The sequence below is a fragment of the Bos mutus genome, chromosome 2 (genome assembly GCF_027580195.1).
Source record: "Bos mutus isolate GX-2022 chromosome 2, NWIPB_WYAK_1.1, whole genome shotgun sequence".
NCBI classification, from domain to species: Eukaryota; Metazoa; Chordata; class Mammalia; order Artiodactyla; family Bovidae; genus Bos; species Bos mutus.
In genome coordinates, this window is record NC_091618.1 from 9,840,579 (window position 1) to 9,907,772 (window position 67,194).

At 50.0% G+C, this 67,194-nt stretch overlaps 2 protein-coding genes across 6 annotated transcripts; one reads left to right on the forward strand and one right to left on the reverse strand.

The window, feature by feature from the left end:
- The first annotated feature begins 21,427 nt into the window (after positions 1 to 21,427).
- TRNP1 (TMF1 regulated nuclear protein 1) lies at positions 21,428 to 28,732 on the forward strand. 5 transcript variants are annotated; one of them, XM_070383469.1, is made up of 5 exons: positions 21,428 to 22,425; positions 22,909 to 23,069; positions 23,159 to 23,258; positions 27,200 to 27,350; positions 27,436 to 28,730. In XM_070383469.1, exon 1 carries the CDS (start codon positions 21,554 to 21,556, stop codon positions 22,250 to 22,252), a length of 699 nt encoding a protein of 232 aa, XP_070239570.1. In that variant the 5' UTR covers positions 21,428 to 21,553; the 3' UTR covers positions 22,253 to 22,425; positions 22,909 to 23,069; positions 23,159 to 23,258; positions 27,200 to 27,350; positions 27,436 to 28,730. The 5 variants fall into 5 exon arrangements, with proteins under 5 accessions (XP_070239570.1, XP_070239589.1, XP_070239595.1 ...); XM_070383488.1 differs by lacking the exon at positions 27,200 to 27,350 and having other exon boundaries at positions 23,159 to 24,865; positions 27,436 to 28,732; XM_070383494.1 differs by lacking the exons at positions 23,159 to 23,258; positions 27,200 to 27,350 and having other exon boundaries at positions 27,436 to 28,729.
- Positions 28,733 to 31,816: 3,084 nt separating this feature from the next.
- Positions 31,817 to 39,306, reverse strand: TENT5B (terminal nucleotidyltransferase 5B). The gene is made up of 2 exons (XM_005895894.3): positions 38,849 to 39,306; positions 31,817 to 33,712 (listed from the first exon to the last, which is right to left on the reverse strand). Exons 1-2 carry the CDS (start codon positions 39,110 to 39,112, stop codon positions 32,684 to 32,686), a joined length of 1,293 nt encoding a protein of 430 aa, XP_005895956.2. The 5' UTR covers positions 39,113 to 39,306; the 3' UTR covers positions 31,817 to 32,683.
- Positions 39,307 to 67,194: the final 27,888 nt, after the last annotated feature.

Below are 67,194 nucleotides of genomic sequence, written 5' to 3' on the forward strand. Positions count from 1 at the left end.
CAATGCAAGAGTACTGGAGTGGTCGGTGCCAGCCTACCAGGCTTCTCCAGGCAAGAGTACTCTGAGTCACAGGATCCATCTATTAATCAACTGGAGTCCTAAATGCCCCCTGTTGAGCAGCAGCGAGAACTTATTTCTCTGAACCTCAGCCTTTCTCATCCTAAAACGGGATTAACATGACGATCCCTTTCATGCATTGGAGAAGGAAATGGCAACCCACTCCAGTGTTCTTGCCCGGAGAATCCCAGGAACAGAGGAGCCTAGTGGGCTGCCGTCTACGGCGTCGCCAGAGTCGGACACGACTGAAGCGACTTAGCAGTAACAGCAGCAGGATAGAGCAATGGTTCAGAGTTTGAACTCTGGAGCCAGAGAGCCTGAATTTATGCCCCAACTCTGCCACTTACTAGCTCTGTGACTTTGGCCAAGTTACAGAACTTCTTTGTGCTTCAGACGCGCCTTGTTCATAAAGTTAGATTAGTAATAGTTTCACATGGTGATCACTACAGGGGCTGGCACATGGTTGTTAGATTGCAGCTATTTTATTTTAACCTCTTCTTCTTGCCCCTTCTCTACCTCCCCTGCCATTATGAGGCCAGGACTTTTTTTTTTTTGAAATAAGATTAGTTTAATAATCAAAAGAACTTTATAATTATTGACAGTGACTGAAATTTTCTTGTTTTAACATCAGAAGATTTGGCACTTAACAGAGCCCAGCTGGTAGCCATTAGTGTGGACAAGATCAAACTTACACCCCAGTGAGCAGAGATTATCAATCAATTCAATTTTACAACTGTTGGGCTCAATTCCTAGAGCTACAGAGAACAAGTCACCTCTTCAGGACATCACACCGTGATTTATAGGAAACAAGTAGAGCAAACGTAGCTGTTGCTCTTTTTATCTGATAGCACTTTAAATACATAAAGTCAAATACCACACCTCTCAAAACCTTCTTATCTAGATTGGCGCTGCCATACCCAAAGTCTGTAGGCCATATTATACCTGACTTCCTCTATGTGAAGTTCAGTTTCAGAATTGAACTAGAAATGCCACAGTTCTAGAACCATAATTCTATAATAAACTTGATTGGTGCGACTATACCCAAAGTTTATGGGCCATACTATGTCAAACTCCCTCTATGTGAAGTTTAATTACAGAACATGTCACAATTCTAGAGCCATAATTCTATAATAAACTTGCTAAAATATGAAATAGCCCAATAACTTATAACAAAACCAATTAGATTGCATGATAGCATGAGGCCATTACACACATTGTTTCAATGATCAGCAAAGTATGCTTCTATTTGCCTTTCTTTTTTTTTTTTTTTTTTATTTCAGATATACACATGCTCCCCATCCTGAACCCTCCTCCCTCCCAACCTCCCCATACCATCCCCCTGGGCCTTCCCAGCGCACCAGCCCCAAGCATCCAGCATCGTGCACTGAACCTGGACTGGCATCTCATTTCATACATGACATTTCACATGTTTCAATGCCATTCTCCCAAATCTTCCCACCCTCTCCCACAGAGTCCATAAGACTGTTCTATACATCAGTGTCTCTTTTGCTGTCTCGTATACAGGGTTATCGTTACCATCTTTCTAAATTCCATATATATGCATTAGTATACTGTATTTATGTTTTTCCTTCTGGCTTACTTCACTCTGTATAATAGGCTCCAGTTTCATCCACCTCATTAGAACTGATTCAAATGTATTCTTTTTAATGGCTGAGTAATACTCCATTGTGTATATGTACCACAGCTTTCTTATCCATTCATCTGCTGATGGACATCTAGGTTGCTTCCATGTCCTGGCTATTATAAACAGTGCTATTATAAACAGTGCTATTATAAACAGGCCAGGACTTTTAGAGGCCAGACCACTGCCTCTGAGAATAAGCAGAACAAATGGCTATGACTACTATGATCACCTACTATGTCTTAGATATATTATGAGCCTTATTCCCATATAATCCTCACAGTAACTCAGTGAATAGATCCCAAATCCTTATTTTGTAGCTAAGAAAACAGAGGTTCAGAGATTTAAGCCCCTTGCCCACAGTCACGCAACTAGTAAGGGGCAAAGCCTGGAACTGAGCCCAAGTTCTTCCTGTTCAGAGCCTGAGCTCTTTGCAGTGGCTCCTCTGGGTACCACTGAAACCCGGCCCCAGAGGATGCCCCAGGCTGCAGCAGAATGGGGGAATCCTCCAGCTGTAATCAGCTCTAATCCTACTCACCGTACTTCTCTTTCCCAGATATAATTTCCTGGAATTCTGAATGTAATAAGTGGGATGGAACCACCTGAAAGGGAACCCTGAGGGCACAGAATGGTGGAGGATGAGCAGAACTGGAACATGGAAATTGAGGCTATCTCAGATCCAACCAGTCCATCCTAAAGGAAATCAGTCCTAATATTCATTGAAAGGACTGATGCTGAAGCTGAAACTCCAATACTTTGGCCACCTGATGAGAAGAACTGACTCACTTGAAAAGACCCTGATGTTGAGAAAGATTGAAGGCAGGAGGAGAAGGGGACGACAGAACATGAGGTGGTTGGATGGCATCACTGACTCAATGGACATGAGTTTGAGTAAACTCAGGGTGTTTGCAATGGACAGGGAGGCCTGGCGTGCTGCAGCCCATGGGGTCGCAAACAGTCTGACACAACTGAGCGACTGAACTGAACTGGTTCTTCTGATTGGCCAGGTCTGTCTGTATTGGTCAGACAATGGGCCAATGATCATTCATAGCTGCCTCTCCCCTTTCCTTCATTGGCTAAAGGATGGTGTTTCCTGGAAGCTGAAGAGAACCAGGGGAGTCCCAGAGTTATCCTGGAGAATGGTGGACAGATAAGCTGGGATCCAGGCTGGGCTAATGATGAAGTAAGGGTGTACTAGGAGCTCCGGAATTCTAAGGAGCTGGGCTGTAGGGATTCTGGAACTGTAGGTTGGACTGTTGAAAGAGAGACCCCAGGTCCACCTGACACCGGGGGAATTACTGGGGCTCCCTGACTTTAGCTTGTATGACACCCAGTTTAGGCCTGGAGGGAGCTGCAGGCTGAGAAACCATCCTGTACCGGTTGAGGCAGGTTCTGAATTTGATTCCAAGCTCTAGTAGTGATATTTTCTGCAGAATCCTTGTGCTGAAGAAAACTTGATCCAACTCCTTCAGCTTACTGATGAGGAAATAAGGCCCCTGAGGAGAATGGCTTTAGCTGAGGTCACATAGTGAAGAAGCAGTGGGCCCTGGAGGAGGTGGTGTCAGGATAGGCTTGGTTCATATTCTGCCTTTACGGTGAGCTGGGCAAGTGACTCAGCCTTTGTGGGCTTTAGCCACATCAGTAAATTCTATTCATTCAGCTTTCTCCTGCCTAAAGTCCACCTTACCCCTCGTACTTTCCCTTACTCTCTTACACACACACACACACACACACACACACACACACACACACACACACTCTCACAGCAGCTTGGACACACATGGCTGATGCTAAGTCTCCTGGTCACTTTCAGGGGACAATAGGCAGCTCTGACCCCTGAACAAACACCCCCACTTTCTGCCCCCCATGCCCCTGCCCCCAGCCACCCTCATACTCCATGTTATGCCTTCCCGAAAGGCTGTCTGAGCCCCTCTGATGGCCTTGACCTCCTCTGCTGCTTTCCCTGTCCCTAGACTGGAGCTCCCAGAGAGAAAAGTCTGGTTCAGTTCATCTCTCTGAGTCCCCAGCACTCAGCCCAGGGCAGGGTCCAAAGGGTACGGCTGAGAGTGTTTGTGGAAGAAGTCAGTGAAGGAAGCCCCTCCAACCCCTCTCCTTTTCAGGAGCCCATGACCTTCACCTTCCCAAACCACTGATGTGGCAGAAAGAGCCCTGGAGTGGGGACTCACACAAACCTAGGGTGAAAACTCAGCCCAGACTCTCCCTAATTGTGTGTACTTGGGAAATGACCTCACTTCTCCAAGCCTCAGTCCTCTCTTCTGTAAATAGCCTTTTAGGGGAGGGGACATGTAAGCTGAGAACTGGAAGACCTAGATGGAAAGACCTAGAGGAAGCGTTTTCTGGGCAGAGTAAAGAACTGATGTGAAGGCCCCAAGATGGAGATAAGCCTGCATGTTCAAGAAACAGAAAGGAAACCAGCGTGGCTGGAGCGCACTGAGCAAGGGGGGCTGGAGGTGGGGGTGGAGCTGTGCAGGCCCTGGGCTGCACAGGGCTTCAAGGAGCCTGTGGTTTATTTTATTAATTTATGGCCGCACCAGGTCTTTGTTGCTGTGTGTGGACTTTTCTAGTTGACGCAAGTGGTGGCTACTCTTCAGTTGTGGTGCGTGGGCTTCTCATTGTGGCGGCTTCTCTTATTGAAGAGCATGGGCTTTAGGGTGTGTGAACTCAGCAGTTGTGGCACATGGGCTTAGTTGCCCCCCGCCCTGCATGTGGAATCCTCCCAGACCAAGAATAGAACCCGGGTCCCCTGCAGGTGGACTTCTAACCACTAGACCACCAGAGAATTCCTGGGTCTTTCTTTTGATCTAAGTGATGTAGGAGGTAACTGGAAGGTCTTAAGCAGGTGGGTGACTTGATCTGACTAATACCCCCAAAGTTTCACTCTGGCCCCTGTATGATGACTGCAGGAGAATAAGAGTGGAGGCAGGGAGTCCAGTGAGGAGGCTTTGGGAATAATCCAGGTGAGGGGGACAGTGGCCTGGACTAAAGTGGTGCCTGGGAATGAGAGGAGAAGTGCTCAGATACATGATATATTCTGGAAGTGGACCCCACAAGACTGGATATGCAAGACGTGGGCAGAGAGGACTCAGGGTTGGCCCCTGATTTCAGTTATCGTTTGCTGAGAAGTGATCATTGTTTAGTTGCTAAGTCGTGTCTGACTCTTGAAACCCCATGGATTGTAGCCCACCAGGCTCCTCTGTCCGTGGGATTTCCCAGACAAGATTTCCTTCTCTAGGGGATCTTCTTGACCCAGGGATCAAACCTAAGTCTCCTGCATTGGCAGATTCTTTACCTCTGAGCCACCTGGGAAGCCCTTGCTGAGAAACAAACGGCCCCAAAACTTAGTGGCTTAAAACGATATATTATTTCTAGAAATTCTGTGGTTCAGCTGGGGTCAGTTGGCCAGTTCTGCTGGTTTTGCCTGGTGTCACTCATGGGGCTGCATTCAACTGGGAGCAGCGGGGGCTGGATTATCTAGATGGTGTCCCCTCTCCCTGGGCCTCTCTCCGCCTGGCCTCTCATCTTGTTCAGAAGTCTAGATGCAGAGCCTCGTGAGTACACGCCTCAGGATGGCCCATAGTATGGATCCACTGGCAAAGAACATCTTTAAAGAAGTTGTAGTAGGTGACCCTGTGGCCATTTTCTGGAGCATATTTTTTGTTTAAAAAGATGAACACAAGTCAAGATGTCAAGCGAAAAATGAGCAAGAAATCCCCCTTCATCTTGGAAGTTTATTACAAATCCATTGAACACTGTGGAATACGTGGAATCAAAAAGAAGATCAAAAAAGTGGCTAAACAGAGAAAATTCGGAATTTGACTGTCGATCAAGGTTTGCCCTATTTCATAGTATTAGGCGAGATTAAAATTCCAAAGTTGACACGGATGGATTTTAGAATATTTAAGGTTAAATGTAAATTCTGATTAAGTCAGAGGTTTTGTTCTTTGGACTAATTGAAGAAGTTGATGGAAATTTTGTTTACTATGTCATAAATAAAGTTTTGTTTACTACTCAGTATAAAGTGGTTCTCCTTAAGGAAAAAAAAAATCTCCCCTATAATTCTGAATCTAAAATCCTTTCAAAATACATAAAATAGTAAAATATCTATTCTTAATATTCTTTGCATTTTTTCTTTTCCATTATAATTTACTTCAAAATATTGAATATAGTACCCTGTGCTATATATATGGTAGGACCTTGTTTATCTGATTTTTTTCCCCTCTGGTAATCACCTGGCTTGTTTTTTATGTCCATGAGTCTGTTTCTGTTTCATAAATAAGTTCATTAATGTTTATTTTAACTGACACATTTAAAATCCTATCATCTAAAAATATATTAGCTAGAAATATTACTTTTATCCACTTTCACTTTACCTGAAACAATATTCAAACTCTACATCAATGTCTCCAGCACTACTAGAGCCACTTTGGAATAAAATTCTTTCATAAAATTAGAGAAAAAAAAAAAGACTAAAAAAAGAAGTCTAGCTGACCTTCACAGCGAAGCAGCGGACTTCCAAGAGGACGGGGCCCGCTGTGCAAGTGCTCATTGAACCTTTGCTTGCTTCACACTTCTTGACATCCCACTGGAGAGAGCAAGTCATATAGCCAAGGCCAGAATCAGCACGGAAGAGACGCACAGGGCAATGGATGTCTGGAGGCCTGCTTTACTGAAGGCTGCCCACGTAACAGTTTAGCACAAACTGCTGGGTCTGTGGTCTAAGGATGTGGGTGAAATTCAAGGGTAGAAGGCAGAGAGCAGGGTTTGCTGGAAGTGCTGGGGTGGTGATACAGTGTCCTGCCCCTGGATTTTCCAAGTGAGCCACTGAGGAGGGTGGTGGGCTCGGGAGAACTGGCAGCAGTGAACACTCAAAGTCCCCGGCAAGTATGGTGCGGGAGGGTAGGAGGCAGTAATCAAGGCAGAGGTCCTGGGAAGTCTCCAGGCCATTCCCTCATTTGGCAGCATCTCTGAGCCCTTCCTCTGTGCCTGTGCCTGGCCTGACTGCTGCAGAACACAGAGAGGAAGAAGACTCTATGTGTGACTTTGGGGGACCCAAAGGGCTTGAGGAAGACAGACCGTACCGACAGGTTCCAACCCAGTGTGCGAGATGGCAGCTTAGTACTGCAGTGGAAAGTTGTCCAGGGCCTTCCGGGGGCCCCAGGGGAGGAGTACTTGGGAGTAAATAGACAAGAGGGTGGAGCTGGAGCAGGTAGAGGTCAGACAGGGCCCCAGCCAGGGCCTTGTAGCTGCCTTCCAGCCCTGACAGTGCAGAGATGAAAGCGGCTCCACCAGCAGGTGCTGGGAAGACCAGCTGCAGAAATTATTCTTCCCATTTTATGGATGAGCAAACTGAAAGTCAGGGTGGGTAGATTGTTCAAGCCAGATCCAGCTCATCACATCCTGGGCTTCCTTCCACCCTCTTCAGTTCTTGCTGAAATCATAGGAACAGTGGGGCTGGCCTGAGAGCTGCTGTGGATGGAGCGCCCCTCCCTGGATCCTGGGTCTGTATCACCTCCCCTAAGGAAGGCAGAGCCTTGTGAAGAGACATTAAGGGAGGTGGTGACGCGGATGGGGGTCGGCCAGATCCAGACTTGGAGCCCCTAGTCTGAGCCATCTGGCCCTCAGGCCCTTCCTGTGGAGTCCTACTCTCAGGGGCCCCCAGTCTAAGGGATGAAAGATGGAGGGTAATTGTGGGGACAACAGAGGATGAGATGGTTGGATGGCATCACCGACTCAATGGACATGAGTTTGAGCAAGCTCCGGGAGTTGGTGATGGACGGGGAAGCCTGGAGTGCTGTAGTCCAGGGAGTCGCAAAGAGTTGGACACAACTGAGCTGAACTGACTGAATTGTGTGAATGTCAGAGGTCAGGGCCAGGGGAGAGAGCATGGGGTACTTCTGACTAGGGCTGGGTTGTTGTTGTTTAATCGCTAAGTCGTGTCTGACTCTTGGCGAGCCCATGGACTTGTGGCCCAGCCAGGCTCCATGATCCATGGGATTTCCCAGGCAAGTGGGTTTCTATTTCCTTCTCTAGGGCATCTTCCCGACCCAAGGATTGAACTCAGGTCTGCTGCATTGCAGGCAGTCTCTTTATGGTCTGAGCCACCAGGGCAATCCTAGGGCTGGGCTGGGTTCCCTATAAAGTGAGTAAGGGTGGGGAGAGTTGCCAGGTTTAGTCCTGGGGGCTCAGGTGAGGGGATAGGAAGGAGGCTGGGAGCTCAGAGCCTGGCCCAGCTCAGCCTGAATGACCTTGAGTTTGTCCTACTCTTCAAGACTGGTGGCGAGAGTCCCAGCGCTCTGCCAAGTAGAGCCGCCAGCACAGGAGCTCAATAATTCATGAGCCATCTGAGCTCTGGCCTCCCCTCCAAAGGGAAAGGCAGCCCTACATCCAAGCCGATCCAGTCCAGCTGGAGCCCTATTCTTCTTCCCGTCCGGCTTGTCTGGGGGTGGTGGTGGGGGTGGGGGTGGCTGCTGAGTTCAGGTCTCAGATACAGCAGGAAGGGGGCATGGAAATGATGGAGGGAGTGGGAAGGGGAGGTCCTGGCATCTGATGCATTCACAGCAAAAGCTTCTTTTCTTGGAACCAGAGCTCTCTGTAGTAGGTGGGAGGCTGGGGAAGGGGAAGGCAAAATCAGAGAAAGACCTGGAAAGGGAGATAGAGACAGACCCAGGGAGAGTCAGAAAGAGACAGAAGTGAGCAAAAAAGGCAGAAGCAGGTGTGGGTATGAATATGGGTGTACACAGACAGGCAGGGAAGACACAGGCTGTTTTTTAAAAACCCACTCAGAGCTCTCCCGCCATCTAGCTGGTGGGAAATCCAGTTTCCATTATTGCTGGACTCTCTCAACCCAGAACAGCACTTAGGGTTGGGCCAAGGCCCAGAGGCATTACAGAATCAGACGTGAACAAGGTCCTTCAGTCTGGTCACCAGGCCTCCCTGGTCACCTGACCAGCATGACCCTATCAGGTCAGGGACTGTGCCATTCAGTGCCAGCCATGCTGGGCACATAGAATCTTTGGTCCTCTAGGGCACATTCAGTGTGGGGTCCAGTCTGCTGAATGCACTCGTCCCCTTGAACCCAGGGCCTAGATCTATCCTTTCCCTGGGATCAGGAAGCCTGAACTGACAACCTCACCCCTTGTCTAAGAGGTTGGGAAAGAGCCTCTTACTGTGGTCCCTAGAAGATCTGGCTGGTTTTCTGTCCTAGAGCCAGACCCTTGTATCCCTCTGGATCTGGGAATCCATCCCTTAGCAGAGTCCTTGTTCCTTAGCATCCTACATCTGAGCAGCTGGGGCCAACCCTGCATCCTTCTGGAGCCTGGAGGAGGATCCCCAGAACCTCCACCACCCATGCCTGTGATGGTGGGGGGCGGTGGCAAACAGGCAGCCAGAGCCGGAGCTTCAGTGTGAGTGAGCAGGAGGGACCTGATCCAGAACCAGATGGTCGTTAAATGATTCAGAGCAAATTCCTGTGTGCTGTGGTGGGCCAGGCCCTGCCCTGATCTTTAAGACGGACTCCCCCTCCCTCCCCGCATGACCTGGTCCTTACATTGTTTTAAAATTATTTATTTGCTTATTTGGGTGTGCGGGGTCTCAGTTGTGACACTTGGGGTCTTTAGTCGTGGCATGTGGTATCTAGTTCACTGACCAAGGGTTGAACCCAGGCCCCCTGCATTGGGAGCATGGAGTCTTGGCCACTGGACCGCCAGGGAAGTCCTTGTCCTTACATTTTTTGTTGTAAAATTTTTACTGTGAAATATCTTATACGTATAGAAAAATATATTGTGTATATCCATGCACATATACATACATATAAAAATATATGTATTGTTAACAGAGTAAAAATGAAGATAGTCACTACTAGTTTAATGGGACATTTTAGTACTTTTGAAGCCCTCTGTATCCCTCTGTATGATCCTCCTCCATGGCCTCCCTTTTCCTCATCCTTCCAGAGAAAAATATTCTGAAAATAGTGTTAATCGTTCCTTTCAGTTCAGTCATTCAGTTATGTCTGACTCTTTGCGACCCCATGGACTGCAGCATGCCAGGCTTCCCTGTCCTTCACTGTCTCCTGGAGCTTGCTCAAACTCATGTCCATTGAGTCCGTTATGCCATCCAACCATTTCATCCTCTGTCGTCCCCTTCTCCTCCTGCCTTCAACCTTGCCCAGCATCAGAGTATTTTACAATGAGTCAGTTCTTTGCATCAGATGGCCAAAGTATTGGAGTTTCAGCTTCAGCATCAGTCCTTCCAATGAATATTCAGGACTGATTTCCTTTAGGACTGACTGGTTTGATCTCCTTGCAGTCCAAGGGACTCTCAAGAGTCTTCTCCAACACCACAGTTCAAAAGCATCAATTCTTCTGTGCTCAGCTTTCTTTATAGTCCAACTCTCATATGCATACATGACTACTGGAAAAACCATAGTTTTGACTAGTCAGCAAAGTAATGCTCTGTTTTTTAATATGCTGTCTAGGTTGGTCATAGCTTTTTTTCCAAGGAGTAAGCATCTTTTAATTTCATGGCTGCAATCACCATCTGCAGTGATTTTGGAGCCCCCAAAAAATAAAGTCTCTCACTGTTTCCATTTTGTTTCTCCATCTATTTGCCATGAAGTGATGGGACCGGATGACTTGATTTTAGTATTCTGAATGTTGAGTTTTAAGCCAGCTTTTTCATACTCCTCTTTCACTTTCATCAAGAGGCTCTTCAGTTCCTCTTCACTTTCTGCCATAAGGGTGGTGTCATCTGCATATCTGAGGTTATTGATATTTCTCCCAGCAATCTTGATTCCAGCTTGTGCTTCCTCCAGCCCAGCATTTCTCATGATGTACTCTGCATATAAATTAAATAAGCAGGGTGATAATATACAGCCTTGATGATCTCCTTTCCCAATTTGGAACCAGTCTGTTGTTCCATGTTTGCTTCTAACTGTTGCTTCTTGACCTGCATACAGATTTCTCAGGAGGCAGGTCAGGTGGTCTGGTATTCCCATCTCTTGAAGAATTTTCCACAGTCATTCCTTTAATGGTAATCATTTGGGCTGATTTATCCACTGGCCACAAGAAGCACAGTACCTAGGGGGTCTCAATACTTTTAAGGGTCCACAAAAATGTTTTAATTTATTTTATATAGAGAGTTGATTTATTCTTTACTCTTTAAATTTACACATGTATGTTAGTTATATCTCAATGAAGCAAAAAAAAAAAAAAAATCAGAGATGACTGAATAAATAGGGAGAGCAGACATTTTCCTTGCTACGCTATGCTAAGTCACTTCAGTCGTGTCCAACTCTGTGCGACCCCATAGAGGGCAGCCCACCAGGCTCCCCCGTCCCTGGGATTCTCCAGGCAAGAACACTGGAGTGGGTTGCCATTTCCTTCTCCAATGCATGCAAGTGAAAAGTCAAAGTGAAGTCGCTCAGTCGTGTCCGACTCTTAGCGACCCCATGGATTGCAGCCTAACAGGCTCCTCTGTCCATGGGAGGAGGGGATTTTCCAAGTAAGAGTACTGGAGTGGGGTGCCATTCAAAATTCCAAATATATGTAGATACTCTCTCCTCCAGGAGGGGGCACTTTATCAGGCTAATGGTGCTTTATACCTAGCTCCGGTGGCTCAGATGGTGAAGAATCTGCCTGCAATGTGGGAGACCCGGGTTCAATCCCTGGGTCTGGAAGACCCCGTGGAGAAGGAACTGGCAACCCACGCCATCATTCTTGCCTGAAGAATCCCCATGGACAGAGGAACCTGGCAGGCTACAGTCCATGGTGCCTCGAAGAGTCAGACATGACTGAGCAACTAAGCACAGCACAGCACAGCACTTCTAAGCCTGGCTCCTTTGCTCCTTTGCTTTCTTCATCAATCAGGATTTGTTCAATTATAAGTTCAAAATAGCCCAGAATAGCTTAAGAAACACAGGAGAATGTGTTTGCTCACTTAACAGAAAAGTCCAAGGGTACCTTTAGATGCGACTGGAATCAGCTGATTCACGTGACTTCCATACTCACTAGGTCCCTGTTTCTGGGCTCTCCTGCCAGGCAGTAGGCACGCACTTCCTTTGTAGTGGCAAGATGACTGCCTTCAGTTCCAGGTTTATAATCTGCTTAGTCAACAATTCCTGGGCAAAGAAAGTTTCTCTTTCTGCGTAGTTCCGGGAAACTTCCTAGTATCGAGTTTCCTTAGCCAGCCCAGGATCGTAAGCCCATTCGTGGAGATGGGCTGGGCTCAGCCCCACAAGAAACATGCACTGAGCTTGTAGCAGCAGTGGTTTCCCCCGAAATATAAAGGCATTGTTATTAAAAGTAGGAAATGAATGGTGGGAAGGCAAAACCCACAGCTACCTACCCGTCATCCTAGAGTTATCTATCTAAGGTACTCCCTATCACATCACGCTGTTTTCTTTCTTCAAAACATGTAACACAATCTGAAATGATCTTAATTGTTTTGATTCTTTATGGCTGTCCTCTTTTCCTTTGGACTGAAAGTGCTCAGAAGGCAGGGTTCTTGCTTGTCTTGATCACTGCTATATTTCTAGCACTTGGAAGTGTCTGCTACACAGTAAGTACTTAATAAAGGCTTGTGGTAGGAATGAACTTGATGGACAGCTCATTTTTTCTTGCTGTTTCAAGAATCTCCTACAAAAAGAAAAAAGAATTCCTACAAGGGAAACTCCCTGGTGGTCCAATGGTTAAGACTCCACACTTTCACTGCAGAGGACTTGGGTTTGATCCTGGTTGGGGAACAAAGATTCCACAAGCTGCACAGGGTGGCCAAAAAAAAAAAAAGGAATCTCCCACATGAAGTTGATAATGCCAGGCAGCCTTATTTTCCCTTCTACTAGATCAACCCCATCAGCATACAAAGGTGCTCCTAGCAGCTCCCATCTTACAGAATCCCTATTCCACCCCACCTGGAGGAGAAAATGGCAACCCACTTCAGTATTCTTGCCTGGAGAATCCCAAGGACAGGGGAGCCTGCCAGGCTGCAGTCCATGGGGTCACAAAGAATCAGACGTGACTTAGCAACTACACACATTCGACCCCACTTTCTTGCCAGCTACCACTCCACATTTCTCTGCTTTTCAAAACAAAGCTTACACAGAAGAACCGTCTGCGTTTGCCATACTTGCTTCCTTAATTTCAACTTACTGCTCAGCTCACTTTTCTGTTTCCCTCCTTTACTGACAGCTGTCCCTGCTCAGGCTCCTTGTCTGGTCCCTGTCCATCATCACCACTTCTAAGCATGGTGTCTCTGACTTATGTCCACTTCTCCATTAACACCTTCTCCCAAGGCCATTCATCCTGTCCCATGGCTTTAAGTACCATCTATGGATGACTCCCCAGATTTAAGTCTCCAGCTGTGACTCTCCAGTGCTGACTTCCAGAAGCCTCTGTACACTTGCCTACTTATCATGGATATCCAACATGGGTGTTGTGAAATAATGGGTTATATAGATGCCCCCAGTTCCTGACACAGAGTTCCTAAAACCCTTGGAAATTTCTGGGTCATAGGAGCATCTTTTGTTCTAACGAGGTGACTCTTGGTGGGCACCTGAATAGCTTCAGAGTGAGAGCTGGACACCAGAAAGACCAAGCCATGATTAGAAGTTTGGAACTTTCAGCCCCCGCCCCTACCCCATCCTTGGGGAAGGCGAGAAGAGTTGGAGATTGAGTTGATCATGTTCAAGTGATGAAGACTTCATAAAAATTCCCCAAAGTACAGAGTTTGGAGAGCTTCTAGGTTGGTGAACATACCCAACACTGGCGGGTGGTGCACCCCAACTCAGTGGGACAGAAACTCCTGTGCTCAGGACCTTCCCAGATCACACTCCTTGCATCTCTTCAGGTGGCTGTTCAACTGTATCATTTATTATATAATAAACTGGTAAGTGTGTTGCTCTGAATTTTCTAGCTGTTCTAGCAAATTATTGAATCCTAGGTCTCAGAGGTGAAAGCATTTGCCTGCAATGCGGGAGAGCTGGGTTTGATCCCTGAGTTGGGAAGATCCCCTGGAGAAGGAAATGGCAGCCCACTCCAGTATTCTTGCCTGAGAAATCACATGGACAGAGGAGCCTGGTGGGCTATACTCCATGGGGTAGCAAAGAGTCGGACATGACTGAGCGACTTCACTTTCTTTCTTTCTTTCTTTCTTTCAGGGGGGATTGTGGGAACCTCTGATTTCTAGGTGAGTTGAGAAACCTGTATGCAGGTCAGGAAGCAACAGTTAGAGCTGGACATGGAACAACAGACTGGTTCCAAATAGGAAAAGGAGTACGTCAAGGCTGTATATTGTCACCTTGCTTATTTAACTTATATGCAGAGTACATCATCAGAAACACTGGGCTGGACGAAGCACAAGCTGGAATCAAGATTGCTGGGAGAAATATCAATAACCTCAGATATGCAGATGACACCACCCTTATGGCAGAAAGCAAAGAAGAACTAAAGAGCCTCTTGATGAAAGTGAAAGAGGAGAGTGCAAAAGTTGGCTTAAAGCTCAATATTCAGAAAACTAAGATCATGGCATCCGGTCCCATCATTTCATGGCAAATAGATGGGGAAACAGTGGCTGACTTTATTTTTCTGGGCTCCAAAATCACTGCAGATGGTGACTGCAGCCATGAAATTAAAAGACACTTACTCCTTGGAAGGAAAGTTATGACCAACCTAGATAGCATATTAAAAAGCAGAGACATTGCTTTGCCAACAAAGGTCTATCTAGTCAAGGCTATGGTTTTTCCTGTGGTCATGTATGGATGTGAGAGTTGGACTATAAAGAAAGCTGAGTACAGAAGAATTGATGCTTTTGAACTGTGGTGTTGGAGAAGACTCTTGAGAGTCCCTTGGACTGCAAGGAGATCCAACCAGTCCATCCTAAAGCAATTCAGTCCTGAATATTCATTGGAAGGACTGAGGCTGAAGCTGAAACTCCAGTACTTTCACCATCTGATGCGAAGAGCTGACTCATTTGAAAAGACCCTGATGCTGGGAGGGATTGGGGGCAGGAGGAGAAGGGGACGACAGAGGATGAGATGGTTGGATGGCATCACTGACTAGATGGACATGGGTTTGGGTGGACTCCGGGAGTTGGTGATGGACAGGGAGGCCTGGCATGCTGTGGTTCATGGGGTCACAAAGAGTCAGACACGACTAAGCGACTGAACTGAACTGAACTGGACAGACAAAGTTGCCGTAACTTGGGGATCTGCTACTTGTGACTGGTGTCTGAAGCAAAGGGCAGTCTTGTGGGAATAGGTCCTTTACCTGTGGGATCTGCATTAGTGTCAGAATCAAATTACACTGAATCACAGGACACCCAGCTAGTGTAGAAGAATTGGTTGGCATGGGAAAATGCATGCACACATTTGGTGACCAGAAGTGTCAGAAGTATTCTGTGAGTATTGAGAGGAAAGAAGAAAAACAGAAGACAGTTTCCAAAATAGGTGTCCACAGCAAGCTTGTTTCCAAAGGTTTACTTATTCCTTATGTGTGTAGAGCTTTACTATCTAGTAAAATATGCTTTTTCCATTCTGTGTTACTTCTTTTTTAAACTGAGTTTTGCCTTTCTGTGTTAGATGGATGCAGAGAGCGTGATTTTACAAGTCAGACTTTCATTTTCTAGCGCACAGTAACTCAAAGCATAACATCTGAATGCTGCTGTGCTAATGTCAGTTATTTTAAAAAATGGTTTCACCTTTGAACTGAATGTATACCCCTTGCGAGGTATACTGTTTCTTGTGCACGGGTCCCCGGTCACTCAGTCCTGTCAGACCCTATGGACTCTAGCCTGTTGGGCTCCTCTGTCCATGGAATTTTCCAGGCAAGAATACTGGAGTGGGTTGCCATTTTCTTCTCTGGAAGATCTTCCCAACCCAGGGATCGAAGCTTCGTCTCTGTGTTTCCTGCATTGGCAGGGGGATTCTTTACCACTGAGCCCCGCTGGGAAACCTTAGTTAGACTAAAAAAATGGGAAGCTACATGGACCATTACTATAGACATTTCAATCCTTATTTTTGTAGTGAAGCAATTATCATGTGGGGGGTAAAAAAATCAAAATACCAAAAAACCTCTTAACCTTGATTTCTTTATTAAACCTGTTCCGCCCCTGGTCTTTCCCATCTCAGTCAAGGGCACCACAATTCATTCTGCAGCTCTATCCACAAAACCAGAGAGCATTCCCTCACCCCCACACTAATCCATCCACAAGTCCTCTCAGTTCATCTCCAAATAAAATCCAAATCCGTCCCTCCCCCCACCTCTTGCCATTACTCGGGGCCTGGCCTCCATCCTCTCTCAGCTGGATTACTGCAGTAATCACCCAATCTGCCTCCCCCATCCTCCTCTTGCTGCCTTTCAGTTTATCCCCTACACAGCTAACAGCAAAATCAGATCCCCACTTAAACCTTTCAAAAGCTTCCCCTACCCTTAAGGTAAAACCCCAAATCCTCACCCTGACCCCCAGACCCAGCTCCTCTGACCTTAGTTCTCCCCGTTTTCCTGCTGGCTTAGTACGCACTGAATACCCTGATCTTTCTGTCTCAGGACCTTTGCACATACTATTTTTTCTACTGGGAAGTCTCTCTCCCCAATTCCACATAACTGACTCCTGCTCTTCTTTCAGGTCTCAGCTTAAATGTCACCTCTTAAGCCATCCCTGCCTCCCCTTTCTATCATGTCACCAGATTAGTCCTTGTTCATGACTTCCAGGGAAGCACTGTGACCTCACGGTTGAAAATAGGCTCTGGAGGCAGATTGCCTGGGTGTTGAATCCTAGCTTTTCCAGTCCTGTACCATGTGACTTTGACCAAGTTACTTGACCAATCTGTCCTTTGGATTCCTTATCTGTAAAATGGGAGTGTGTTAATAGTAGTACCTCAAAAGATAGGCACAGCATTCAATAAATATTGACAGGTATTTTATTGTTCCTTCATGGTACATTTCTTGGGATTTAATTATTTTGGTTTCTGAAATGTAAGCTTTTGTGGGAACAGGAATTGTGTTTTTCTTATTCACTGCTGTACTCCCAGCAGTTTGCACAGTGGCTGGTACACGGCATATGCTTAATTACATTGCTGAATGAATGCAGGAAGGCAGATTCCAACTCATCCCTTTTGGAACTTACACTCTAGAAAGCATAGACTCTAACCTTGTCCTTCTTACCCTTCAACACTTGGCCATCTTTTTTCTTTTTTAAGATTTTTTGAAGTGGACCATTTTTAAAGTCTTTACTGAATTTGCTACAATATTGCTTCTGTTTTATGTTGTGGGTTTTTGGCTGCCAGGCATGTGGAATCTTAGCTCCCCTACAGGGACTAAAGCCACACCCTGCACTGAAAGCCAAAGTCTAAACCACTGGACCGCTAGGGAAGTCCCACCTGGCCACTTTAGAGCTGTGAAAACAGAGACCCATAAAGGTGGGGTGATTTGAGCAAAGCTTCCAGGGGGAAGGGGCATTGCTCTTTCCAACATCCCACAGGGAAGTAAAATCGCTACTTGTCAGAAACGTGTTGGAGCCCTAAAAGCACATGAAACCTGCTACATCCATTGTGAACACAAGTCACAGCTTTTTATTCTAGGAATAAGATCCAGGGCAAAATTTTCACCACAAGAGGGAAAAAAAAAAAAAAAAAAAACCCATGAGGTCTCTGGATGGAGCGTGACTGAGATGGTTGACACTGCGCCTCTACCTTCCTGGGGAAGGTATCTAGTCCCCATCCAAGCCACTGCCCTCCCTCTACCCAAACATGTGGTTCATGCCACCTTTAGGAATCCAGGGGTCTCATTTAACAAATGTGGGAACAGAGGCTTAGTGAGGAGAAGGGACTTGCTCAACACAGGTCCACATAATGAATTAAACCCAAATCTTCTGACTTCTAGCACAAGATTCCTTTAAGCCCTAATTAATACAAAAGCTCTTACTATGAGGTGAGAAGGAGGAGGAAGTTAGAAAAAGGAAGAGATCGTTGAACAAGGAGCCCACTGGCAGACAGGGGCACTGATAGGTGTGCAGGGAGACCAGAGACCTTGTGGGGAGGGCAGGGGAGTCTGTTGAGGAAAGAGGAGATGGAGGCTGAGGCCTAGCTGGGTTATTTTCAGAGCTGCTATCTTTATCTGCATCTGCTAAATTATTAAACTGATATCACATCCTAGAGGGTGCCAGGCCAGGTTGCCAGGAAGAGACTGAAATGGAGGTGTTGGATCTCTTAGCCGAGGCCTTGAATCTTCTAGCCGGGATGGAAGTCGACTTTTCAAGCCTTGACTTCCTACCCCACCCCTGTCTCAGCTGACAGAGGGGATCCTGCTTTGGGCCACATCTGCACTCACCATTCCCTCTGGAAGGTTCTGTGTCCGCAGCTGCTGTCCTGAAAGGGGTGTGTATATAATGGATAAGACTCTGAAACCAGGTTCCACTCCCCTACCCCGCCGCCAGGCTGCCTCTTCTCTTTCAAGGTCTCTGACTCAGACCACAGACAGACATGACTAGCTGTGAAACCTTGGAGGAATCCTTGATCTTTGTATGTCTTTGTGCCATAGGTATTAATGGTTCCATTCCTCAGACCCTGAAGTTCACAGAAAAAGCACCTCTCTCAGGGTTATGCAGCTTGGAAAGAACTAAGCTTCAATTCAAATTCAGGTCTCCCCAATTCCAGATGCCTTTCCTCTCTATCCTTTTTAAAAAATATATTTTAGTATTTTCTCTATTTCCTGCAAAGAGAATGTACAACTTTGACAAGATCAAGAAAAAAAGAATAATCATTATAGTTTAAAAATGTATTTTCTAATTCCAAATGTTGTGTTAGCTGGGCTGGCTGTGCCCTAAGAGATGGTTGGCTGTGGCCCTTGCCCACTCCTGGGAGCATGGAGCTCAGGGCAGTTAAGGAAGCTGGCAGATGCCAAAGGTGTCTCACCTCTGGTCCTGTACATGTGGTGTCCCCATCCTGAATCCTTCTCCCTTCTTGTCCCCCCATCCCCCTCTGTGCATCTTGCACTTTGATTCATCCTTCAGATCTCTGTGTAAATATCATCTTCTATGGGGAACTCTCCCTGACTCCCTCTCCATCTAGCTGGACTCAGTGTTGGCTCTGTGTTCCCTCTGCCACTCTGTTTCTCCTATCCCAGGAGATAAGTCACTGAACTGCAGTCACCTGTGTCCCCCCTGGGCTGTGTGCTCTCTGAGGGCAGCGCCCCATCTGATCACTGCTTTACCACCAGCAGCCAGCTCAACAGAGAAGGTAATGATCAGATTTGTCAAGTGAGTGAAATAAAGGGTGAATGAACAAATGAATGAAGAAGAGGACCTCTCTGTTCTTGACTAGCTCTGAATACCTTTGTATTATTTTTCAATTCAAACCAACACTATGTGAGTGACCTTATGGAGACAGGCACCCTACTTTAAGGAATCTCATGAAAAGCAAAACCAGTCTGGGAAGAGATTATTAAGTAACTAAACAATAAACAAATACATATACACATATATATATAAATATATGTATATATACACATATATATATATAAAACTAGTGGGAAATGCCATAAAGGGTAGGAACAGGGGACATATCAGAGAACAGCAGGGAGCTGAGCTATGCCTTCTGGGTGGGTCAGATCTGTGTTTGAATCTTTGTCTTGTCACTGATCTGTGGTGTGACCTTGTGCAATTATCTTCAGTTCTCTGGGCTTCAGTTTCCCAAGAACAAAGGATGCTGATGCCCCTCCCTTAGGGATGCTGTGGAAAGATGAGAATGTTCATCTATTCGATAAATGTAGGCTGAATTCAGAGAAACAACTTGCCCAGAGTCACCCAGATGGGCAGTGTGTGTGGAATTCGAACTCAGATCTGACTGGTTCTCTGGATCTAGCTGATGGTGGAAGGTGGAAGTCCTAATCTTTCCCCCCTTGATTCATCCCCCAGAAGTGGGGAGCAGTGATCTGCTTGATGATCACCTGTAGATCTCCCCACAGTGATGGGGGAGGGGTCTTCTGCACAGAGAAGGACACAGGTTTGATGACACAAAGGAGACCATTCAAAGGGATGACACCAAGCAGCAAGGCATTCCGTCATCCCACTGAGCTCCTCTGACTCCCCAAGCCCCATCCTCCCCACTGAACTTCCCTTCTCCTTCTTCCTCTGTGAGCCTCTAGCACCAATGCGGCCCCTAAACCCCTCTCCCCTCACGGAGTCCATCACATTCAGTGAGTCCCTCCCATCGCCCTCCTCCGAGCCTCCACTACTCCTGGTCACTGAACACTCTTCCCCTCATGCCCTTCTGAGTCTTCCTCCCTTCCCGTTCACTGAGCTTGGCAGCCCCCTCATGGACCTCTCCTTCCTCTCCCAGCCCCTGCGGAGCTGCTTCTTGGGAGCCAAGCTGTCTCGCCCACGCCCACGAGTTCCCGTCACTCAGTCAAAGGCACTTAAAAGCACTTAGAGAACACGACGGTGCGGGGGTGGGGCGGGGTGCTGTGTGTGGAGGGGGTGCGCCCCCAACCCCCTCCTCCTTCTCCATATCAAGCCAGCGCAGCGTCCCCTTCAGCCTCCTCTTCAGGCTGAGGCGGTAGTCACACTGACCACCCTTTCGGCAAGTTCCCCCCATCCACCCCCCACCCCCCACCCCCTGCCCAACCGGTCCTATGAGCCCAGTGTCTGCTGCAGTTCTTCCCAATCGGTCTCAGCTGGTTTCCAGCCCTCCAGCCCCTGCCACCACTTAACACAGAGCCTTTTCATTTCTGACGGCACTTTCCAGTGGATGGCAGTGCCATGGTGTCTGGTCAATGCTTGGAGGGGGTATGGCAGGATCCACTGCGGCTGTGGAAAATAACTAGAGCTCAGTTCTATCATTTTGCCAGTATGACTAAAGTCCCAGTTAAGCAAAGTCCCCTCAGTGACAGTGAGCCCAGGTTATCTGAGCTTCCCAAGGGCATGAGCTGGTCCCATTCACTGGTCCAGAATGAACCATGGACCACGGGCAAGGCTCCACTACACCTTCTGGGCCTGTTTCCTCCTCTCTGTGAAAAGTGTGGGGACACCTACCGGGAGGAGCAGACAGGAACAGACGGGCTTGAAAAGAATTTTGCCCACTAAAGGTGGGCTCCTCTGGGGGGAAGGGGGCGGGCGGGCACTAAGGTTTGCGAAAGCTGCGCCAAGCGCAGCAGCAAGTGCTGAGGTTTGCTCTGCAAGTGCAGGGCCTGCCTGGTGAGTAGTCAGTCCTGCCAGATCCCCACCAGGAGGGGCCAGTTGCCCCTCTGCCTTAATTTCTCCATGGCCGCCGGGAGATTGGAGAAGGGTGTCCTGGTGAAGTTTCCGGCCCGGGAGGCCAGGTAGAGCCGATTCAGCGGCGCGGCAGCGTTCGGTACTGTGCCAGGAAACAAGCCTCCTGAGTTCTATTTGAAGCTTTCAACTGTCACATAGTGTGGCTTCAGGCAAAACCCTTCCGCAGGTGTGGCCCGGGGTCCGTGATTTCTAAGCCCCAGCTACCAAAGCTTATGACTCAGGGGTCAGACCGGAAACGATGCGGCCCCTTTTTCACCCCAAATGTGGAGGAGGTGGATGGGCACTGGATGCCGGTGGGTCGAAGGACCAGGGGACCAGAAGGGTTCGGGCAGTGTCCTGACGGGGCGGGGCATGGGAAGCGGGTTCAGGGCATGCACGTCTCTGATTGGCTGTGCTGCCCTTCGCTCCGCCCCCTGCTCTATAAGACGCGCGCGTGGCTTTCCCAGCGCCAGTGTGGGGGCTGCGGCTGCATCTCACCTTGATTTGCTGCGTCCATCCTCCCCCGCGTGGGGGGAACAGCCGGCCAGACCCACGGACCTACAGCTGAGGGCCGCCGGGGATTGGGGGCGGGGGATGCCGGGCTGCCGCATCAGCGCCTGCGGCCCGGGGGCCCAGGAAGGGTCGGCGGAACCGGGATCCCCGCCGCCGCCGCCGCCCCGGGAGCCCCTGTCGTGCCCTCAGCCCCCATCCCCAAGTCCGACCTTGACCCCGACCCGGGCTCAAGCCTCATCGCAGCCCGAAGCGGCCCAGGAGTCGGCGGGCTCCGCTGAGGGGCTAGAGCTACAGCGCTGGCGCCAGGGCGCTAGCGGGGGCGCGGGGGGCCCCGGGCCGGCAGGGGGCGCGGGCGGCGGCTCGGGTGCGGCGGCGGCGGCTGCGGGCGTCCGCGCGCTGGAGCTGGCCGAAGCGCGGCGGCGACTGCTGGAGGTGGAGGGCCGCCGGCGCCTGGTGTCAGAGCTGGAGAGCCGCGTGCTGCAGCTGCACCGCGTCTTCCTGGCGGCCGAGCTGCGCCTGGCGCACCGCGCCGAGAGCCTGGGCCGCCTGGGCGGCGGCGTGGCGCAGGCCGAGCTCTACTTGGCGGCGCACGGGCCGCGCCTCAAGAAGGGCTCGCGCCGCGGCCGCCGCGCCCGCCCGCCCGCGCTGCTCGCCTCGGCGCTGGGTCTGGGCGGCTGCGTGCCCTGGGGCGCCGGGCGCCTGCGGCGGGGCCACGGCCCCGAGCCGGAGTCGCCCTTCCGCCGGAGCCCGCCCCGCGGCCCCGCCTCACCCCAGCGCTGACCTCCGGCGCCGGGACCCCTGGCCGCCCCGAGAGACCACCGCCTGGGTGGCGACCGATGGACTGCGGACGCCGGCTGGGTAGAACGACGTCACCGACGCGGATGGACAGATTGGCCGACCACAGGAAGAGACAGTCGGGGGGCCGGGGGCCCAGTAAAGAAGGAGAAACCGAGGTGCGGTCTTAGCGGCTGGCGTATCCGAGGGGCGGGGCGGGGAGGCCTCCCTTCCCTAGAGCTTCTGGAGTTCGCTGGGTCGTTAAATAAAGCTGTCCATTTTCTGCTGCCGCCTCTCCCAGAACTCCTGGGGAATGAGGTAGTGGCACTAAGTCCCCATTATAGAGTTGGACAGATTGAGGCCGCTCAGATGCCAGGACGGGTTTGCCAGCAAACTTTTACTGGTTGAAACAACCCCACTCTCACCTCCTCCAGCGTTGCCTTTCCTGGGTCCCTTGGGGCTGCGACTGTGGCACGCCTTTCTCAGGGCAGAATAATGACGCCCCAGGATGGGGTGGCAGCTGGCACAGCGATGTTGCTTTGAGTTGTCTCCTAAGGCCCTATTTCCCATTTGGGGAGATGGAATCGCAGAGAGGTTAAGGATTTGCTCCCATCATACTATGCTTAGGCCCTTCCACTTCTGGGGGACGGGTCTTTCCTCAGGCCCTCATGCAGCTTCGCTGAGAGCTGACTCAGACGACCAGGGGTGTTTGGTGACTGCCTGAAGGTTTGCAGGTTCTCCTAGGAGCTCCCAACCTGTCGCTAAGATGGCTCTGCCAGGGATGGAGCCAGGTGACATCCTGTAACGGGCCCCAGGGGAGCAGGTATGTCATCGGCTTCTAGATTCTAGAAAGTGGGGCCTTAAAGGGCCAGACCTGAAATGAGATCCACTTTCCTTCCACATGCCCTTCAGGCCCGCTCCCCTGCTCTACTCAGCCGTGAATGGCCTGGCTGATGCTTTGCTGCCCACCAGCTGAGCTGACTGCAGTCTCACTTGTTGGTCTGTGAACTAGGTATCTTCACCTCCTGGAAGGTTTGTTGGGAGGTTAACACAGGGCAGAGGTCTGTCTTCTCCCATAAATCATGGAAGAATGTCTTATTCTTTTATGTCACACCTAGAAACAGGCACTGCTTTTGCTGCTGGCTCCCAGGAGCTGATCTGAAGTCCTTATTTTACAGAGTGGCAAGGTCACCTGCCAGCTAGGGACAGATCTAGGTCCCAGGGTGTATGTGTGTCCTTCTTGCCGTATCTCTGCTGGCCAGGGGCAGGGGCTAGGTAGAACTGGTGTCAGCTTGTCTGCCGTGTGACCTGGAATAGCAGTCTCCAACATTTTTAGTTCTAGGGATCAGTTTCTGGGAAGACAATTTTTCTACTGACTGGGGCTGGATGGGTGGGTGGGGGGATGGTTTGGGGATGATTTAAGCGCATCACATGTATTGTACACTTTATTTCTACTATTATTATGGCAGCTCCACAGCAGATCATCAGTCATTAGATCCCAGAGATTGGGGACCCTTGACCTAGAACAACTCCATCCCCGATATGGGCTGGTTTCCTCAGTCCCTCTCTGAACATAGCTATCGCTCCTCATGTCAGAGCTTGCAGGGAAGAAGGGGATAGAACGAGGCAGCTAAGAGTCACGGGAATCTGGTTTCATCCTAGAGTCCTTGGGGTCAGGCGCACTGCTCTGAAAGCCAGAGCCCCGGGGGCCCTCACCTATCCCTTCTCCAGCTAGCTCTTCCTCTTCCCAGGTACCAAACTTTTTTTCCTGGTTTCTCAGCTCACAGCCAGGCCTTCCTGAACCCATTCTTAGCTGGGGAGGGGAAGTCCAGGAGGAGGTCTCAGAGACTCTGAGAGCTTGGGGACTGAGAGAGCAGTGAGGAGCCCTGGCATCCTCTGGTCTCCCGAGGGAAAGGACCTTCCAAAGCCACTTGGGTCACTTTGGGTCTAGAGAGAGAGGACAAGGACTCCCTGGAGGTGACAGTGAGGCGCTTCAGGCTGCAGTGCTGGGCTGTAGCCAGGACTGTTTGCATGGGAGGGACTCTTGGTTCAGAGAAGCTTTTAGCTAATGGTTTAAAGTGCTCTGTGACACCACAATTTTGCCTTTCTCTGGGATTTATTGGTAATCAGCTTTGCCTTGGTTTGGAAGAGGGGAGTAGGGCGAATAGGGAATTAGAGATAGCTCTTGCTGGAGTAAGTGGTATATGTAGGAATGGAGATTGGTCCCAGGCTCACAGGCAGCTCTGTCCCCTCCCTCCACTTCCAGATGTCCCAAGCTTCTCATTAAGGGCCTCAGCCAGGGCTCACAGTGCTCACTGACTTAAACCCCAGCTCTTGGTTCAGTGCTCTGTCCACTACTCCTCAGCCAACAAATACAATACAAGTCATCTTCCCACCCTTGCCTGGCCCACCCAGGATCCTTCTAGAAGGTTCCATTTTCTCCGCAATCAGCAAACATTGATCTCTGCTCAGTCCAGGCGCTCAAGGGCACTCAAGAAGCAGCACTGGATCAGAAGGTCTCTGCTTTCAAGCGCTTGTGTCTCCCAGCCCTCCTCTAGACAGCCTGCCCTGGCGTTGTTGGAGGAGGGCTGTCTTCAGGCCTTCACAACTGACTATGAAGTGAGTGAAAATCTCTCAGTTGTGTCCGACTCTTTGTGATCCCGTGACTACACAGTCCATGGAATTCTCTAGGCCAGAATACTAGAGTGGATAGCCATTCCGTTTTCCAGGGGATCTTCCCAACCCAGGGATAGAACCCAGGTTTCCCACATTGCAGGCAGATTATTTACCAGCTGAGCCACCAGGGAAGCCCCACAACTAACTCTGGCCCCTGGTTATATATTGTAGCCCCCACCCCACCCCATGACTTCCTAAACACTTTCTAGATGGCCCAGCCATCTAGCCCTGGGGACTGGACTAAGGACAGGCGATCCTGAGGGATCTGTGCACCGAGGACACTGATGGCCACTAGTGAAGCTGGGATGTCAGCAAGGCGAAGGGAGGGGCAGGAAGACCAGTTTAGGGATTTAGGGGAACCTGCCCCTCTCTGCTGCTGCAGTCCATGGGGTTGCTGAGGGTCGGACACGACTGAGCGACTTCAGTTTCACTTTTCACTTTCATGCATTGGAGAAGGAAATGGCATCCCACTCCAGTATTCTTGCCTGGAGAATCCCAGGGACAGGGGAGCCTGGTGGACTGCCGTCTATGGGGTCTCACAGAGTCGGACACGACTGAATCGACTTAGCAGCAGCAGCAGCAGCCCCTCTGGATGAGTCCTGTCGCTCTCTTGGCTGGCCCTGGGCAAGTGTGGCACCCCCGGGCGGCGCCACCAGAGGGCAGTGTGGGCTGCTTCCCTGAGCGTGGGGGTGTGGCCTGGAGCAGGTTCCCTCTGTCCATATCCCCGCACCCAGCCAGCCCCTACTCCTTTTGCCCCGGCATCTCAGGCGTTGAGCTTTAAGGGTCTGGCAAGAACGTGAGAGTCCTGGCGGTCACTTAGAGAAAGGGCGGGCCTCTGACCTCAGAGGGCAGGTCCATCAGGAGGGACTTTCCTGGAGAGAGAGGTTGCACCTGTTGGCGGTACCGTCTGAGTAAAAGCCCAGAGTACTTTACTCCTCCCAGATGTGTTAGACTGATAATTGATCAGAACACTCCATCTCTGCCGCCGCCACCTGGGGATCAAGGTGGCTTCCCAGAGATTAGGTTGAAGCGACAATTCGCAGCTAAGGTGCTCCAAGCCTGCAGTGGGTAGTCTCTAGAAGGCTCCCTTACCCTGACAGCCAGGTCCCTCCAGAAAAACTTGGGGTCCCAGTCTTCTCCGAACTGAAGGAGGAGAACCTTTATCTCCTCCCGCCTTTACATTCAGCTTGGGAGGAGGTATTTGGGAAAGCTGGGACATCCCCAGCCTATTTATTCCTGCATTAGATCTTGACCACACCCTGGCTAGGAGTGATAGGGGAAGGGAATCCTTTGTTGTGGAATAATATATTAACCACCACATCTATGCCAAGTACTGTGCTAAGCGCTTTACACCCATTAGCTGTTTCAATCCTCCCAGCTACTCTGCCAACAAAGTAGGAGTTATTCCCATTTCCACAGATGAGGAAACTGAGGGTCAGGGAGAGTGAGTGACTGGCCCAATCACATGGAACACCTAAGTGGGGGACACCTTCAACATTAGGCTATGTGGCTTTCTGTTTTTCAAGATATTGAGGGCTCCACATGGGTTTCTGAGCACTTGCTCTTTGAGTCTGGGTACAGGAAACCCTAGTCCTTGGTTCTGAGGAGGGATGTGATCAGACATTGGTGGCAAAAAAGGTGCCACCCCTCCAAGGTCTGGCCACACCCTCCAAAGGCTGGCTGCCTAGCTTGGTTGTGCTCTGGGGTATGAGTCAGGCTGAGTCAGCAAGGGCAGGTCAGGGATGCTTAGGGCCTGGGTTTGCCTTGGAGGGCTTCCTCCTCCCCTGTGCACCTGGGCTGGCATGATTGGAGAGTGAAGAGCCTGGGATGGTAGAGGAGGAGGCTGACTGGCTCCCTGGTGGGGCAGAAAGTGTCCTGATACTTAGAACAAGAAAGACGTGGGATTTAGTCCTAGCCTGGAGCTCAGCTTCTCAGCTGGGAGAACTTGGGCAAATGACTTCCCTTCTCTGAGCCCGTTTCTTGTGTGTGTGTGTTTTATGGGGAGTTAGGAAGGAGATGATTTCCAAGTATTAAGTGAGAGGTCACTAGCACACAGAGAAGGTCTGTAAATGCTCAGTGGAGCCAGCCTACCTGGCCTAGGAGAGGCTGCCAGGACAGAGCCCCTGGGTAGTGTGGGCCTTTGCTTGTCCAGAGCATCGCCATATCAGGCATCCCAGAACAGTCCCCCTTCTCCCCCCAGTGCCTTCCCCGAGGAACTCCATAAGGGGAGATGTGGAGGAGGGGCAGGCGTTTTATCCCAGGAACATTCCATTCCAGCTGCTCAGACCAGTGGGGATCCCAGCCAAGGACAGAGGCCCAAGGGAGCTCACCCCAGGAGCCCCCACCCCTTCCAGGGCGGGAGCCAGTGGAGCCCTTTTCCAAAATATTGCCCTTGCGCCTTCTCTCCACAATGGCCTCTCTTAAGGAGGTAAATGCTGAAGGGTTTGGGTGGGGCTGGGTGGCTGTGTGAGAGAGAGAGAGGTAATGAAAGCTCTTGAAATTATTCTTTCCAGCTCCTCCCAGCTCCTCCCGAGCCTCAACTCAGGATCTGACTTCTGGATTCTGCTCCTTTCACCTCCTTCAGGAAGACTTCTCTAATCAGCCCTGCACAAGCGGAGCACCCTCCTCACCTCAAAGGAGCCCCTCACTTGACAGTGGCAAGGGGCTGGGTTCTAGGGAAGTTGCCTCTACTAGGAATTTATATGTTCCCGCATTTGACTCTGGCTTACATGGTACAACTGGGGATGTTACAAGTCCTTTGAGATGCAATCAGATTAACAGAGCAGCAAACCTTTCCACTGAGAAAAGGATTTCTCTTTAAAAAACAAGTCTCAGCGCAGCTGGGGTCCCCATTTTGGTAGGTGCCGTTGCTGCTCAGTCAAACAGTGGCAGGAGGGCTGTTTGAGGGAAAATGTTGCTCTGAACAGTCCCTCAGTTTTCTTTGCCCACCATCCTTGTCCTGTGTGGGTGCCTGCCTGCGGCCCCTCAGAAAGATAATGGGCTGCTGGCTCCCAGGGGAGACACCTCTTTCTCGGGAAGAGGGGTTGACCACATAAAAATATTAAGTTTTAAATGAAAAAAGGGAGCACTTGATTCAAATATCTTGATGGTAGACGGAAGGGGGCCAGATGGACTCACACCTCACCCTGAACTTGTAGAATTCCACAAAAGGAATGCATATGGAGTCAGTTGCCTGTTGTGTGCATTCAGGAAGAATAAACCTCAGTGATGTGAGATCAGCCCGTGTGGTCTTGAGGTCTACTCTGTGAGTGCCTGCACCACCTTGCCTTTGCGTGTGTCTGGCAGGGCTCTTTAAGTTGGCAGTTCTTTGAGCAGTTTCCGTTTAGTTTCGTTTGGCAGTCTGGGCCTGTTGATGGATTTGCAGACTGACTGCTCCCTTGACTTGGCTCCAAGCTGAACCTCTCCAGGAAGCTTCCTGAATGAAGGATGTGATGCAGAAGCTCGGGGATGGGATGCCCTCATGGGACAAAGGGATGTGAGTGTGATGACATGGCAGCATGGTGATCCGTGGGGAACTGCGTGTGACCGTGCTGGTGGATGGGTGCACCTGTCAGGCGGGGTCCCAGCAGAGAGAGGGCACACTCAAACTGGGGAGAGATTTAAAAAGGGACTATTTCTTGGACTTCCATGGTGGTCCTGTGGCTAAGACTCTGAGTACCCAATGCCGGGGACCCAGGTTCTATCCCTGGTGGGGGAACTAGATCCCACATGCTGCAACTAAGAGTTGGGAACTAAAGATCCTGCTGCAATGAAGATCGAAGGTCCTGGGAGCTGCAACTAAGACCCAGATCAGCCAAATAAATAAATTTTTAAAAAATTAAAAAAATTTTTTTAAAAGAGACTATTTCCAAAGCTGTGGGCTGGGCTTAAGAAACTAACAAGGTACCACAGCTATCTGTGGGGCTAGCAACAGAGAGAAGCCTTCACGACTCCTGGGCCTGAAGGGGTAAAGAGGGGAGAGGGGAGGCAAGGGCTTTGGGAATTGGAGAGTGCAGCTGTGTGGAGAGGGACCCTGACAGGAGCAGTGGCCTCTGGTTGAGCGATGTAGGCAACCACCGCGAAGGGAAGTTGGGAAGGGAGCAGGGAAATAAACACCCCATTCTCCTCCTCCCTCTGGTACCTCCTGCTGGGGACTCTCATTGGCTGAACCCAACAGAGAGGCAGAGAACAAGGGAGCCATTGATGCACAGTTCATAGAGGTCAGCCTCCCAGGATCACAGAGCATGAAGGAGGGCAGAGAGTGGGACTGGAAGGGCCAACACGTCCAGCAGCTTCCTGGGGGCCTATCTTTCAATCCCCAAATTTCGCAACAAGGCAGTTCCCGCTCTGGGGCTCTCCTACCCACTGCAGGTCTTGGGGGGAAATGGACTGTTGCTTGAAGAGGAGAAGGGGTATGGGTCTTTTCCTCCCTCAGTCTTCCCCCTTTCTGGCTCCTAGTTCTTGATTCTTTCCTGTCCTGGCATCTTAGATGGCTACAGGGATTGTCCATCAGAGAACAATGCCAGCCACTGAGTCAGTGTTTTTCTCACACCCGGAAACACTACACCTCCTCCAAACACACCCAACAGGCACGCCCGACTGTCATACAGGCCTCTGACACTGCCACCACAAGCCGTATAAGGTGTCACAGTTCCATCAAGAAAATGTACAGGTGGGCACAACTGCTACACTCTGCCATCGTCGTAAAATGGCCAAGTCACAGTAATGCAAGCTTTTTTATCTGTCACATGCCAAATGTGCCATGTCACATGTATGTATAGGAGACATACTGTCATGCCCAACCAGGTGAAACCAGAGTGTAAGGGCAGGATAGTGCAGGGGTTAACAGCAATGGCCCACAAGCCTCTCTGGCGTCAGTTTTCTTGTCTGTAAAATGGAAATACTTGTCCTTCTCTCGTGGAGTTGTTGCCAGGGTGCATTGGGATGCTGTGATTGGGGAGACCTCAGCCTGGCGCCCAGTCTGGGGGAGAGCTCTCCAGAAGTGGTAGCTGTTAGCAGGAAACTTCCGTCTTCCACTTCTCTTGGGCAGCACACAGACCTGTGCAGGGTGAGCCGGGCAGCCTCAGGCACACGTGCCCTTCCCCAGACACACCTGCCAGGAGCATGTGATGAGTCCCCTCCACCCGGAAGGCTCTTTCCCCAGACATCCGCATGGTTTGCTCCCCATTGTCTTTGTTCAATCAGATTGTTGCCCTTTCAAGGAGGCACACCCTTTTTAAAGTTGCACACCTCAGCACTTCCAATCCCTTACCCAGCTATGTATATTCTTAGGCGTCGCTGACCTTCTAAGACTATATAATTTAGTTTATTTTCTCTTTCCCATTCGAGTGTGATTTTCACAAGGGTAGGGATGTTGGTCTTTGTTTACTGTTGTGTTTCCACCCCCTGGAGGGGTAGCCAGCGCACGTGGGCTGAATCCAGTACACACACGCGTGTGCCATGGATTTCTGGCTCCTCCCCTCTGAAACAAGCACAGGCAGGTGAATCCCACTCCCCACTCCAAGAAGCTAGGCCTCTGTGCTTACACTGTGAGCTTCCCCCTCACACCCCAAAGCAGGAGCTGGGACAAACTTAGTGCCCCCCATCCTAGGACCCTAGTTGAGTGGGCACAGCCAGGGTAGGGTGGGAGGCTGCTTTTAGTCACCAAGCAGACAGCCTTTCCACTCATCCTTCTAGCCATTCTGAGCCCAGCAGGGACGCACCGAGCAGGTGAGATGGCTGGACTCAACCAGGTGGCCTGGGGCCTCCTCCGCAGCCTTGTTTTCTCCACTCTGACTGGAACCATAAAAGCCAGCACTTCAGAGGCCACTAATGAGCCTGAATATGTTAAGGACATTGCACTCCCTGGATCAAAGAGGCTGGGTAAACAGTAGGCAGCGTCCAGGCCTGTGACTGGCTGATGCCCTGAGGGAACACCTCCCTAAGAGCTTGTGGCTGGCGGCTGGCACTCCCAGGCAGCCAGGCATGGTCCCAGCTGGGTTTGGAAACGAGAGTCCTTGCCCCTCTAGGGGACTTGCTTAGAGCAAGGCATCCCCCCACCAGCACTCAGGGATGCGAGAGGGAGGAGACAGCAAGGAGATCAAACCAGTCAATCCTAAAGGAAATCAGCCCTGAATATTCATTGGAAGGACTGATGCTGAAGCTAGTCTTTTGGCTACTTGATGCCAAGAGCTGACCTATTGGGAAAGACCCTGATTATGGGAAAGATTGAGGGCAGAAGGAGAAGGGGACGACAGAGGATGAGATGGTGGGATGGCATCATTGACTCAGCAGACATGAGTTTGGCAAACTCTGGGAGATAGTGGAGGACTGGGAAGCCTGGCGTGCTGCAATGAGGTTGCAAAGAGTCGGACATGACTTAGCGACTGAACAACAACTCCCAGTGGGGAGGCCAAACCTGGGCTCTGGCTTTGGAGGTGCCAGAAGGCCCCCCCCAACCTAGTCCCAGCTGCCACATCTAGAGGGAGGGTCTCCAGTCCAGACTCCCCCTGCTTGTTCACCTGCTTCCTGGGGCGGGGGGGGGGAGTTGGGGAAGGTTGAGCAGAGATGGAGTCAAGCAGCCCTGAGCATTGGAGTATAAGCCAGTTCCAGGGTCATCAGGACTCTAGGTAGGAAACACTGAAACATCTCCTTTTTAGCAAGAGATTTGCTGAAATGATGTGCAGGGGCAAATCACATGTGTAGACAGAGGCTTGTAGCACAACTGCCAAGCTGGGGGAAGGAGGGGCATTCCCTAACCACCGGCCAGGACTCAGACCCCGTCCCCCAAAGTCCCCTCCCACAATACAAGCCAGACTCAGGCTGGGCGAGAGGCAGCCACAGACCCCACAGCCATGGAAGGTCCTTCTCCCAGGAGAAAGCATGGTGCTAAGCTCAGTGTGGACAATCTTTATTGGCAGGTGTTAAAAGTGCAAAATAGTTACAAATCCAGAGGGATGGGAAGGGAGGTGGGGCATACCTCTCCTTTCCCTCGTGAGGACCCTGTAACCAGGCCAGGAGGGTGGGATCACTTGACTGTGGCTACATTGGACCCAGCACCTTCTAGAGAACAAGCTCCCAGGCAGGAGGGCTCCTCACCACGTGGGGGAAGGGAGAAGCACCCCGACAGGGGCATGGCTTCTGTTCCACCCCAGGCTGCTTGGTTCCTGGCCACGGCGCACCTAGACAGCTCGGGGTAGGGGTGTTAGGGGGCTGAGCTAAACCTATCCCTCTCCAAACCTAGGCATCTGCCTCAGTTTCCCTCCTCCTAGTTAGTGGTTCAGCCCGACTCAAAGTGAGTGATTCCCATAACATAACAATATTTTAGCCATTGCATGGGCTGCAGGCCCTTGAAGGCTGCTGGTGTCACTGAGGGCTGGCCCAAGCCAGAAAGACCCTTTCTAGGCCACAGAAATCAGCCTGAGATGATGGGCCTTGAGGCTACCATCCCAAACATTCTTTGTCTCCTCCTAAAGGCAGTTGACCCTCAAGACGAATTACCCTGGCACCCCACAATTATGCTGCTCCAAAAGAGTGGCGCAAATAACCAAAAAGTCCATTTACCGAGAACCCCAGTTTGGCCTTCAGTCCTCTGGGGCCCTCCCTTCGGGGAGAAATCTGGTTTGTTCAGTCGGAGGCCTGACTCTGCAGCAGTGCTGGGCCCCCTAGCCCCGGCTGCCTGTCTCTGGCCCGGTCCTCCCCGCCCTCCTGGAAGACCCAGTCCATCCGGGGCGGCCGAGTCCTTACCGGCCAGGGGCCGAGTCAGTTACAGGGCAGCCAGGTGGGATAGGAGGCGTGGGCCCGGGCCAGCAGAGGCTGCACGGGGGTCACGTAGTAGCTGACGGTGGTGGCGGGCACCAACCCGTCGGGGATCGCGGGGCAGCGCCAGGCCAGGGCGGCGGCGGCCGCCGGGCCCTGCTCGGCCAGCGCCTGGAGCGCCAGCGCGGTGATGAGGTCCAGCGTCTGGCGGCGCTCGTGGTTCATGAGGCACACGGTGCTCTCATTGACCACCCGGTGCAGCGTCACCAGGCAGGCATAGCGGCGCGCCGCGTTGGCCCCGCTGAAGTGGGCCTCGAGGTAGCGCTCCAGCGTGCGCCGCTGCTCCACCAGGTCGGGGAAGTCGATGAAGAAGCGGGAACACATGTAGCGCTGCAGGGCGCCCACGTCGGTGCTGGGCCGCGGCCGGAAGCCGCGCACCAGCAGGTGGCAGTACTTGAGGAGGCCGCCCCCGCGGATCTCTTCGGGGCTGCGCGTGGCGATGACGCGGTGCCGCAGGTGGTCCAGGGCCTCGGCGAAGTCCCCGTACAGGCTCTCGCCGGTCACCGACGGGTGGAAGGCCTCCGACATGGGCGTGGGCGAGCACTGGCTGAAGAGCAGCAGGGAGTCCAGGAGGATCTGGAACGAGTCGACACTGAACTCGAACTGGCGCCTGACTGAGTCCACGAACTTGAGCTCCACGTTCTTGCCGCTCTTGTTGGACAGCGAGATGAGGCTCCAGCGGTCCGTGTCAGTGCACACTTTCACCAGCTTCTGCACGTAAGCCTCCTTGAGGGTCAGCGGCGTGATCTTGGCCCGGCTCACGCCGGCCGGCAGAAAGTCCAGCAGGCAGGCCAGCACCACCTCCTTGGTCAGCTGGAAGGACGCCTCGCTGCGCAGGTCCACGCGGAACACCAGATCCAGGTCCTTGTAGCCCAGGCCGCTCTCGGGGTGCAGCACGTGGCTGGCGGCCGAGCCGTGCAGCCGCACGCCGTGCACCCGCAGCCCCTGCTCCTCCAGGCTGCTGCGGACGACCTGCAGGGGGCCGGCGGGAGGAAGAATTGTCAGCGACCTGGCTTCCAGGGGGGGTCCGCTCTGGGTTTACACGCAATAATCACAGTGACATCAACCACTGTTGACCACTTACGAGCTGGTTTGCCTTTGGAAAGTCATTTCATTCTCTAAACCTGTATTTCCTCATCTGGAGAGTGGCCCCTTCAGAGGAATGACTCAGAACAGCAATAATGATAACATAGGTGCATGGAATTTACTAAATGCCAGGTCTTGATCTAGGCACTTTATAATTAGGATATAAACTCACACAGTTCTTACAGTAAATCTATGAGGAAGGTACTCTTACTCCCACTCTACAGACGGGGAACTGGAAGCACAGAGGGGCCAAGTAACTTGCCCAAAGTCACACAGCCGGTGAATGCAGAGCTGGGAATTAAACTCAAGAGTTCATGTCTCAACCACTATGCTATTCTACCTCTCTAAAACTGCAAGTAAAGCAGTTTTGTGCCAGGCCTGATGCAAACTGCTCAAATAGGAATGTAATTGGCAGTTCACATGCATTACTACCTTTACCCTCATAATAATCCCAATTTTTATGTATTATTTTCCCAATTTACAGGTGGGGGACCTGAGGCACAGGAAAGTCATGTCCAAAGTCATAGAGTAGTCAGGCTGAGACCAGAACCCAGGTCAGTTGAATTCTCAAGTCCATGCACGCTCTTTTGATTATGACACACTCGTTTATCTTTACAAGGACCCAGGGAAGCAAATATTAGACTCATTTTTACAGATGAAGAAACTGAGGCTTCTAGTAGTAAAACACTTAAGGTTCAGAGGAGAGGCCATTCAGAAATGGCAGGGCTGGAAGTTAAAACCCAGACTCTTTCTGCTCTTGGGCAGGTGGTGGGTTAAAATCTCAGGAAGCCTTCTGAGCCAAGTAGGAAAGGAAAGTGAAGTCGCTCAGTCATGTCCGACTCTTTGCAACCCCATGGACCTACCAGGAACCTACCAGGCTCCTTTGTCTGTGGGATTTTCCCAGGCAAGGGTACTGGAGTGGGTTGCCATTTCCTTCTCCAGGGGATCTTCCCAACCCAGGGATCGAACCCCGGTCTTCCACATTGCAGGCAGATGCTTTACCGTCTGAGCCACCAGAGAAGCGAGCCAAGTGGGAAGAATGTAGCAGACCCCATCCGCGGACACAGGAACATGACAGGGAAACTTGTGTCATCTCAAATCTGTTCCTCTAGCAGAAGCATCTCCCTGGGCCTAGCACCAGGGAGGGGAGAAGAGAGGAGCTGGGCTCCGACACTGTTTTCTCAGCAGCCCAGCTTCACACACCGAAAGTGACCAGGCAACATTCCTACCCTGAGGATTCTGCAACCCCGCCTTGCTGCCAAGTCAGCTCCAGGCCGGCTGCTCTGCTGGCCTCCCAGGGAATTACTGCAAAGAATGCACCTAAGTGCTGAGGAGGCAAGCTGCAGTGGGGCAATCTGAGGCGGGCGGCTCCCTCCAAGAAGCTTCCTGGAGGAGGACCCTGACTAGGGGAAGGTATTATTGTGGCCATCAGGAACCTGGGGGGCCAGACATTGGGCCTTCTCACCAGAACCTATGAGGGATTAGATCTTTAACATCTCCAACTTATAGATGGGGAAACTGAGGAGTAAATTACCTACACAGGATCACCCAGGGGTGGTTTAGTCACTAAGTCGTGTCTGACTCTTGTGACTTCATAGGCTGTAACCTGTCAGGCACCTCTGTCCTTGGGATTTTCAGGCAAGAATGCTGGAGTGGGTTGCCATCACCCAGAGGTGCCTTCAGATTCAGGTATGGCTCACTTCCAATCCTATGTGCTTTCTACTGCATTACCAATCCAGGGTTTGGAAGGAGCAGAGACCAGAAACTAGGGCTCTAATCTGCTCTCCATTTCAGAGTTTCAAAGTGAGAGCAACCCTCCAGTCACTGAAGCCCAGGGCCAGAGTAGCTTGGGAGCAGGAAGGTGGGGCTGGGGGAAGCCTTGGCCAGGCAGATAGGGGAGGCTAGAGGTAAGGGGCCAGCCTGTGGGACTACTTTCCCGCACTCTGGCAGCTGTGCCCAAGTAGGCCAAGGGGAGGACTGGACCAAAGACCTTTGTCCCAAGGACTCTGGCAGAGCTGCAGCATTGACCAGCCCCCTCCCCAAGTCCCATTAGAGCTGACTGAGCCTCACTCAGTGCCAGCTCCTGCTCCCAGGCTGATGCCCACCCCAGGGCATGGCACCTGGCCTGGTGAGTAGGTAGGAGTACCCTTGTTAAAACTCCTGCGTCAGGCCATGGGGTTGGCTGTGTCAGCCAGCCAGCGGCTGTTGTCTGGTTCCCAGGTGTGACTACAGCCAACTTGGCAGGCAGTCCCCAGATACCGCCACACCCAAGGACTGCAGGGCAGCTTGGAGCCTCCTGAATCAGACTTTCCAGCCGTGGACGGGGCAACGGCTGCACCCTCCTTGCTCTTGTGCCAAGGCCCTCCCCCAAACCATTCTGCTCCCAGATTGCTGCTGAGACCTGCAGGGAGACCATAGGTGCTGTCAGCCAGCAGGCTTACAAAACTTGAGTCTGGAGCCACCTAATGCAGGCCCTTTGGCTGTAGCTGGAGAGATCAGAGACTAATTCAATCCTCTGAACCCAGAGAGGGCAGAGGACTTGTTTAGGGTCACACAGTCTATAAGTGGCTGAACTTAAGTAGAGTCAGTTCTCCCAGAACTGTGTTCGGGGGTGGGGTAGGGGTGGGGGCCTCCTACAGGAGAGTAGATTCCTCTAGCCCAGGTACAAGCAGGAATTGTATCTCTAAATGCCCAGATTACTGCTGTAGGCAAAGCTTGTGGAGGGCAGAGAGGGAGAAAGTTTCCAATTCTTGAACCATGGGACAACTCAGCACATGTGAGAAGCCCAAAGTCAACAAACCAGCATCTCCCACCACATACACACAAACAGTACTCCCTGTGCCCCCGCCCCACATACACATACACACACAAATCCCAATAGCTTGTGAAGCTGCCAGCTACAAATTCCTGCCAGAAGATGGACTTTCTTCCCTGTGGAGGCATTTGTACAGGCCCCCTAAAGGACCCTTTGGATTCTGGAAGCAGAAGGGGCAATGGAGAGCAGTTCAACCCATCCCCATTGAACAAATAGGGACACTGGGCTTCCCAGGGGACATTACTGGTGAAGAACCCACCTGCCAATTCAAGAGATGTAAGAGACGCAGGTATGACCCCTGGGTTGGGAAGATTCCCCAGGAAGAGGGCATGGCAACCCACTCCAGTATTCTTGCTTGGAGAATCCCATGGACAGAGGAGCCTGGTGGGCTACAATCTATAGGGTTCCACAGAGTTGGACTTTACTGAAGCAACTTCGCATGCACAGGCCCAGCAAAGGGAACTGACAATGGTCCAGGCCCTGAAACTAGATGTCCAACCTTCCAATCCAACTCTCTAAGTCGCCACTGTCCTCTTCCCCCCCACAGCCGGCAGTTCCCTGTTCTGTGTATTTCTGACCCTAGTCTAGGAGACACTGTACTATTATCATATTGTAGAGTCAGCTCCTATTGACCTGCAGTCTTCCCCACCTGGATGGGAGTAGCTGGAATGCCAGGGGGCTGGGTCTCAGTCACATCTGTGCCCCTGGTGTCCTGAACGGGGCTTGGCACAGAGAACATACCAGTAAAGGCAGTTTGGACCATACTGACAGGGGCAGGGACCTCCCCTTAGGGCACCCCATGTCCCTGCAGAGGAGAACTCCTACACTGGGCTCATCCCTGGGATAATAGTCCTGGGGATACAGCATTTGGGGCCCCAAGTTTGACCTGACTGTCAAGGAGGAGAAAAACCTCAACTGGTTCCTAATTGCCCCATAACAGCGGGGCAGCCCAGGAATGCCTGGCCACTGATGACTCAACCCTAGGGAATCTGCCCCCACCCCCTCCCATTCCTTGAGAGGGAGGGAGAGGTAATCCCACAACAAGCAACCCTCCCCCTCTGTGGAAGTTAAGACAGAAGAGCCAGGGATGGGGGGTGGTCTGCTTTACCTGGCTTGTATGTCTACTTCCCCATCTGCTGCCAGGAATATGCAGGAATTGCAGCTAGATTTTTTGGTTTCTTGTAACTGCTAAGACCTACAAATTGAGTCTTGGGAACTTGGGAAGTCTTGGGGAAAAATGGGAAAGCCTTGAACTTGTAGTAACCAGCTCCTGGGAAGACCAAAGATTCTCTGGGTTTGCTTTTCACCTCTAGGAAATTTCAGGGAGCTCACGGCCCCTCTTGGGGCCTCAGCTTCCCCAGCTATAAAATGGGTACAGTAATTACCATATTATGGTATTTCAGAGCATGACAGTGCCTGGGCTATATAGGTGAAAGAGCAATTTTAGGGTTGTTGAGGGGCAAGAAGAGGAAGTCTGTGGAAGAGGAAAGGAGTTGCCAGAATTCTCTTCTCCTCAGGAGAGAGATGGGGCTTGGGGCCAGAGACTCAACCCTCATTTCAATCTTGGGAAAGGAAAGAAACAGCTAAACTGGACACCTGATGTTGCCGCCCCCCCCAGCACACAGGCATCAGGTGCCTCATGCTTAATCTCTTCCTGCCACACAACCCTAGTTGAGAGGGAGTCCTAGCTGGAATTTCTCAGCTTTCCGGAGGGGGCTCTTGAGCCATGGGCTGTGGGAGCAGAGGACAGACAGAATCTGCTCCTAGAATCTCCAGAGAGGGAAAGGGTTGAGCATGAGACCTGGGGATGACGATTTGGAGATGAAAAGAACTATCTCCGGCTCAAGCGTGCAAAGCTACCCACCCAGGGCTTCCGGGCATCTCCTGTCCTTGCAGGCGGGGTGTTCTTCCTCCCAGACCAGGTCCTTCCCCACTTCCCGCTCCCTCCAGCCAGGACCTAGGTGAACGGTCCGAGGGCCATCGGAAGGGGCGGGGGACGGGAAAGTCAAGTGGGGAAAGAAGATTATGATATGCGGGGGTAGTAGGATGTGGACTTTCTATCAAGGTTGCGCGATTTTGTTCCAGCCCTTGTTCTTCCCCGAGCCTTGTTTTCCTAGCTGTCCAGCAAATGGAACAGACTCCGGGAGCCTCCCAGCCACGACAGCCTCAGGATGAAGACCCCCTATCCACCGCCCAGTGCCTCTCACCTGCACGATCTGCCGGGGCTGCACGCTCAGCGTGGGGAAGTTGCCGCGCCCGTGAATGGGAATCGGCTCGCTCAGGAGCGCGTCCAGCCGCTTCACCTGCGGCCAGCTCAACCCGCTCAGGTGCTGTCGGAGGGAGGCCGATGAGGCCTCTGGATCGGGGCCGCCGCCTGCCGGGGCGGCCTTAGCCACCGCCGCGGCCGCAGCCGTCCCCACCTGTGCAGCCGCCCGGTCCCGGCTCTCCGTTTCGCTCTCCGACGGCATCATTAGCCCGGCCCCGGGGCCCCGACGGCAGAAACCGGGGGGCGATTAAGGGGAGGAGGGCAGGGAGAGCGGCTGGGCCCCGGCCAAGGCGGAGGACGCAGGGACCGGACAGCAGCGACGGCGAGGAAAACCCAGGGCACACCTCCGACGGCGACGACCAACCGACCCTAAAGCTTGTCGCCTGGGGCCCAGCGGACTCTTATAGGCCGCGGGCGACACGCCCATTGGTCCGAGCAGCTGTCACCCGGCGGGAACCGCCCCGCCTCTCGACGCGCCTGCCATTGGTCAGCAAAGCTTTGCACGTGAGTCGCTGGTCGCCAGGAGGATTCCGATTGGCTGGATGGCACACCCCTGCCCGCCCTCCTGCTCCTGCTTAATTCCCTCCTTTGGTCCTTAAAGAACTTCTGTTCTCGGCGATTGGCTCGGGCAGAAGGCAAGTCCTGGATTTAAAGGGACTGCGCCCTCCAGGGGCAGACGAGAAGGAAGTGACCTGTGAAGTTTGTAGCGGAATTGGACCACTAAGTTTTTTTTTTTTTTTTTTGCACTGAAAGGAATTTAGAAATCACTGGGCCTGTTCCTAGTCATCCACTATTTTCAGAAGCCCAGAGAGATTGCGCCAGTTGTTCAACTTCACGCAGTGCTCCTCCTGCTCTCAGGCAATCTTCCAGAATTGAGAAAAGGCGACAAACTTGTATACTGAGGTAGACACTTTGTAATGCACTCTCCTGTGTACACCTCTACCTGGCTAGCGTTAATGTTTTGGTTTGTGCGCCTGCTCAGTCGCTTCAGTCGTGCCCGGCTCTTTGCGACTCTATGGACTGTAGTCCAGGCTCCTCTGTACATGTGACTCTCCAAGCAAGATATTCAATGGAGTGGGTTTCCATGCCCTCCGCCAGGGGATCTTCCCGACCCAGGGATCAAACCTATGTCTCCCGGGTCTCCTGATTTGTAGGCGGATTCTTAACCCTCTGAGCCACCTGGGAAGCCCCATGTTTTGGTTTAGGGATGAGGAAACCTGCTCAGAGAAGGGGCTTGACTGTCTCAAGGTCACACAGCAAGTGAGACAGGCCCTGGTGTTGAACCTGCACTAGAGAGTCTGCGAGCACTTGCTCTTTCTACTACACTTGAGCAGACTCAGGGCCTTCACAGGGCTGGAGGTTGGAGGGAAGCCTGAACTGGAGTGTTGGTCTTCTGGCAGCAGCTTCCTGGGCAGCAGGTGGAAGTCCTTCCTGCCAGCCTCTTAGCTTCTCAGGTCCTGTGTGCCCTTGGGCAAGTCCCTAAATCTAAGTCAGTTTCCTCATCTACTCCAGAGAAGGGGCTCAATAAATTTTTTTAAAATTTGGTTTGGTTTTTTATAGTTGGCAAACCATATTCATATGTTCTATTGAAATAATACATTTACATGTTTTTCTCTCCCACTTTACAGAGCCTAGTGAGATGAGGCTTATTGTTATTATGTTTAATCTTTTCTTATTTTAAATATAGGTGCTGGTGGCAAAATTCTAGAAATTGAGTCTGATTCATCTCTGCAATATTCTCTCTTTTTAAAAAATATTTCTTTATCTGGCTGTGGCATGTGGAATCTTTAGCTGCAGCATATAGGATCTAGTTGCCCAACCAGAGATTGAACCCAGGCCTTCTGCATTGGGAGTGCAGAATCTTAGCCACTGGTTCACCAGGGAAGTCCCTGCAGTGTTCTCTTTTAAATTAAACATCATTTTTCTAACAATTAATTAAATATAATTCTCCTAACACCCCTATTCTGTAAGGTAGGCTGGGCAAGAGCAATATGTCCAATGTACAGAGAAACCAAGACCTAGAAATAGTAAACGACATTCCAAGGTCACCAGATTACCTCAGACAGACCTAGGACTAGATCCCAGGAACCTGACTCAGACTAGAGCAGCTGTTTCCTCTATCTGGAGGCCTGCGCAAGCAAGATCCTGCCCTTGACCCTTCTCTCCATCTTGTCTGGGGTCAGGTCTGCTATTTGCTCCACTCATTGGCTTTGTGACTTGGGGCAAGTCTCATGCATGCACTGTCCTCAGCTCAGTTGCTTGCTATTTTGTTTTACCTTCTCTTGAAAGATAAGAAATATGTAAGAAACATCCTTCAGCTGAACCCAGAGTCTCCAAACCCTTGACCTATCCCTTCCATGTCCCAGCAGAGGGAGGAAAAGAAGGGAAAATAACATTTACTGGGTAACCTACTATGCACAGATATTTTATACACATGACCTCTAATTCCTAAAAATACATCTCAAGATGTGGCATCATTATCCTCAACTTAGAGATGAAGAACCTAAGATTTAGAGAGGTCAGGTGACATGCCTAAGGTCATACAACTACTAATGGGCATTGTAAGACTTGAATCCAGGTCTCCTGATTTCAAAGCCCTCTTGCCCAACTGCTCGTCTTAGAAGAGTTGGCACAGATCTCAGTCATGCTTGGCACAGCCCTGGTACCATCCTCAGGATCCATTCATCCACTTATTTATTCATTCATCAACCAACACTGACATATTAAGCACCTACTGTGTACCAGGTGTTGAGCTAGGCCCTGGGGTATGATAGGCAAGATCCCTGCCCTTCTCAAACTGTCATTCTAGTGTAGTAAGACCATAGTCAAGCAAGTAAATAAATAAGACATTTCTAATAGTGTTAGGGAGAAAATAGAACAGGGCAATGGGAGGGAGAGCAACCATATGTGTGAGTGTGAAAAAGATACAGTTTTCAAGAGAGGGAAGAGAACCAGAGAGATTCATATACATTGTTAGATGGTGCAGCCGTGGAAAGCCTCCCTAAGGAAGTGATATTTCCATTGTGTCTACTGGATCCACTTCGGCCCAGTCTCCCCAGGCTTGTCCCTGGACAGCTAGAGCAGCAGAGGTGGTGCCAAGCCACATATTCCTAGAACTCTGAACACTTGAGCCGACAGGCTGTTTGACAATCTTCTTGTTTACTCTCTTCCCACTTTGTAGATGTGGAAAATGGGGTCCAGAACGCAGAAAGGATTTGCCCCAAGGAGACTGGTGAGGGCTGGAACTACTCATGATTGCGTCTTGTGAGAGTGGACTGTTGCTGCGCCCACTCTGTACCCTGGAATTAAGTTCTCTAAAGAAGGAAAGTCAAGAGGTCTCTTTTCCTCTCCCCTTCTTTCTAGGAGGGCTAGGAGGAGCAATTGGCCAATTCAGGGGCTGTGAGTCACCCTTTTGTTGACACTTCTATTTCCAAAGCTAATTGGTCCAGTGTTTGACCAATCGCAGGACCTCGTCAGTGCTGGGGTCGGGGTGTGACTTAGGGATGAAGGAAGAGGAGAGAGGAGAGGAGAGAGAGCAGGGGTAATCTCATAGGGTTTCATTTTCACCAAGATCAACTTTTAATTGTCCCAGTGAATGGAGGGGAATGATGGCTAAAGTATATCCTGAAGAGTCCAACTGTCTTTCAAGTTTTATATATAAGCCTTTCCCCCCTCATACAAATTTCCTGTCTTAATCCGGACTTCAGCTGATTTTGAAAGGGAACTTACTCCGAATGATAACTGAGTCACAGCGACACACGTTAAGTCACTTTTCCTATCTGGGCCTCAGTTTCCTATTCTGGAAAATGGGAGAGAAATGGGAATCAGGCTCTTCCTGATTCACACCTTCTATGATCTGAGATGGTGGGAAAGGAGAAGGGGTCCCGGGAGAGTCTTGGTCCCTACATTGGCCCCTCCTCAGCTCTGAGACCCAAGACAGGAACATCCTGGGATCCGCCCACATTACAGAGCACCCTGTGCCTAAAACCACACCAGGAACTTTCTGCACAGCTCATTCAGTTTTCAGAACATAATCTTTGGACTTAGGAGTGATCTCTTGCTTTGCATGAGAGAAAACTGAGACTCAGAGAAGCTGATTAACTTGAGTATGACCCCCACGAGAGGGGGTGGGCAAGAGGGGCTTCATACTCAGGTTTGGCTGAATCCCAAGCCCATGTACTACCCAGGGCCCTGCCTCTGAGGATGACTTGGTTTGTTCAGTGACACACAGATGACCCTCCCCTATGGAGAACACCCATTCCCTCCTCCCATGGTTCTTGTCCTCCACCCTGCCTCAGCCCCTCATGGTCAAGATAATTTCCCAGACCTTGTTATTACTCATAATTGTGCCCCTACCCTGTGTAATTTCATTATCAAGTATCCCATCCTCCTGACACCGCCTCCTGTCTTTTCTGCTCACTCCCTCTGGAACCCCGACTCCATTGCTTCCAGACCCACCAGGACCCTCAGTCCATTGATCTTCCCACCTTTTCCCCTACTGCTCCTCGCCTCCCTCATGTCCTGACTTTCCTCCTTCACCAGCTTACATTCCATGGGCCATCATTATAATGACTTCCTTGCATACGCCCTCAACCCCCTTGCTCCTTTCGTATTAAATTGCACTCACCTGGCAAAACCACACCCTGGTTAATCCAAAACCACAACCCTGTGCTTGCACCCACACAGTTGACAGAAGTTGGAGAAAGACACACAGCATGATGATTGGTTTCACTTTAATGTCACCCTCGCCCTCCTCCAGGGGCCCCTTAGCACTGTCTTGATATCCTACCATATGATCCAGTCTGGTCACTCTGTCACAGTCCTATAGACAATTTCTTTCTTTTTTTTTAAAAGCAGAAATTTATTTGGTTGCACTGGGTCTTAGCTGTGGTGGGTGGGCTTCAGTAGTTGCAGTATGTGGGCTTAGTTCCCTGATCTTAGTTCCCTGACCAAGGCTTGAACCGGTCTCCCCTGCACTGCAAAGTGGATTCTTAACCACTGGACCATCAGGCAAGTCCCCCCATAAACAATGTCTTACTTCTCCTCAGTCCCTGATAGCTGTTCCCTCCAACCCTCCCTCAGCTCTTGACCTTGCTTCCTATGTCACTGAGAAAACAGAAGTGATCAAAGGACAGTTTTCACAAACTCTCAACACCCCTTCTACCCAGTCCCCGAGTCTGCTCCGCATTTTGTCCCTCCCTCCTGCTACTTTGGATGAACCCCAGTTGCCCCTCTCTGTGCCTCCCCTCCACTCACACACCGGATTCCCGCCTCTCACCCACTCAAGGACTTCACTTGGGCCATTTCCCCCTCTCCTGGGTCATTCCAATCAGCACTGAAACATAACTTCTTGCATCTCAGAAAAAAAACCATAACAAAACCATGAAGTCTCATGTCTCATGTCTGCCTCCTCTCTACCCCATTTCTCTATACAGATCTTCCTTGACTTGTGAGGGAGTTACATTCCATAAACCCACGGTGTCTGAAAATATCCTAAGTTAAAAATGCATTTAATACATGTAACCTACTAAACATCATAGCTTAGCCTAGCCTGCCTTAAATGTGCTCAGAACACTAGCATTAGCTTGCAGTCAGGAAAAAGCAACTAATACAAAGCCTATTTAATAATTGAATATCTCATATAATTGTTTAAAAATTTTTTTTGGCTGCTCTGAGCACAGTATGTAGAATTTTAGTTTCCCAACCAAGGATAGAACCCATACCCCCTGCATTGGAGGTGCAGAGTCTTAACCACTGCACTGCCAGGGAAGTCCCCTATCTTGTATAATTTATGAATCCTGTGCTTAAAGTGAAAGAATGGTTTAAGTGTATTGGTTGTTTCCCCTCAATGTGATGTGATAGTGTGATTCACTGGGGGCTGCAGCTTGTTGCCACTTGAGATGCATCACAAGAGAGTACTGTACTGAATATCACTAGCCTGGGAGATCAAAATTCACAGTACATTTCCTACTGAGTGAGTATTGCTTTTGTACCATCGGAAAGTTGAAAAGGTGGCTCACAGGGTAAAGCGTCTGCCTGCAATGCAGGAGACCTGGGTTCAATCCCTGGGTCGGAAAGATCCCCTGGAGAAGGAAAAGGCAAGGCACTTCAGTATTCTGGCCTGGAAAATCCCATGGACGAAGAAGCCTGGTAGTCTACAGTCCATGGGGTCGCAAAGAGTCAGACACAACTGATCGACTTCACTTTCACTTTCAAAGTTGAAAACTTGTAAGTTGAACTATTGTATGTCGAACCATTATAAATCGAACCACTGTAAGTACTGCTGCTGCTGCTGCTGCTAAGTTGCTTCAGTTGTGTCCGACTCTGTGCGACCCCAGAGACGGCAGCCCACGAGGCTCCCCTGTCCCTGGGATTCTCCAGGCAAGAACACTGGAATGGGTTGCCATTTCCTTCTCCCATGCCTGAAAGGGAAAAGTGGAAGTGAAGTCGCTCAGTCGTGTCCGACTCTTAGCGACCCCTGGACTGCAGCCTACCAGGCTCCTCTGTCCATGGGATATTCCAGTCAAGAGTACTGGAGTGGGGTGCCATTGCCTTCTCCGACTGTAAGTACAGCACTATCTATATAGTAAAACTCCTTGAAAATGTTCATACTTGCTGCGGTCACTTGTTCTGTTCTCTTTTGAACACACTTCAGTCAGGCTTTTGTTCCCACTGCTAGACCAAAACTGCTTTTGTTGAGGTCACCTGTCACCTTCACATTGGTAAATCCAACCATCAATTTTTTCGAAAATAGCTTTATCTAGATATAATTCACCCAACACATTCTTCTCACATATGAAGACACTAGGCACTCGGGCTCAGTAGTTGTGCTGCCTGGGTTTTAGCTGCTCTGCAGCATGTGTGATCTTCCCGGACCAGGTGTTGAACCTGTGTCCCTTGCTTTGATAGGCAGATCTTAACCACTGGACAGCCCAGGAAATCCTGTCAATTCTTAATCCTCATATTTTCCTAGAGCTATAAATTGCATGTGACACACCTGGCCATTCCCTCCTCTTTGAAATACTTTTTCACTTGGCTTTTAAGAGATCTTACTGTCCTGACTTTTCTGTTTCACTGACTACTGTTTTGTGGTTTCCTCCTCATCCCCTCAACCACTAGACAGCGAAGTGCCCAGGACTTGTTCCCTGGTCCTCTTAGCTTTTCTGTCTACACTCACTCCCTTGATGATCTCATTCAGTTTCATGCTTTGAATACCATCTCTGTGCTGGTAGGTCCCGGGTTTATACACTCCAGCCCAGAGCTCTCTTCTGACCTCTATGCTCATTTGTTTAATTTTACACAACATCTCTCCGTGTCTCTTTATGTTCCTCAAATTTTGCACGTCAAAAACTGAATTCTTGAACTGAATTGCTCCTCCCACAGCAAATGGCAACTTCCAGTTCTTGGGCTGAACATCTGAAACCATTTCGTATTCTTTTTTTTCGTCTCCCATCCCACATCAAATGTGTCAGCAAGTCCTGTGGGCTCTACCTTCAAAATACAGGTCAGACTGACCGCATCTCGCCCCTCACCCCGCTTGCTGCCAGCTCCGTGGCCATCGCCCCGCTCCTGGATTAGTGGAGCCTCCCTGCTGGCCCCTCCTTCTATTGCACTTGTTGCTGAGAGTGTGGTTTTAACGCAGCAGCCAGAGTGATCTTTTTCAAACATAAGTCGGATCATGTGTTTTAATGCCTCCATCTCAGTTGGAGTAAAAAGCCAGAGTCCTTCCACTCCGAACAAGGCTCCATGGGACACGCAACCCCCGTCTCCTCCCCCTCTGCCCTCCATCATCTGTTGCGGGTTCACTGATCTTCTTGAAGTCAGAGCTCTCCCACCTCAGAGCCTTTGTAATTGCTTTCATCTGCCCGACACATGGGTTTCCTCTTAGCCACATGGCTTCTTCCCAGTTCTTCCAGGTCTTCTTCTCGGTGAGGCCTCTCTAACCACCCAATTAGAATGGCAACCTTGAAAAAAAAATATATATATATAGAATGGCAACCTTGAGACTTCCCTGGTGGTCCAGTGGTTAATAATCTGCCTGCCAATGCAGGGGACATGGAGTTCAATCCTTGGTTCAGAATATCCCACTGCGATGAGAAGTTCCTGCACTGCAATAGAGAGTAGCCCCCACATGCCACACTAGAGAAGGCCCAGGTGTAGTAATGAAGGCCCCATGCAGCCAAAAATAAATAACTTTTTTTAAACCTAAAAAATAATAAATGGCAACCTCCCCTCCCCACCCTCTCCTCTGCTTTATTGTTTCCATAGCACCCGGCACCATCTACACATCATGCTGTGTGTTTACCGGTCTATTTGTTGCCTCTCTGTTGGCACAGAATCGACAGGAGGGCAGAGAGTTTGTTTTCTGGGTATCCCAACTCCTGGAGTCTATAAAGATTCATGAGACACGTGAGGGATGCCGGAGGGAAGAGCACTCTTCTAGAACCAGGGCGTGGTGCAGTGTGGCTTCAGGCAGATCTCTGAGGTGGGCCTGTGAATGGAGTCCTCCTCAAGGTCATGGAAAACCGGCTTCTGTTTTCCAGCCAAGGAAGCCAAAAGCTTGAGTTCCTGTTCGCGTGGTGTCTTATTGGCTGTGTACCCTGGGCACAAACCACTCCCTTTCGCTGAGCCTCAGTTTTCTCATCTGCTCAGTTCAGTTGCTCAGTCATGTCTGACTCTTTGCAACCCCATGGACTGCAGCATGCCAGGCCTCCCTGTCTATCACCAGCTTGCTCAAACTCATGTTCATCGAGTCGGTGATGCCATCCAACCATCTCATCCTCTGTCGTCCCCTTCTTCTCCAGCCTTCAATATTTCCCAGCATCAGGGTCTTTTCAAATGAGTCAGTTCTTCGCATAAGGTGGCCAAAGGATTGGAGTTTCAGCTTCAGCATCAGTCCTTCCAATGAATATTCAGGACTGATTTCCTTCAGGATTGACTGGTTTGATCTCCTTGCAGTCCAAGGGACTCTCAAGAGTCTTCTCCAACACCATAGTTCAAAAGCATCAATTCTTCGGCGCTCAGCTTTCTTTATAGTCCAACTCTCACATCCATACATGACTACTGGAAAAACCATAGCTTTGACTAGACAGACATTTTTTTGTCAAAGTAATGTCTCTGCTTTTTAATATGCTGTCTAGGTTGGCCATAGCTTTTCTTCCAAGGAGTAAGCGTCTTTTAATTTCATGGCTGCAGTCACCATCTGCAATGATTTTGGAGCCGAGAAAATAAGTCTCTCACTGTCACTGTTTCCATTGTTTCCCCATCTATTTGCCATGAAGTGATGGGACCAGAAGTCCCATCAGAATACATGAAGTAAGTAATACCTCATCTGCTCATTGGGGTATTATTACCAGGTCTCTGGACTGGCATACAAGATCCAGTGCAGGAGGGATCCTGGCTTGTAGTCAGGGCGCTCTCAGGCCTCATACTCCTCAGGTACCAAGCATCTCACAAAGCCCCTCCTTGTCCCCAAGCTCATTTGAGCCTGTCCAGCCCCTTGGGGTGGACGGAGGAGCCTTGTGGGCTGCAGTCCAAGGGGTCGCAAAGAGTCAGACATGACTGAGCGACTTCACTTTCACTTTTCACTTTCATGCATTGGAGAAGGAAATGGCAACCCACTCCAGTGTTCTTGCCTGGAGAATCCCAGGGACGGGGGAGCCTGGTGGGCTGCCATCTATGGGGTCACACAGAGTCGGACATGACTGAAATGACTTAGTAGTAGTAGCCCCTTGGGGAGGCAGGCAGACATGACTGATGATTGTGCTTAGTCACTTCAGTTGCGTATGACTCTTGAGACCCATGGACTATAGCCTGCCAGGCTCCTCTGTCCATGGGATTCTCCAGGCAAGAATACTGGAGTGAGTTACCATTTCCTACTCCAGGGGATCTTCCCAACTGAGGGACCAAACCCATGTCTCTCATGTCTCCTGCATTGGCAGGTTCTTTACCACTAGTGCTACCTGGGAATCCCTGGCTGATGACTGTGTATGCCCATTTCATGGGTGAGGAAACTGAGGTTCGGGAGGCAGCAATGTACATCTGTCTCATCTCCCCCACTAGAAGTTAAGGTCCTCAGGTTCAAGGGCTGCCTACTCCCATTTCTGTCTCTTCAGGGCTGACACTGCAGACTAAAAATAGGAGTGGGTATTCATCCGTGGGTTTCCAGCCCCAGCAGACCCCACACCCTCTTTTATAATAAGTTTCTGGCAATATTGGGCTTCCCTGGTGGCTCAGACGGTAAAGAATCCTCCTGCAATGCGGGAGACCTGGATTCGATTTGTAGGTTGAGAAGATCCCCTGGACAAGGGACTGGCTATCCACTCCAGTACTCTGGCCTGGAGAAGTCCATGGACAGAGGAGCCTGGCAGGCTACAGTCTATGGGGTCGCAGAGTCAGACACGACTAAGTGACTTTCACTTCTGGCAATATTGCTTTCCTGTAATGAAATGAAATTTACAGATAAAATATCCTATTCACATACTCCTATTTTTGTTAAAAAAAAAAAAAATCAAGGTAATGCCCTAACTGAAACATAAAGAAGAAATGAAGTTCATGTTTTTTTTCCCCTCATGATTTAATTATTAGTTGCTATATAATTGACATAAAACATTTAAGTTTCAGATGTATAACTTAATTTGATATTAGTATACACTGAAATGATTCCCACAATGTCTAGTTACATTTTTTTCTTGTGTTGAGAACTTGTAAGATCCACTCTCAGCGACTTTTGAATTACCATACAGTATTATTTTTTTTAGTCACCAAGCAGTACACCCATAAGTTATTCATTGTATTAACTGGAAATGTGTAGACATTTATTTATTTGCCTTGTAAATACACAGGCCGGCCGACACTTGCAAAACAGGGCTTCTCAAAAGGAAATGTGCATAGGAGTTACCCGAAGATCTTGTTAAAGTGCAGATTCTGAACAGCAGGTCTGGGGAAGGACCTGAGAACCTGCAGCTCTATACTGCTCCCGGGTGCTGCGTAGCCGCTGCTCCGCGGGCGCGCTGGCGGGAGAAGAAATGCCTTATGTTCCCTGGGCCCGCGCATTCCGCCCCTCTCCCAGCGAGGCCTCCGCCCAGAGCCGCCCCCTCCCCAGTCCCGAGCAAGGTGCAGCCCCGTCGAGACCGCCCGGAACAAACGCTACCCAGGTAAGCGCCCGCCCTGCCGCCAAACCTCATTCCTGGCACCCACGTGGCTGGGTGCCTGCTGCCGAGACAGCAGTTCCCACGGGAGGAGCCCGTCGGGGGGTTCTGGCCGCTGGGGAGGGCGGGGCGGCCCGGGAATTGACGTCTGAAGGGGCGGGGTCTTTGACTCCCACGTCCAGTCGTCCCCACCCTGTATCCTGACGGAGCTCGCAGCTGGGGCCAGTAAATTCCAGTGCACTGTCTTCTTGCCCCGAGCGCCCTCCCATCCCTCTGTCTCCCACTCCTCCCTCCTTCCTTTGCCCTCGGTTTGGCTTAGGCCTCCGTCGTGGGGAGCCCAGATGAATCCAGAGATTCCCTCTCCTGAGAAACTCTCAGTCTGGAGGCCAGCAGACAGGCAAACCGACACCTTTCACCTTTAAGCGGGTGTTCTGTCAAAGGAGGTATGTGGGAGGGAACTCATTGCCAACCCTGTGGGTGCCAATCAGGGAAGGTTTCCTGGAGGAGGCAGGAGCCCAGCAGGGCGTGATGACTACGGAGGGATCCCTTAGACAGCCCTCTCTCCCAGAGTCCCCTCCTGGCCAGGGTGCTGACTTGGGGGACCAGCTGGGGCGTTGCTGCTGTAAGGATTCCAGAGGACCCCATTTTAGGGGCCAGGGTAGAGCAGAGAGGCCTGGGTTTGAGGCCCAGCTTTCCTGCTGACAGACTGTGTGCCTCCTGGGGCAAGCCCTTTTCCTGTCTGGGCCACTATAAAGGGACGGGACCTGAGGATCCCCCAAGGCCAGTCCGGCTCAGACCCCTGCAATCCCTTCGTGGCCAGCGAGGAAAATTTGTCGTCTCTAAGGTGGGGAGGCGGGGAGGCCAGGCAGCTGGCTTATGCAGGGCTGGAGCCGGCTTTGGGCGGTGGAGTGGGTTCCGCAGAGATTGAGGAGGTCTCCCACCTGAGAGTTTGGCCAGACCAACCCCCTTTCTGGGCTCTGCTGGAAGGCCAAGCATTAACCCATGACAACAGGAATGCCAAATAGCCCTCCATCTCAGGACAACTGCACCACACCTTAAAACACTTTTTTTAAAAAACATTTTTTTACGTGACACACTGCTTTATTTGTTGATTTTTGGCTGTGCTAGGTCTTGGTTGCTGCACGGGTGCTTTCTCTAGTTGCAGAGAGTGGGGGCTCCTCTCATGTCGCTATGTGCGGACGTCTACTGTGGAGCACAGGCTCTAGGCGCGTGGGCTTCCGTAGTTGCAGCATGTGGGCTTCCGTAGTTGCAGCATTTGGGCTCAGTAGTTGAGGCGCACGGGCTCAGTGGCTCCTCAGTGTGTGGAATCTTCCCGGGCCAGGGATCAAACCCATGTTCCTTGCATTGGCAGGCGGATTCTTATCCACTGAGTCACCAGGGAAGTCCCAAAGCAATTTTCTTCCTTCCATCTCGTTTGATCCTCAGAAACTTGGTGTTACTGCCATTTGACAGATGAGAAAACTGAGGTCCAGAGAAGCCAAGTCACTAGTGCAAGGAATTAGAACAACTAAGAAGATATCCCAGGACTTGAACCCAGTATCCCATGCGTGTTTTAGGAAAAGTTTCCTGGATCTCTTGGGTCTGAATTGTCCAGGAAGTACAACCCTTCCAACCCTTGAACATGGGGCCCTAAATTTCCATTAAGATCCTTGACTTTGTTTTTTCTGTTTTTTTTTTTTTTTTTAATTTATGTTTATTTATTTGGCTGCAATGGGTCTTAGTTGCGGCAGGTGAAACCTTTTAGTTCTGGCATGTGTGATTTAGTTCTCTGGCCAGGGATCAAACCCGGGGTCCCTGCATTGGGAGCACAGAGTCTTAGCCATTGGACTTCCAGGGCAGTCCCAAGATCCTTGGCTATTAGAGCTGGAAAGCTGAAGCTGTCACTCTGCAGATGGGGAAACTGAGGCTGTAGAGAGGAATGATCTTGCCCATACACCAGATAAGGCCCTGGCCTCTACCTCTAGGGTCTCAGATGAAGTTCCTGGGGCTTTTACAGCTCCCTGTCCTGCTGGTGATTTGGAGACCTCTGTTTGTGGACAGTGGGGATGGAGAGTTTAGGGCAAGAAATCTCCAAGTCACAGGGAGAGCCTGACAGGAATGGGGAAGGGTTAGGTCTATGGCAGCCCACTCCAGTACTCTTGCCTGGAAAATTCCATGGACAGAGGAGCCTGGTAGGCTACAGTCCATGGGGTCGCAAAGAGTCAGACATGACTAAGCGACTTCACTTTCTTTCTTTAGGTCTTAGAAAATATGCTTTGCCTTTAGGCTTTGTTTCTGAAGATGAAGATGTGTCACTAAAACAAGGAGGAGATGGTGATGGGTTTTAATTTGGTTTTGTTTCACACTGTTTGCTTCCCAGGCAGGATCTTAAGCCTTGACTGCAGAGGTGGACGGTGCTGAGCCAACCCCTGGCCAGGCCTGCTCCCCTCTGGGCTCAAGGGCTGGGCTTTGACATGATTTAAGGGCTGAGCCTATGTCAGGCATAGATAGAGGTGGAAGTGTGTTTTCTGTGGCCCCATCATAGCCCAACCCAGAACCAGGGTGGGGTGCTGTCTGGGCCTGGGTGGAGATCTTTGTCACCGGGCTCAGGTCCAGTTTATGACCAAGGTCAGGGCTCATCTTGGGATCAGGGAGCAGGGAGAAGCAGCCCCTTGGTCCCTCCCAGGACAGACCCAGCCCAAGAGGTTGAGTCAGACAGTCCGGTTGGGAATCCACAGGTTTCCTTTAGACTCCTGGGCTGGAGCAGAGGCTCTGGTGATGCCCAGGCTCTCGGTCCACCATTAGGTGTGTCTTGAGGAGAGGGGACCTCCCACCTCCACCCAATATCCTCCCACCAGACGACCTGAGCACCAGAACTCTGGACCCTCCTTGCACTGGTTGTGCTCCAGCCTCTGGTTTACAGAGGCAAGTCGTGTAGGTCAAGGCCTCTGTCCTCAAGGTTTGCTGGGCAACTGACCACCCAGGAAAAATAACCAAAAGCCCTCCACTGTCTTGATTTCTATGACAATATTTCTATGTGTTGTCACTGCATGTGGCATCGGGAAGAGATTCGCAGCATCGTATCTTGCAAGCAGGAGGAGCCGGCTCTAACACACCACTAGCTCTGTCCCGGGACAGACCCACCGCTGTGTCCACAGGCAGGTAGGGGCTGGGGTCCCGCTAGCTCCCAGGGCCAGGGTGCCCTCCAGGGTTTCCTGTCTGTCCTTGTGCCTGTTGGTGAGAAGGTGATGGTGATGATGACCCTGACTGATGTCGTACTTGTGATGGTTGAGGCTTCGGTTGCTACCACTGACCTCAGTCAAGGAGATACCTCACCTCTATCCCCCAAGGGGAACTGCCAGGAGGTGCCCAGGAGGATGAGGGCCTCCCCAGGGCTGTATCGTGGCTCTGTCGAGGACACTGGAAGCCTGACGTGGCCTTATGGACACGTGTCCTGCCATCTCCTACTTCTGCTATGCAGTGATGACCTAGTCTCATATCTCACTGAGGAAACAGGAGCCCAGCATGGTGGGAAGCCCTGCCCTCACCTCTACTGACCCTGTACCCCTTGCTGCACCCGGTCCATCTTCTTCCCCACTCATTCCTCTAATCAAAGGATGGCCCTTAGTTGCCTTCCACTGATAGGAAAAAAAATACTATTTCTTTCCGCGGCTCCCTATTTACTGATTTATTGGCTGTACCCCATGGCAGGTGGGATCTGACCAGGGATCAAACCTGTGCCCCTGTAGTGGAAGCTCTGTCTCAACCACTGGATCACCAGGGAGGTCCCTCCCTGACTGACTTTAACCTTACCTCCTCCAACCCCAGCTCCCTCTGCTCCAGCTACATGGGCCACCCGTCTGTCCCACAAGCACAGCAAGCGTGTTCCAGCCTCAGGGTCTTGGAGTTCACAGTCGCCCCCAGTCTCTGCACATCAGCTTCAGCTTGAGTTCAGGGTCCTTCCTATACCCCACCTCCCAAGAGGCTCCCACAGCTCTTCTCCATCTCATTCTCCTCGAGTTTCCTGCCTGCAGTGTCCTCGTCTACTTGCGTGTCACTGGCTCGACTGTCTTCCCACCGGATTGTAAGTTCCATGGGGTAGGGACTGTATTCTCTGCTGTACCTGGTACCTGGTTGGTGCCCGATAAAAGGACATGGAATAAGTGAATAGATGTCTGTGTTTCTTTCCTCTGTATTCTCCTGGGTCATTGCTACCATCTTGTTTGAGTGACCTGGCCGGCTTTCTGCTTTCGCTGGGCTGTAAAGGTAAGGGGCAGTGACTTGGCCAGAGTGTGAAGGATGGACTAGGGCACCGCTGGGCACCTGTGGGGGTGGCAGCAGAAGTAGATAGGTGATTGCAAGGGGCTTTGGGTCTGGCCAGTGTTAAAGATCCAGAGGCCTCTGACTTGGGTTTCAATAAAGAAGGCAGCATCTCCTTCCAGCTTCATGTCATCGTTACCACCTGGCTTCCTTTCTTTTTTTTCTTTCTTACAATTCAAGAAATTTTTATTTTGTTTTTTTTTACCACCAGACTTTTGTTTTTTGGCTGCCCTACAGCCAAACGCCCTTTCTCTTTAGGGGGAAGCCCCACTACATGAGTCTTGATGGACAACCTACAGCTGAAGCTAAGGGGCCCACAGGCCCCTCCTCCTACTCCCTGGCATGGACACATGACTTGGGCTCAGCCAAGTGGATGCCTCAGCCCAGAGCTTTGAATCTTGAGTGAGTGATGCAAATATAGGAGGGTTTAGAATTCACTCAGGAAGGTGGCCTATGGTTGTGGTGGTTGGTGTGGTTTGTGATGATGACAGTTCTGTCTGGGTGTCTTGCAGAGGTTTTGTCCAATGCTGTAACTTCCTGGCTTCCTGCCCTTTATCTCAGCCTGGATCACTGGGCTTTGTGTCCATTCTGGGAGCTCCCCCATAGCTTTCGTTTCTTCAGAGGTCAGCCAGAGTCAGGTTCTATTGCTTGTACCCAACTCTTGTTGCCACCTCCCTCCACCACTTGACATTGTCATTATCACCATTTCCATCAACCTCAAGATCAAACACCCATCAATTGAGCCCCGTAATCTTCACCAGACACCATCACCATCCATGTCTTGTGACCTCAAGCATCAACAGCTTTAACCATCCTCAGACTCTCAAACTGTATTTATCAGTGTTCAGTGCAGAAAACAGAAACCCCGCCTAGGTGTTTTTAGCAGGAAGATATTTAATACAGGACAACCGTTGGAGAGGTTGATGAGCCACACTTCTAAGAATGCTTCCCAGAACAACATAGAACTGACCCACCAAGAGAGTCACTGTGAATTCAAGAACACTCTGCTAAAGCCTCAGTCCAGGAATCAGGAAGCTGCAGGTAAGAGGTTGCTACCAGCACATTCACAGTTGGCACTGTCTCTGGGAAAGCAGGAAGCTGGACCCGATACCAGAGCACTATTGCAGAAAAACCTCCTCTTACTATGACCTTATGGGTTGGCACAAACAGCCAAAAGGGAGCAAACAAAACAAAACAAAACCAGATTTCCCTGGTGGTCCAGTGGATAAAACTCCACGGTCCCAATTCAGGGGGCCTGGGTTCAATCCCTGGTCCGGGAACTTAAGATCCCACATGCCACAACTAACCTTGAGCAGTGTAACTAGAGAAGAGCCCATGTGCCACAACTCAGACCCAGTGCAGCCAAAATTAAAAGGATAAATAAATGAAATAACAAAACAAAACAAAGAACCACCACCACAACCAAATTATAAATAGTGCTTATGATGTGGCTGGCACTGTTGTGTTATTAATCCCTATTATATAGATGAGAAAACTGAAGCCCTGAAAGGACTGTGCCTCGTGTTAGCCTTCCAGATTGTACTGGGATGAATCTAATAGGGGGAGCCTGTTCCACAAGGCAATGCTGCAAGGGAGGGAAATGCAGTTGTTAACTTTCCACCCTCCCCACCTAGGAGGGTGGGATAGAAGTTGAGAGACTCCCACCACAGGACCTTCCCCATTAACCATCACTACCGCTGTCACCTCTCCATCGATGCTATGATCTATTTTTTTATTTCCCCCAAAATAAACTGCTTTATTCAGACAGCACAAGGTTGAGAATCACACATTATATTTTAAACCTCATTTACATGTCTTTGAAACCAGAGGGGACATCCCCAGCCCAAGCACCTGTCAGCCCTTGGCTGACAGATACCTGACTGAGGGAACCATCTCCTTAACCAGCATCAAGTCAATTACCTGCCCTGTCATCTCCTCCACCGGCATCGAGATCTGACAGCTGTCACCTTTTCCGTCACCTGACAACGTCATCGTCACTGTCACTACTACCATTGCCATGATTATCCCCATTACCTCCATCCCCAGCGGCAGGGCGGTGTTGAGTGGCCAGTGAGGTCACTTCCTCGCCTTGGCGCTCCCAGAATAATTGCTTAATGAGATGGTTGTGCTCTGAGTTATTAGTTATCCTCAAAGTAGAAAATCTTCTCAGGCTTCCATGAGGCAGGAATGCTTTATATACTGGAGGGGGCTGTGCTGTGAGCATGGGTGTGAGGATCCATGACAGGCCTCTGGGAGGCCATCTCGTCCATCCCTCTGCTGTTGTAGTGGAGAAAAACAGCCTGGTAGTTAGGAGTGCTGATCAAGTCAGTCTAATTCAGCTTAAGCAAGTGACTTCACCTTTCTGGGTCTCAGTTTATTTATCTGTAAAAGAGGAATGATAAGGCCTAGCTTGTAGAGGAACGTGGGGATTACGGGTGATGTAAATGAAATACCTGGCACAACTTTGCTTAGCACTGAAGAGGCTCTCAAATGGAAGTCACTAGTATCTTTTCTTTCTTTCTTTAAACACGTATGTAGAGCTCACTTGGCGTCAGGCATTGTTTTGAGACCTGACAAATTTCAGTTTGTTAGTTGAAACTTCCAAGAGCCCCAGGAGAGAGGTACTACTATTGTTCCCTTTTTACAGGTGAGGAAACTGAGGCACAGAGAGGTCAGGTAGCTTATCCAAGGTTACCCAGCTACTTAGGATGGAGCTGAGATTTCAGCTGAGAGAGTCCAGCTCAGATCCGAGCTCTTGACCCTGACCTGACGTTTTCTGGCAGCAAGTGCTTCCCCCTTGTTCTGAAAAGCTCCCCTCCTGCCCCATCCAGGTTGGAGAAGGTGCTGCTCTTTTCATCCAGCAACTGGAAAGGGGCCCCTGAAGTCACCATGTGCAGTCTCTCATCAGGACAGACATGTGGCCATTCACCTTGTCCAGTCGCCTCCCAAACCTCCCAGCCAGGAAGTCTGTTGTCTGATTCGAATTTGGGCCAAGGCAGCAGTTTCCAGGGAGGAGCCTCCTGGACTGGGACACCTCGTAGCGGGGACCTCAGCAGATGTGGGGGAGGAAGAGGTCCTTAACCCTGGGCTCTCACCGGTGGGCTGGGTTAGGGTGGGGCCTCTGGGCACATGGATTGGGGGAGCTCTGGAGCAGGCCCTCCCATGGGCTGCTCTCCAGGGAGCCTTGCTCCTCCATGCCCCCCACGATTGCACCAGGGACCTCACAGGCCCTCACGAGCTCCCGGCCCCTCCCCAAGCTCCCTCCCAGGCTCCCGTGCGCCTCCGCCAGGCCCTGCCGCATCCTCTGCAGCCCCTCTTCTTGGTCCTCATCCCTTTTGCCCTCTGGATGTCTGACATCGTTGCCTGCCTCCTGGATTCCAAGATCCCATTCCGCCCAGGCTCCCCCACCTCTGCCCAGGCTCCTCCCCCACCGCCCCCGCCCCATAACACCCTTGGTCTCTTCTCCCTCTTACCCCTTCGTGGTGGGGCTCCCTAGGGAGCTGGCACCGCACCCCAGGGCCTGGGTATCTCAGTCACACCAGGACCTCCGAGTGTCTCAAACCCACTGCATCTTCCCTCCCCAGATTCGGCCTCCATCTTAGCCAGGCGCCCAGATCGGAAAGGAAGCTCAGTCTCCCTAGTCTCTGCCCTCTTCTCCTCCCTACAGTCTATCCCGGTCATCTAACAGTGAGTGAGAGCTTACTGCATGCATACAACATGAGGAGCTCCCAGAGTTGGGCCTGACCATGGTGGGTTCCTGGACACGCACAAACTCTTCTGAAGTTCCTGCAATTATAGGGATGGGAAGAGGTTTGTAGGAAGTCTGGATTTTCCACAGTTAAGCTGAGATGAGGAGGGTGACTCTGGATGGTCACGTGCAGGGGCTGCTCATGGGCACTGGGGTACATCACCCAGATCCCCCCACTCAGGACTCAGGTACTCGTTCCCCCAGAAGCCGCCTAGTACACAATTCTGTCCCCTCCGTGGGGCAGCCTGGGTTCAGTGCCTGGTCACCAGGGAGTCTCAGGGGTCTGACCCCCTTGCATCAGTCTGAGTTAACTCTGCCCCAGCTCCCTGGGGAAACTATTTCTGACTCCCAGCAACCAGTTAGATTAGGCCTCTTGTTCCCTCATCAGTAGACTTCCTGTATTTTTCATTCATAGCTGTCATCCCACTTTGTATCTGTCTTCATTCATTTGTTCAATACTTCCTGTATACCAGGCTGAGCGCCAAAGAATTGATGCTTTTGAAGTGACTCTTGAGAGTCCCTTGGACAGCAAGGAGATCAAACCAGTCAATCCTAAAGGAAATCATCCCTGATTATTCACTAGAAGGACTGATGCTGAAGCTGAAGCTCCAGTACTTTGGCCACCTGATGCAAAAAGCTGACTCCTTGGAAAAGACCCTGATGCTGGGGGAGATTCAATCTTCCTGCCTTCAATCAGGCAGGAAGAGAAGGGGGTGACAGAGGATGAGATGGTTGGATGGCATCACCGACTCAGTGGACATGAACTTGAGAAAACTCTGGGAGATAGTTATGGACAGGGAAGCCTGGTGTGCTCTGGTCCATGGGGTTGCAAAGAGTCAGACGCAACTGAGCGACTGAACAACAACGACAGTGTACCAGGCACTGGTTCATCAGTGAACAGGAGGCAAAGTCCCCCCTCTAGACGGAAGACGGATGATAGCACTTGAGGTGGTGACCAGTGTTCTTTTTTTTTTTTTTTTAGTGTGGACCATTTTTTAAAAAGTCTTTATTGAGTTTGTTGTAATATTGCTTCTGTTTCATGTTTTGGTTTTTTGGCCATTAGGCATGTGGGACTTTGTCTGCTTGACTAGGCACTGAACCCACACCCGCTGCATTGGAAGGCAAAGTCTCAACCACTGGACTGCCAGGGAAGTCCCTGTGACTTGTGTTCTGAAAGAAAGTGATGAGGGATAGAAGGAAGGAAGATGCTCTTTAAAAAATAGATATATTTTTATGTATATATTTTAATTTACTTTATCTGACTGTGCCAGGTCTTAGCTGTGGCAAGTGGGATCTAGTTCTCTGACCAGGGATTGAAACCCGGCCCCCCTGCTTTGGGAGCCTGGAGTCTTGACCACTGGACCACCAGGGAAGTCCCAGAAGATGTTGTTTTGAGATGAAAGCATTTGAATGGAGGCTTGTGTGGAGTGCGAGAGGGAGCCACAGAAACCTGGGGGCATGGAACATTCCGGGAGAGGCAACTGCAAATGCAAGGGGCCCTGAGGGAGGAATGTGCCCATAAACTTGAGAAACAAGGAGGCTGGTATGTCCAGAATGGAAGAACGAGGGCCAGCTGGATACGCTGGCTTCCTGGTTCCTTCACCCCACCTTACCAGTGCCCTTGGGCAAGAGCCTGCCTTATGCTGAGATTTAGGGTCTCCATCCCGGGGCAGCAGGAGTGAAACATCTTTGGCCACTGCTGGGCAGGTCTGTTGAGATCAAATTGGGGCCCCTTATCATTTTCTCCCCTGGCTCCTTGTAGCATTCTCTCCTAGCTGTTAGCCCAATTTCTAACTATATTTTTATGTGTGGTTTCTCGCTCTCTATCAGGGCTTTAGGTTCAGGGATAGTGTCTTCCTCATTCATCAGGAGATGTCCAGAGTCCCACACTGTGCTGGTTTATACAGGAGGCACTCGGTAAACATTGAATGAATGAATGAACCCACTTCGTAAATTATAAAGCAAGAATGATGAGAAAGGCTGGACTGATGGTCGTGAAATAACTGCTGTCTACACAGGCGGAGGGAGCAGGAGTCTAGCCAGTGTGTGACTGGGTGGGCAGAATCTGAGCAGCCTCCCCAAAATCCCAGCTCTAACCCCAGGCCTTGGTAAGACTGAAAACAACAGTAATAACAATAGTCATTTCATCCATGCTCAGTCAGTTCAGTTCAGTCGCTCAGTCATGTCCGACTCTTTGCGACCCCCACCAACTCCCGGAGTCCACCCAAACTCATGTCCATTGAATCGGTGATGCCATCCAACCATTTCATCCTCTGTCGTACCCTTCTCCTCCTGCCCTCAATCTTGCCCAGCATCAAGGTCTTTTCAAATGAGTCAGCTCTTCACATCAGGTGGCCGAAGTATTGGAGTTTCAGCTTCAACATCAGTCCTTCCAGTGAACACCCAGGACTGATCTCCTTTAGGATGGACTGGTTGGATCTCCTTGCAGTCCAGGGGACTCTCAAGAGTCTTCTCCAACACCACAGTTCAAAAGCATCAATTCTTCGGCGCTCAGCTTTCTTTATAGTCTAACTCTCACATCCATATGTGACCACTGGAAAAACCATAGTCTTGACTAGACGGACCTTTCTTGACAAAGTAATGTCTCTGCTTTTTAATATGCTGTCTAGGTTGGTCATAACTTTCCTTCCAAGGAGTAAATGTCTTTTAATTTCATGGCTGCAATCACCATCTGCAGTGATTTTGGAGCCCCAAAAAATAAAGTCAGCCACTGTTTCCACTGTTTCCCCATCTATTTGCCATGAAATGATGGGACCGGATGCCATGATCTTAGTTTTCGGAATTTTGAGCTTTAAGCCAGCTTTTTCACTCTTCATTTTCATTTTCATCAAGAGGCTCTTTAGTTCTTTGCTTTCTGCCATAAGGGTGGTGTCATCTGCATATCTGAGGTTATTGATATTTCTCCCGGCAATCTTGATTCCAGCTTGTGCTTCATCCAGCTCAGTGTTTCTGATGATGTACTCTGCATATAAGTCAAATAAGCAGGGTGACAATATATAGCCTTGATGTACTCTTTTCCCTATTTGGAACCAGTCTGTTGTTCCATGTCCAGTTCTAACTGTTGTTTCCTGACCTGCATACAGATTTCTCAAGAGGCAGGTCAGGTGGTCTGGTATTCTCATCTCTTTCAGAATTTTCCACAGTTTATCGTGATCCACACAGTCAAAGGCTTTGGCATAGTCAATAAAGCAGAAATAGATGTCTTTCTGGAACTCTCTTGCTTTTTCGATGATCCAACGGATGTTGGCAATTTGATCTCTGGTTCCTCTGCCTTTTCTAAATCCACTTTGAACATCTGGAAGTTTACGGTTCACGTATTGCTAAAGTCTGGCTTGGAGAATTTTGAGCATTACTTTGCTAGCGTGTGAGATGAGTGTAGTTGTGTGGTAGTTTGAGCATTCTTTGACATTGCCTTTCTTTGGGATTGGAATTTTTAATCTGCATAACAAAGTCATGAGGTGACTACTACCTTTATAACCATTATAAAGTTTTGGAAGCTGAGGCTCAGGGATTTTAAGGAATTTACCCAAGATAAATAAATGGTAGAACTGGGATTCAAACCCAAGTCTGTCTGAGATCATGGTCCACCAGAGGATTAGTAATGACACTCTCCCGCTCCTCTCCTCACCTTTACTTTCCCCTGACTTTTTAAAAACACTTTAAAAAAATTATTTTTGATGGGAGGATAACCGCTTTACAATGTTGTGTTGGTTTCTGCTGTACAACACAAATCAGCCATAAATATACATATATTCTCTGCCTCTGAAGCCTCCCTCCCGTCCCACCCCCATCCTGACCCTCTGATCACAGAGTACCAAGCGGAGCTCCCTGTGCTCTATGGCTGCTTCCTGCTAGCTGTCTAACACATGGCAGTGTGTATATGTCAGTGCTTCTCTGGATTCATCCCACCCTCTCCTTCCCTTGGTGGGTCCACGAGTTTGTTATTTACATCTGTGTTTCTAGTCTTGTCCTGCAAATCGTTTCATCAGGACCATTTTTCCAGATTCCATATATATGAGTAAACGCACAGTGTTTGTTTTCCTCTTTCTGGCTTACTTCACTCTGTATAACAGGCTCTAGGTTCATCCACCTCACTTCCACTGACTCAAGTTCATTCATTTTTTATGGCTGAATAATATTCCACTGCATATATGTAGCACAACTTCTTTATCCATCGATCTGTCAATGGACATCTAGGTTGCTTCCATGTCTTGGCTATTTTAAATAGTGCTGCTATGAATATTGGGGTACATAACCTTCAGTTCAGTTCAGTTGCTCAGTCATGTCCAGCTCTTTGTGACCCCATGAACCACAGCACACCAGGCCTCCCTGTCCAACATCAACTCCTGGAGTCCACCCAAACCCATGTCCATTGAGTCAGTGATGCCATCCAGCCATCTCATCCTCTGTCGTCCCCTTCTCCTCCTGCCCTTAATCTTTCCCAGCATCAAGGTCTTTTCAAATGAGTCAGCTCTTCACATCAGGTGGCCAAAGTATTGGAGTTTCAGCTTTAGCATCAGTCCTTCCAATGAACACCCAGGACTGATCTCCTTTAGGATGGACTGGTTAGATCTCCTTGCCTTACACGTTTAGTCTTCGTCAGTCCCAACTTGCCTTATCCTTCTCCAGACTCTGTGCTCCACGCACCTTTCAGAGCTTCAGCGTATCTATCTGTAAAGTGGACATATTAATCCCTGCCCACGTCATAGTTGAAGGCCCATGAACAAGGACATGCTCTGTACATAGTCAAGGGCTGGGCGAGGTGGTGCTGAGGTAGTGGAAGACACAACAGTGACCTGCCCGAGGCCACCTCAAGGTGACAGGTGAGCATCCCTGGGTGCTGGCCGGGCACTGTGGGTGAGTGAGTGTGAGTATGTGAGAGTGTGCGTGTGAGTGTAGATCTGCTTCCGTGGGACTCTTGGAGGGCAAAAAAAGCCCTTTCTGCTTCTAACTGTAAGACTTTCAGTTTATTAAATAAAAAAGTAAAAAGGGCTCCATAATACATGGTCTATTTTAAATGTTTACATTTAACAAATGAATGCTTTCAACATAGAGGATACAATGCAATATAATTGTGCTATTCACAAGATAATTATAGGATTTATAGAAAATATTAATTCATAGTGCACTGCAGGAGGTGTGGTTGGCTAATGAGACACAAGTTTAGATTTGCCTGATGAGCGGGCTGTGCTTCTTTCCCATCGTGTACCTTTGTCACTGCATATTATATCCTCATTTGGGCATCTCAGCAGCCTCTAAGGCCCAGCTCCATCTGGGCCCCTCCTCCTTGCACTCAGCCCCTTTCTGGCTTCTCCGGAGCTCCTGAATCAAGGCAGGCGCAATCTTGCCCCCAGGGCATTTGTCCTTCCTGTTCCCCTCATTCCTCAGAAATTCCCATGGATTTTCCATCATATCTTCTGGTCTCTATGCAAAGGGCCCTTCTCAGGAGGCCTTCCTGCACCATCCTATTCAAAACTGCAAACCATCCCCACATTCCCTATTTCATCTTTATTCTTCTCCCTAAAAGAGTTGTTCAACATCTCATCACCTCCTGCCCCCACCCCCACTCTATATTGGTTTATTGTCTGCAGCATCCCTAGGGCTGGACCATAGTAGGGACTTAATAAACAAGAATGAATTCCTGGTTACATCAAAGGACTCTATTTGATGTCTTCTCTGTGAGGCAAAGAATCGGACACGACTGAGCGACTGAACTGAACTGAACTGCACTGTGAGGCCCACTCCAGTTCCTTGACCTAGTACCCATGAATTAGAGGACGAATCTCTTCTATCTCATGGGAGTTGGATATTTGGCCCCCAGGGGAACTCTTAGTGCTGACATCTGAGAGACACTGATTTAAACCAGATGGGGAATGTTATCCCCTGCAGCTCCAGTCTTAGGTCATTCCCCAGAGGCCTTTGGGAACCTACTTACTGCCCCCTGGTGGCCAAACCCCCAAAGTGCATCTGGTGTGGTAACCAATCAGAGAGTCCTAGAGATCAAATTGCCAACATCCGCTGGATCATCGAAAAACATCTATTTTTGCTTTATTGACTATACCAAAGCCTTTGATTGTGTGGATCACGATAAACTATGGAAAATTCTGAAAGAGATGGGAATACCAGGCCACCTGACCTGCCTCTTGAGACACCTATATGCAGGTCAGGAAGCAACAGTTAGAACTGGACATGGAACAACAGACTGGTTCCAAATAGGAAAAGGAGTATGTCAAGGCTGTATATTGTCACCCTGCTTATTTAACTTATATGCAGAGTACATCATGAGAAACGCTGGGCTGGATGAAGCACAAGCTGGAATCAAGATTGCCGGGAGAAATATCAATAACCTCAGATATGCAGATGACACCACCCTTATGGCAGAAAGTGAAGAAGAACTAAAGAGCCTCTTGATGAAAGTGAAAGAGGAAAGTGAAAAAGTTGGCTTAAAACTCAACATTCAGAAAATTAAGATCATGGCATCTGGCCCCATCACTTCATGGGAAATAGATGGGGAAACAGTGGAAACAATGTCAGACTTTATTTTTTGGGGCTCCAAAATCACTGCAGATGGTGACTGCAGCCATGAAATTAAAAGACGCTTACTCCTTGGAAGGAAAGTTATGACCAACCTAGATAGCATATTGAAAAGCAGAGACATTACTTTGCCAACAAAGGTCCGTCTAGTCAAGGCTATGGTTTTTCCAGTAGTCATGTATGGATGTGAGAGTTGGACTGTGAAGAAGGCTGAGTGCCGAAGAATTGATGCTTTTGAACTGTGATGTTGGAGAAGACTCTTGAGAGTCCCTTGGACTGCAAGGAGATCCAACCAGTCCATTCTGAAGGAGATCAGCCCTGGGTGTTCTTTGGAAGGAATGATGCTAAAGCTGAAACTCCAGTACTTTGGCCACCTCATGCGAAGAGTTGACTCATTGGAAAAGACTCTGATGCTGGTAGGGATTGGGGGCAGGAGGAAAAGGGGACAACAGAAGATGAGATGGCTGGATGGCATCACCGACTCGATGGACGTGAGTTTGAGTGAACTCCAGGAGTTGGTGATGGACAAGGAGGCCTAGCGTGCTGCGATTCATGGGGTTGCAAAGAGTTGGACACGACTGAGCGACTGACTGAACTGAACTGAAAGGTCCTAAAGTTTCCTATGAACAAAGCTAAGGGAGGTGATGGAATTCCAGCTGAGCTATTTCAAATCCTAAAAGATAGTGCTGTTAAAGTGTTGCACTCATTATGTCAGCAAATATGGAAAATTCATCAGTGGCCACAGGACTGGAAAAGGTGTTTTCATTCCAATCCCAAAGAAGGGCAATGCCAAAGAATGTTCAAACTACCGCACAATTGCACTCACTTCACAAGCTAGCAAAACAGTGCTCAAAATTCTCCAAGCTAGGCTTCAACAGTACCTGAACCAAGAACCTCCAGATGTTCAAGCTGGATTTAGAAAAGGCAGAGGAACCAGAGATCAAATTGCCAACATCCGTTGGATCATAGAAAAAGCAAGTGAGTTCCAATAAAACATCTACTTCTGCTTTATTGACTACACTAAGGTCTTTGACTGTGTGGATCACACCAAACTGGAAAATTCTTAAAGAAATGGGAATACCAGATCACCTTAACCTGCCTCCTGAGAAACCTGTATGCAGGTCAAGTAGCAACAGTTAGAACCGGACATGGAACAACACACTGGTTCCAAATTGGGAAAGGAGTACATCAAGGCTGTATATTGTCACCCTGCTTATTTAACTTAGATACAGGGTACAGCATACAAAATGCTGGGCTGGATGAAACACAAGCTGGAATCAAGATTGCCGGGAGAAATCTCAATAACCTCAGATATGCAGATGACACCACCCTAATGGAAGAAGGGATTCCCTGGTGGCTCAGATGGTAAAGAATCTGCCTACAGTGTCAGAGACCCGGGTTCGATCCCTGGGTTGGGAAGATCCCCTGGAGAAGGAAACAGCTACCCACTCCAGTATTCTGACCTGGAGAATTCCATGGACTATATAGTCCATTGGGTTGCATCCAGTCAGACACCAAACAGAAAGTGAAGAGGAACTAAAGAGCCACTTGATAAAGGTGAAAAGAGAATAAAAAAGCTGGCTTAAAACTCAACATTGAAAAAACTAAGATCATGGCATCTGGTTCCATCACTTCATGGCAAATAGATGGGGAAACAATGGAAACAGTGACAGACTTTATTTCTTTGGGCTCCAAAATCACTGCAGATTGTGACTGCAGCCACAAAATTAAAAGACACTTGCTCCTTGGAAGAAAACCTATTACTAACTTAGCGTATTAAAAAACAGAGACGTTACTTTGCAGACAAAGGTCTGTCTAGTCAACGTCAGTTCAGTTGCTCAGTTGTGTCCGACTCTTTGTGACCCCATGGACTGCAGAACGCCAGGCCTCCCCGTCCATCACCAACTCCTGGAGTTTACTCAAACTCATGTTCATTGAGTCAGTGATGCCATCCAACCATCTCATCCTCTGTCGTCCCCTTCTCCTCCTGCCTTCAATCTTTCCCAGAATCAAGGTCTTTTCAAATGAATCAGTTATGCACATCAGGTGGCCAATGTATTGGAGTCTCAGCTTCAGCATCAGTCCTTCCAATGAATATTCAGGACTGATTTCCTTTAGGAGGGACTGGTTGGATCTCCTTGCAGTCCAAGGGACTCTCAAGAGTCTTCTCCAACACCACAGTTCAAAAGCATCAATTCTTTGGCGCTCAGCTTTCTTGATAGTCCAACTCTCACATCCATACATGACTACTGGAAAAATCATAGCCTTGACTAGACAGACCTTTGTTGGCAAAGTAATGTCTCTGCTTTTTTAATAAGCTGTCTAAGCTGGTCATAGCTTTTCTTCCAAGGAGCAAGCATCTTTTCATTTCATGGCTGCAGTCACCATCTGCAGTGATTTTGGAGCCCCAAAAAATAAAGTCTGTTGCTGTTTCCCCATCTATCTGCCATGAAGTGATGGGACCAGATGCATGATCTTAGTTTTCTGAATGTTGAGTTTTAAGCCAACTTTTTC

Bases quoted from the DNA above. Each gene is read 5' to 3' on its own strand.
- TENT5B (XM_005895894.3), bottom strand. From the start codon at position 39,112: ATGATGCCGTCGGAGAGCGAAACGGAGAGCCGGGACCGGGCGGCTGCA. The intron at 33,713-38,848 runs GTGAGAGGCACT...GGCCCCCTGCAG, and splicing joins AGCCCCGGCAGATCGTGCAG to GTCGTCCGCAGCAGCCTGGA.
- TRNP1 (XM_070383488.1), top strand. From the start codon at position 21,554: ATGCCGGGCTGCCGCATCAGCGCCTGCGGCCCGGGGGCCCAGGAAGGG.